The following is a 72,089-nucleotide window of genomic DNA, read 5'->3' as shown; positions in this document are numbered from 1 at the left end:
CGTTAAGCATTAGTATCAAAATTAGGCTTCAATTGGCATTAATCAACGGCAATGGCACTGAATGTTTTAAGGACAGGAGTGAATTACCACTTCTATGCGGACGATACGCAGCTGTATCTTTCCGTAGCCCCTGATGACCCCTCTGCCCTTGACCCACTGCTATCCTGTCTGTCCAACATTAAATGCTGGATGAGTGAGAACTTTCTCCAACTGAACGAGGATAAGACAGAAGTTCTTATAATTGGCTCTAATGAGCAAAAATAATTGATAAAAAATAAACTTGGTAACCTAAATGTAGGAAGTAAGTCGACAGTAAAGAACCTAGGGGCTATTATCGATTCAGATCTGAATTTTAATGCGCACATTAATCAAGCTACCAAGACAGCTTTCTTTCATCTTCGAAACATCGCACGTATAAGAGCATATGTATCTTTAGATGATGCTAAAACATTGGTCCATGCTTTTGTATTTTCTCGATTAGATTATTGTAATGCCCTCCTCTCAGGCCTGCCAAAGAAATCGACGGATAGACTCCAACTTGTTCAAAATGCGGCTGCTAGAGTGTTAACTAGAACTAAAAGGAGAGAACACATTACTCCAGTTCTAACATCACTGCATTGGCTCCCAGTGGTTTTTAGAATAGATTTTAAAATTATTTTACTCGTTTATAAATCCCTAAATGGTCTTTCACCTTCGTACCTCCGTGACTGCCTTCCTAGATATGTCCCTAACCGCCCCCTCAGGTCCTCCACTGCTGGCCTGCTTGAAGTGCCTAGGAAGATGTGCACAAAAAGATATGGTGAGGCAGCTTTTTGCTTCTACGGCCCAACAGCCTGGAATAAATTACCATTCCAGCTCAGACACGCACCCTCTGTAGACATTTTTAAATCTCAACTCAAGACTCACCTCTTCACTCTTGCTTTTAATTGAGTTTTAATATCTGCGTTCCTACTCTGTCCTGACTGATTTGCTGCATGTTGTGTTTTTATTTATTTTTTCTCCATGTTTTTATACTTTTATTTTGTTCTTTGCCATTGTTCTATCATTTTAACTACTTGACTGATTTATTGTATTCTATTTTTGTGTCCTGCCCTGTGAAGCACTTTGAGCTGCATTTATGTATGAAAGGTGCTATACAAATAAAGTTTATTATTATTATTATTATTATGAGTGCCACCTGTAATTGCAAATTGTTTCTGTTTGCCGACGACTCAGCAGTCAGCACTCACCAAAATCTGAACTTGGCTTACCGATAAACTCTCATTGCATCTTAATTGTAAAACAAAATCCATTCTTGTTGGGTCCAACCGTTCCCTTAGGACAGTGGTTCCCAAACTGTGGTGCGTGCACCCCTTGGGGGTGTTTGACATGAAAAGGCTAATGGTGGTGCTATATTTTATTTTAAATATATTAAAATATTATACCAATATATGGCAAGTATATGCAGAATATAGCCTATGCTCCATATATATGCCATATTCAGGTTCATATACGTGTATATATATAAAATATATGTCTCTATATAGCTTATGCAATTTTTATTTCCAGGGGGGGGGGTCAGCTAGGTCGGGAGGTAACAGGGGGTGCATGGCCAAAAAGGTTTGCCTTAGGACAAAATAATGTACATGATTTTAAGGTCCAAGTTGACAACATGGTAATATCTAGCAAAGAAGAGGTTACATATCTAGGCTGTATCCTTGACAATAAGCTGACAGGTGAAAGCATGGCACCAAGGGCGATCAAGAGTAAATCAAAGGACAAGATTCATGGGTAGAATTACCTCTTTTGTTAACAAAAGGGCTCTCAGGACTTTAGCTGGAGCCCTCATACTCCCCATTTTTGACTATGCTTGCACATCCTGGTTCTCTAACATCTCAATGGCACAGAAGAATAAGCTCCAAATCTCCCAAAATAAACTAATTCGACTTCTTCTAGGCCTGGGACCAATGACCCACCTATATGCAGAGCATCTGGATAGCATTGGCTGGTAGAAGACAGTCAAACAATTGAAAATGGGTCTGACATTCAAAATTGTACATGCAGCTCTGCCCTCCATGCCCTCAGTGCCCATTTACTTGACTGATTACTTACACAACTAGAGGTAGTGTAAACAATGATCTGGTGCCACCCACTTACAAAACAAATATGGGTAAATTCACCTTCCGCAGCACTGCTATTCAGGTGTGGAATGGCTTGCCCCCTTCCCTTAAAAACAAGCAAAACACTGGCCTCCTTTAAAACAGACCTACAATTTCACCTGTCACCAGGTCAGAAGGAGAGGAGGTGACCAATAAAGCAATAAGCCACAAGAGGTCTCAGGTTACCGTGGATTTTACAATGGGTGAGAGGCGTGGTGAGACATGAGCGCAGCGAGTGTCTCCAGAAAGTGTGCTTAGAAACCCACATGGCATGGGCTTGTAAGGCAATCAAGTGCTCCCCTTCCCCAGTACAGCTACAAGGCTGCAGGATCAGCTGGGAATGATACAAAGTGATTGGAAGGTGTGGATTATTGGTGAAACAGTCACGTGACGGTAACCAGACAATCAGAATCAAGTATTGGGACCAACCGTTTTAGAATTGCCGTTTTATGTTCACGACTGTATGTTTGATTGCATGGGACCCGAATGGAAACAAGACCACAAGGACATTCTTCGGAAATTATTTTGGACCAAAAGGCACAAGGACCTGACTGACCTTGTGCTGTTTGCATTTTTCTTTTGTCTAATAAAATATTAAATCAATCACTCAATCAAACCCGTCCACCAGTGACATCATCGATTGGGAATCCAAACTAATAGAAACTTTCGATTCCTGAAAAGTTGCAATGCGAAAATGGAAGCAATCGTTCTCACGAAAATAAAAATCTAAATTATATACAGCTCTCTCACTGAATTAGAATATTTTGTAAAAGTTCATTTTCTTCTGTAATATTATTCAAAAGTGAAGTATTTAAAACCTTTTAATCTCGATGATTATGGCGTACAGCTCATGAAAATCAAAAAAATCCTATCTCAATTAGAATATTTTACGAGACCACTAAAAAAATGCTTTTTTAAACAAGAAATGTCGACCATCTGAAAAGTATATTAATGTATGCAGTTAATACTTGGTCTGGGCTACTTTAACTAAATTATTTCATCAATGGGGCGTGGCATGGAGGTGATCAGCCAGTGGCACTGTTGGTGTTATGGAAGCCCAGGTTTGCTTTGATAACAGCCGTAAATTAATTTGTATTGTTCAGTCTCATGTCTCACGCCTTCCTCTTGACAATACAACCTAGATTCTGTGGGGTTCAGGTCAGGCCAGTTGGCTGGTCAGTTAAGCACAGTAATACCATGGTCAGTACACCAGTTACTAGTAGTTTTGGCTCTGTGGGCAGGTGCCAAATTGAGCTGGAAAGGAAAATTAGCATCTCCATGAAGCTTGTCAACATACTGAAGCACTATGTACTCTAAAAATATGGCTGTGTTGAAACCGTTGTTAACTTTTCACTGTCAGTGGACCAACACCGTGCACATAACATGGCCTAAAATCATGGTGTAGTTTTGGCTCTGTGGGCAGGTGCTAATTAAGTGCTGCTGGAAAAGGAAAATCAGCATCAACATAAAGCTTGTCAATGTACGGAGGCACAGTGCTGTAAAATATCATACTAGATGGTTGTGTTGAGACTCTGGACATGACAAAACACAGTGATGATTTAGGCCATGTTATCTGCATGGTGTTGGTCCACTGACAGTGAAAACTTAAGAATGGTTTCAACACAGCCATCTTTTTAGAGTACATTGTACTCTAAAAAGTAACTTTTTCGCTGCCATTTAAGTTTATAAACGTAGCTAGGCTATCGTTACCTACTGGTGCTAACTACGTTCGTACGCATAAGTCGTACGGCCGACTACATAAGGTGAATTAAACACTTTTCAACGCGTCACTTACATGCTCTTTACCGCTAAAAATGTAAACATCCCATACCTTTACTTTTTGGATACAATGTGCGGAAAAGGGTAAGAATCAAAGTTCTATATTGGCCAATAATTACCACTGTCTGCATCTGCCAGGACCCAATGCTGTGAGACATCATCTCGGCACTATACAGTGGTGGAAGAGGTTACAAATGGGGCTAATACACATCTAGCCTGGAATCCAGACCAATTTGCTACGTATGTCCCCTACTCAGTCTGGCCAGGGTCCTCTATTTGACTTGAATTTCAATGATGTAGGCAAGTACCAGTAGGGGCAAAAGTGGCGCTGTTGTGCCAGAAACAGAGAGAGAGATAGTGTTGCACTGTTGCCTGCTAGAGAGAGAGCGAGAGCGAGAGCGAGAGAGTAGTTGCACCACTCAGTTCACACGGGTGTGATTTTTTACTACTAGACCCCAATAAATTACATCTGGCCACAAAAGATCACAGGATCTACTGAATGTGTCAAACTGACATATTGAGCCTATGACACACAGTGTGGCTTCCCCCCAGTAGGCTACCTTCACCTTGTGATCTTCTATAGTAAATAATAAGAAAATAAATCGCCATAATATTTTGTAAAACAATACATATTTAGCCCGATGTCGAACGAAAGCAAGCAGCAAATGAAAAAAATGTAACACTAATCTTTTACTTTCTCTAATAACCTAAAACATGAACCTGGTTGAAAAAAACTAAAGTTGTCCTTTAAGTACAATTTTGTGGTGCTTTACTTGAGTATTTCCAATTTCCAGTACTTTTACTCCACTACATCTCGGAGCCAAAATTTGTACTTTTACTCTTCTACAATTATTTGAAAACTTTAGTTACTAGTTACTTTGGCGATTTAAATTGATTAGAAAACATACAGTAACCACTTCAACCCTATACATTTCGGCAATTTGAAAAGCCGATCTACAAGTTCACAATGTGTCGCAACGCGACGCATTGAGAGCTTGTAGATCTGCGATTCAATAGATTTTGTACACATTTTGAACACATTTTGGGACATTCTGCAATATGAGTACTTTAAGTACATTTTGATGCCGATACTTTTGTATTTTGTACTATATTTACTTAAGTAAATCAATAAGAGTACTTTCCACCACTGATTTTCACAATATTTATCTGTTGAACCGAGTCAAATAAAATTGTTCTACAATTCCCATAATTGGGGTGGAGATATATATATATATATATATATATAATATATATGAAAGCTAGATGGCTCACCCGCGCTCTGGCCAATGGATCTTACCTCGGGGCAGCATAACATTGTGTCTATGGGGCATGTACTTTTAAATAACCATAACTTGCTAAATTTTCAACGGTTTGGTTTGTTATAAACGTCAGAGACGTCCGCATACTGCTTTTATACGACATTCATATACAAAAACAAAATTAAGCAGATAAGCGTCCTGAATCATAGCCACGTTGACAACATTTGTAATAAACCAACCCTTTTTTTAATCAGTCAAGATTTGAGCGAGTTATTTGAGCTGTCATTGAACATACTGTACTGTAGTCCCAAAGCAAGATGGCCGCCAGGTGAACTACGTCACACTGCGTGAAAAGAGGAGTTAACGGGCAATTACGGGACCGGTATTTTGCCTGTAAACCTCAAGTTTAGCATATACGTATATATATATATATATATATATTACCGTATATATATTATATACGGTAATATACGGGTGTGATGGTACAATTCCGGAGTTTGTTGGAAAGTTTAACGGGAGTTTCCTGTAATATACACATCCGTATTCCATGGTTTTTGCGCAGTGTCAGAGACTCCGCCTTGAGCCATCTAGCCTTTATATATGTCTATGGATATAACAAGGTTGGATGGTCCTCCCTGACAGAGAGACGACAACTGCATTGGTACCTGGGTTCTTGTATAAAGCCATGCTTGGAGATTGTCCTAAATACATCTCATAATTTCTGAAATGGGACTGAGAACCCTACCACACCAGATCAAGTCATTTCCTTCAAGGTACCAACAGTTAATGGGTAAAAATGGCCTGTCTTGGTTTAAAGCCCACTCACCACGACAAGGTGCAGGCCGAGAGTGGGGACACCCCTCACCCACTCCCCGACAGGGGGTGTTGGGGGGGGGGGGGGGGGGGGGGGGGGGGAGTGGTGGAAGAACATAGCACACAACACATGGGGTAAATACATAGTGTTACAGTCAACATGAAGCATACTATTACGATCAACATGAAATGCATATTACAAAATGAGTGTGAGAGTGTGGGGCATCTTTAGTGGCGTCTTCTTTAGCGTATCATCATCATCGGATGTCCAGCTCGATGCCGTGCAGCCACGTCCTCATCTCAGGTAGCCTACCCTCATCAAAAGTGGCCCGGCCTCCGATGGTGGTCTATAAAAAGTTTAGGGTTAGTGGATTCTGCAAGGTCAGTTGTCCCGTGGCAGATCTTCCTCCAGTGATTCTTTCTTCTGGGTCCCAGATGGAGCGGTGACAACGTGTGGGCCTCCACTAATCCCAGGCACCGACGGGGAACGTACTAGCCGGCAGGATAGTGTAGGCAAACCTCAACAGGAGTAATATACGGGATATGGAAACCGAGTGAAATACCTACCCGAGTACACGGCCTACGGAAAGGAGTAAAAATACTCTAAGTAATAGTAACAGTAACAGGCTGAGTGGAAATACTTACAGAGGACAAATCCTATCCTATTGACCTTCATAGACTGTTGATCGTACTTACCCGAGTTGAACTGCGCCTTATCTGAAACCCTAGAGAAAACCTAAGTTAAACCTTACTTACTTGTGGGATCTTTTTCAGTTAACCTGGATTTACCGGTGATGATTTCAGTTGAAATACCGACCTGTGAAATCCAGCAATGGCGACTCCCTCGAAGACGACAACAGTGGTATCCTTTTCCCCTGAAATTAACTTTGCCCAAACTTACCGTTGAACCGCATTCACCTGAAAAAATGACGTGTGCAATTACATTTTCTACAATATATTCGAATGGTTTGGCACCTTGTTAACGTGTTTCCAGAGTTTTGGTGTATCAGTCGCCACATATGGTAGAGAATGCGGCCATCTGACTGATTGAAGAATAAATGACAGCTCGACCTGACGGACGAGGCTGCATAAAGCCACAAAGAAAGTGGAATATGGAAAATGAGTGAAAAACCTAGTACACGGATACGGAAACAAGATTGAAATGCCTACCTGATTACACAAGACTCTACTCGAGTAACAGGCTGAGTACTTAGGAGAAATCCTAGGAATTCATAGACTGTTGATTTTACTTACCCGAGTTGAACTGCCTTATCTGAAACCCAAGTGAAAAACCAAACTTATGTTAGATAACCTGTACTTACCGGTGATGATTTGAGTTGAATTACCTACCTGTGAAATCCAGTGACGACGATTCCCCTGAAGACGACAACAGTGCTATCCTTTTTCCCTGAAATTAACTTAAAGTTGGCCCATGCTTACCGTTGAACTGCATTCCCCTGTAGAAGTTGACTTTGTGTAATGTAATTTTCTGCAATATTTTTGCCTGCTTTGACACCTCGTTAACGTGTCTCCTGAGTTTTGGCGTATCAGTCGCCACACTTGGCAGAGGCATCCCAGGACGTACCAGCGAGACGTCAGATTAGCAAGACCCTTGATGACACTTCCTCTGTGGGTGTTGCTTAAAAGACAGTGACTTATCCAGGTAGCTTGGGGAGCTTTCTGGAACCCCAGGTGGTTGTTGTCTATGAACACGTCCAGTTCCCTTTTTACTTCACTGTTGAGGTGGGGGGGGGGGGGGGGGGGGGGCAGAACACAGCTCAGAACACACAGGGTATACATACATACTTCACTGTTGAGGTGGGGGGGGGAGCAGAACACAGCTCAGAACACACAGGGTATACATACTTCACTGTTGAGGTGGAGGGAGCAGAACACAGCTCAGAACACACAGGGTATACATACATACTTCACTGTTGAGGTGGGGGGGGAGCAGAACACAGCTCAGAACACACAGGGTATACATACATACTTCACTGTTGAGGTGGAGGGAGCAGAACACAGCTCAGAACACACAGGGTATACATACATACTTCACTGTTGAGGTGGGGGGGGAGCAGAACACAGCTCAGAACACACAGGGTATACATACATACTTCACTGTTGAGGTGGGGGGGGGGCAGAACACAGCTCAGAACACACAGGGTATACGTACATACTTCACTGTTGCGGTGGGGGGAGCAGAACACAGCTCAGAACACACAGGGTATACATACATACTTCACTGTTGAGGTGGGGGGGAGCAGAACACAGCTCAGAACACACAGGGTATACATACATACTTCACTGTTGAGGTGGGGAGCAGAACACAGCTCAGAACACACAGGGTATACATACATACTTCACTGTTGAGGTGGGGGGGGAGCAGAACACAGCTCAGAACACAGGGTGTACATACATACTTCACTGTTGAGGTGGGGGGAGCAGAACACAGCTCAGAACACACAGGGTATACATACATACTTCACTGTTGAGGTGTGGGGGGGGGGGGCAGAACACAGCTCAGAACACAGGGTATACATACATACTTCACTGAGGTGGGGGGGAGCAGAACACAGCTCAGAACACACAGGGTATACATACATACTTCACTGTTGAGGTGTGGGGGGGGAGCAGAACACAGCTCAGAACACACAGGGTATACATACATACTTCACTGTTGAGGTGAGGGGGAGCAGAACACAGCTCAGAACACACAGGGTATACATACTTCACTGTTGAGGTGGGGGGAGCAGAACAAAGCTCAGAACACACAGGGTATACATACATACTTCACTGTCGAGGTGGGGGGGGGGGGAGCAGAACACAGCTCAGAACACACAGGGTATACATACATACTTCACTGTTGAGGTGGGGGGGAGCAGAACACAGCTCAGAACATATATACATGCATATGCGTACATGCATACATACACACACAATGGATTATGAATATAATGTATGTAACATGCTGTAAACGTAAATGTGAAATGGTGTCTTATAAACCCATGAGGGTTGGGCACTTTGTGTGCAGGACAAAGTAAATAATCAACCAAAAACAATCAAAATCAATCAATATCAATCAAAAACAATCCATCTACCCATCCTGTACATACATCCATCCATAGTATACATACATATTATAGTAAACATGAAGCATAATATAGTAAGACGCCCTGAGGGCGAGAAGCAAACTCGCCCTGAGGGCGAGAAGCAACCTCGCCCTGAGGGTGAGAAGTGACCTCGCCCTGAGGGTGAGAAGCAACCTCGCCCTGAGGGTGAGAAGCGACCTCGCCCTACGCATCCGTCGAGTTTTGGCATATCAGTCGCCACACTTGGCAGAGGCATCCCAGGACGTACCAGCGAGACGTCAGATTAGCAAGACCCTTGATGACACTTCCTCTGTGGGTGTTGCTTAAAAGACAGTGACTTATCCAGGTAGCTTGGGGAGCTTTCTGGAACCCCAGGTGGTTGTTGTCTATGAACACGTCCAGTTCCCTTTTTACTTCACTGTTGAGGTGTGGGGGGGGGGGGGGGAGCAGAACACAGCTCAGAACACACAGGGTATACATACATACTTCACTGTTGAGGTGGGGGGGGAGCAGAACACAGCTCAGAACACACAGGGTATACATACTTCACTGTTGAGGTGGAGGGAGCAGAACACAGCTCAGAACACACAGGGTATACATACATACTTCACTGTTGAGGTGGGGGGGGGAGCAGAACACAGCTCAGAACACACAGGGTATACATACATACTTCACTGTTGAGGTGGGGAGCAGAACACAGCTCAGAACACACAGGGTATACATACATACTTCACTGTTGAGGTGGGGGGGGAGCAGAACACAGCTCAGAACACAGGGTGTACATACATACTTCACTGTTGAGGTGGGGGGAGCAGAACACAGCTCAGAACACACAGGGTATACATACATACTTCACTGTTGAGGTGTGGGGGGGGGGGGCAGAACACAGCTCAGAACACACAGGGTATACATACATACTTCACTGTTGAGGTGAGGGGGAGCAGAACACAGCTCAGAACACACAGGGTATACATACTTCACTGTTGAGGTGGGGGGAGCAGAACAAAGCTCAGAACACACAGGGTATACATACATACTTCACTGTTGAGGTGGGGGGGGGGGGAGCAGAACACAGCTCAGAACACACAGGGTATACATACATACTTCACTGTTGAGGTGGGGGGGAGCAGAACACAGCTCAGAACATATATACATGCATATGCGTACATGCATACATACACACACAATGGATTATGAATATAATGTATGTAACATGCTGTAAACGTAAATGTGAAATGGTGTCTTATAAACCCATGAGGGTTGGGCACTTTGTGTGCAGGACAAAGTAAATAATCAACCAAAAACAATCAAAATCAATCAATATCAATCAAAAACAATCCATCTACCCATCCTGTACATACATCCATCCATAGTATACATACATATTATAGTAAACATGAAGCATAATATAGTAAGACGCCCTGAGGGCGAGAAGCAAACTCGCCCTGAGGGCGAGAAGCAACCTCGCCCTGAGGGTGAGAAGCGACCTCGCCCTACGCATCCGTCGGGGTGACGGCAGACTGCTGGGCGAGCGGTGGCGCTTTGGCCTGGGGGTTGGGGGGGGGGGGTCAGATCAACATATGGAATGAATTTTGTGCTGGCCATATATAGAGCATGTCTTGAGTGTACAGAGTTTAATGAGGTCAGATTAACATATGGTCAGCTCCATGTATGGAGATCTAAGGGTGGCAGCGGGGGCAGTGTCTTGTGTACAGGGTTTGATGTCAGATCAACATATGGAATGTCAGAACAGGTCAGCTCCAAGGGTGGCAGCTGGGGGAGTGTTTTGAGTGTACAGGGTTTGATGAGGGCCCGGGCCTTAATTTTCAGGCCTGTTGAGAACTCTAGTTTTCGCCCGCTACCGGGCGTGGCTGCACTAATAACTTTGGGGCAATGGACAGGTATCAGGGGATACATCGAAGAGGAAGGACGGGTGAAGAGGATCAACATATGGAATGTCAAACGAGGTTGCTCCATATATGGAGATCTATGGGTTTGAGGTCAGATGTAGAGTTGTTGGCCGGCTCGATATATGCAGATATGTGATGATCCAGTCTTCTCCATATATTCAGGGTTTGATGAGGTCAGTGTCATGATCTTTATATTATGGAGATGGACATATATGGAGCGTGTCACGAGGCGTGATGGACTGACAACCATATATGGTGGCGTGACGTGTCATGAGGCGTGACGGCCATATATGGTGGCGTGACGGAGTCACTGCCGGACTGACAGGTTTTCAGGATTTCATAGTAATCTGCGACCTACAGTCACAACTATAAGCAAACAAATATTACTTCTATTGCAAAGATATATTACAAAAGGAGAGTGAGACTTGGGTGTCTTCTTTCGTGCATCATCGGATGTCCAACTCGATACTGTGCCACCATGCCCTCATCTCAGGCAGCCTACCACATCGATGTTGGCCAGTAAAAGGGGACAGGTGGTGATTATGTGATCGACAGTCTGCTCAAGCATACTGTGCCGTGTGCCAGGCCCCACTTCTTCATGGATGTTGTGTGTCCAACCCCAGTACGCAGTGTGTTCAGCAAGGTCAGTTGTCGTTGTGGCAGACCTTCCTCCTGTGATGCTTTCTCCTGGGTCCCAGATGTAGCGGTGACAACGTGTGGGCCTAGCAGAGTCCCACTCCTGCTTCCAGGAGACTACATCCATGCCTTTGTAGACACAGGTCCTCAGGGATAGAACTGAGCATCTCTTGTTGTATGGGTGAAAGGACTCAAGTCTGTTTGGAGGCAACACCCGTCATAGTGGTCTCATGACTGCCAGTCATGTTTCTGGGCTTTCCTTGGGGCGAGGATGCGAGGGTAGCAGCCTCTCGGAGGTCGGTTGAGGCAATTCCAGCTAGGGTAGGGAAGTAGAACATGGGGGTGAGATTCAAGCAACCAGTTATGATCCCGAGAGCGTCGTCGTTAATGGCAGAATCAACCTTTTAGCCACGTGGACTTCTACACCAGGCTGAGGCACAGTGTTTGGCTGCAGCGAAGACCAGGGTTTGGGTGGAGATTTGTAGCATCTTGGCAGAGGCATTCCTACCCGAGTACACGGCCTACGGAAAGGAGTAAAAATACTCTAAGTAATAGTAACAGTAACAGGCTGAGTGGAAATACTTACAGAGGAGAAATCCTATCCTATTGACCTTCATAGACTGTTGATCGTACTTACCCGAGTTGAACTGCGCCTTATCTGAAACCCTAGAGAAAACCTAAGTTAAACCTTACTTACTTGTGGGATCTTTTTCAGTTAACCTGGATTTACCGGTGATGATTTCAGTTGAAATACCGACCTGTGAAATCCAGCAATGGCGACTCCCTCGAAGACGACAACAGTGGTATCCTTTTCCCCTGAAATTAACTTTGCCCAAACTTACCGCTGAACCGCATTCACCTGAAAAAATGACGTGTGCAATTACATTTTCTACAATATATTCGAATGGTTTGGCACCTTGTTAACGTGTTTCCAGAGTTTTGGTGTATCAGTCGCCACATATGGTAGAGAATGCGGCCATCTGACTGATTGAAGAATAAATGACAGCTCGACCTGACGGACGAGGCTGCATAAAGCCACAAAGAAAGTGGAATATGGAAAATGAGTGAAAAACCTAGTACACGGATACGGAAACAAGATTGAAATGCCTACCTGATTACACAAGACTCTACTCGAGTAACAGGCTGAGTACTTAGGAGAAATCCTAGGAATTCATAGACTGTTGATTTTACTTACCCGAGTTGAACTGCCTTATCTGAAACCCAAGTGAAAAACCAAACTTATGTTAGATAACCTGTACTTACCGGTGATGATTTGAGTTGAATTACCTACCTGTGAAATCCAGTGACGACGATTCCCCTGAAGACGACAACAGTGCTATCCTTTTTCCCTGAAATTAACTTAAAGTTGGCCCATGCTTACCGTTGAACTGCATTCCCCTGTAGAAGTTGACTTTGTGTAATGTAATTTTCTGCAATATTTTTGCCTGCTTTGACACCTCGTTAACGTGTCTCCTGAGTTTTGGCGTATCAGTCGCCACACTTGGCAGAGGCATCCCAGGACGTACCAGCGAGACGTCAGATTAGCAAGACCCTTGATGACACTTCCTCTGTGGGTGTTGCTTAAAAGACAGTGACTTATCCAGGTAGCTTGGGGAGCTTTCTGGAACCCCAGGTGGTTGTTGTCTATGAACACGTCCAGTTCCCTTTTTACTTCACTGTTGAGGTGGGGGGGGGGGGGGGGGGGCAGAACACAGCTCAGAACACACAGGGTATACATACATACTTCACTGTTGAGGTGGGGGGGGGAGCAGAACACAGCTCAGAACACACAGGGTATACATACTTCACTGTTGAGGTGGAGGGAGCAGAACACAGCTCAGAACACACAGGGTATACATACATACTTCACTGTTGAGGTGGGGGGGGAGCAGAACACAGCTCAGAACACACAGGGTATACATACATACTTCACTGTTGAGGTGGAGGGAGCAGAACACAGCTCAGAACACACAGGGTATACATACATACTTCACTGTTGAGGTGGGGGGGGAGCAGAACACAGCTCAGAACACACAGGGTATACATACATACTTCACTGTTGAGGTGGGGGGGGGGCAGAACACAGCTCAGAACACACAGGGTATACGTACATACTTCACTGTTGCGGTGGGGGGAGCAGAACACAGCTCAGAACACACAGGGTATACATACATACTTCACTGTTGAGGTGGGGGGGAGCAGAACACAGCTCAGAACACACAGGGTATACATACATACTTCACTGTTGAGGTGGGGAGCAGAACACAGCTCAGAACACACAGGGTATACATACATACTTCACTGTTGAGGTGGGGGGGGAGCAGAACACAGCTCAGAACACAGGGTGTACATACATACTTCACTGTTGAGGTGGGGGGAGCAGAACACAGCTCAGAACACACAGGGTATACATACATACTTCACTGTTGAGGTGTGGGGGGGGGGGGCAGAACACAGCTCAGAACACAGGGTATACATACATACTTCACTGAGGTGGGGGGGAGCAGAACACAGCTCAGAACACACAGGGTATACATACATACTTCACTGTTGAGGTGTGGGGGGGGAGCAGAACACAGCTCAGAACACACAGGGTATACATACATACTTCACTGTTGAGGTGAGGGGGAGCAGAACACAGCTCAGAACACACAGGGTATACATACTTCACTGTTGAGGTGGGGGGAGCAGAACAAAGCTCAGAACACACAGGGTATACATACATACTTCACTGTCGAGGTGGGGGGGGGGGAGCAGAACACAGCTCAGAACACACAGGGTATACATACATACTTCACTGTTGAGGTGGGGGGGAGCAGAACACAGCTCAGAACATATATACATGCATATGCGTACATGCATACATACACACACAATGGATTATGAATATAATGTATGTAACATGCTGTAAACGTAAATGTGAAATGGTGTCTTATAAACCCATGAGGGTTGGGCACTTTGTGTGCAGGACAAAGTAAATAATCAACCAAAAACAATCAAAATCAATCAATATCAATCAAAAACAATCCATCTACCCATCCTGTACATACATCCATCCATAGTATACATACATATTATAGTAAACATGAAGCATAATATAGTAAGACGCCCTGAGGGCGAGAAGCAAACTCGCCCTGAGGGCGAGAAGCAACCTCGCCCTGAGGGTGAGAAGTGACCTCGCCCTGAGGGTGAGAAGCAACCTCGCCCTGAGGGTGAGAAGCGACCTCGCCCTACGCATCCGTCGAGTTTTGGCATATCAGTCGCCACACTTGGCAGAGGCATCCCAGGACGTACCAGCGAGACGTCAGATTAGCAAGACCCTTGATGACACTTCCTCTGTGGGTGTTGCTTAAAAGACAGTGACTTATCCAGGTAGCTTGGGGAGCTTTCTGGAACCCCAGGTGGTTGTTGTCTATGAACACGTCCAGTTCCCTTTTTACTTCACTGTTGAGGTGTGGGGGGGGGGGGGAGCAGAACACAGCTCAGAACACACAGGGTATACATACATACTTCACTGTTGAGGTGGGGGGGGAGCAGAACACAGCTCAGAACACACAGGGTATACATACTTCACTGTTGAGGTGGAGGGAGCAGAACACAGCTCAGAACACACAGGGTATACATACATACTTCACTGTTGAGGTGGGGGGGGGAGCAGAACACAGCTCAGAACACACAGGGTATACATACATACTTCACTGTTGAGGTGGGGAGCAGAACACAGCTCAGAACACACAGGGTATACATACATACTTCACTGTTGAGGTGGGGGGGGAGCAGAACACAGCTCAGAACACAGGGTGTACATACATACTTCACTGTTGAGGTGGGGGGAGCAGAACACAGCTCAGAACACACAGGGTATACATACATACTTCACTGTTGAGGTGTGGGGGGGGGGGCAGAACACAGCTCAGAACACACAGGGTATACATACATACTTCACTGTTGAGGTGAGGGGGAGCAGAACACAGCTCAGAACACACAGGGTATACATACTTCACTGTTGAGGTGGGGGGAGCAGAACAAAGCTCAGAACACACAGGGTATACATACATACTTCACTGTTGAGGTGGGGGGGGGGGGGAGCAGAACACAGCTCAGAACACACAGGGTATACATACATACTTCACTGTTGAGGTGGGGGGGAGCAGAACACAGCTCAGAACATATATACATGCATATGCGTACATGCATACATACACACACAATGGATTATGAATATAATGTATGTAACATGCTGTAAACGTAAATGTGAAATGGTGTCTTATAAACCCATGAGGGTTGGGCACTTTGTGTGCAGGACAAAGTAAATAATCAACCAAAAACAATCAAAATCAATCAATATCAATCAAAAACAATCCATCTACCCATCCTGTACATACATCCATCCATAGTATACATACATATTATAGTAAACATGAAGCATAATATAGTAAGACGCCCTGAGGGCGAGAAGCAAACTCGCCCTGAGGGCGAGAAGCAACCTCGCCCTGAGGGTGAGAAGCGACCTCGCCCTACGCATCCGTCGGGGTGACGGCAGACTGCTGGGCGAGCGGTGGCGCTTTGGCCTGGGGGTTGGGGGGGGGGGGTCAGATCAACATATGGAATGAATTTTGTGCTGGCCATATATAGAGCATGTCTTGAGTGTACAGAGTTTAATGAGGTCAGATTAACATATGGTCAGCTCCATGTATGGAGATCTAAGGGTGGCAGCGGGGGCAGTGTCTTGTGTACAGGGTTTGATGTCAGATCAACATATGGAATGTCAGAACAGGTCAGCTCCAAGGGTGGCAGCTGGGGGAGTGTTTTGAGTGTACAGGGTTTGATGAGGGCCCGGGCCTTAATTTTCAGGCCTGTTGAGAACTCTAGTTTTCGCCCGCTACCGGGCGTGGCTGCACTAATAACTTTGGGGCAATGGACAGGTATCAGGGGATACATCGAAGAGGAAGGACGGGTGAAGAGGATCAACATATGGAATGTCAAACGAGGTTGCTCCATATATGGAGATCTATGGGTTTGAGGTCAGATGTAGAGTTGTTGGCCGGCTCGATATATGCAGATATGTGATGATCCAGTCTTCTCCATATATTCAGGGTTTGATGAGGTCAGTGTCATGATCTTTATATTATGGAGATGGACATATATGGAGCGTGTCACGAGGCGTGATGGACTGACAACCATATATGGTGGCGTGACGTGTCATGAGGCGTGACGGCCATATATGGTGGCGTGACGGAGTCACTGCCGGACTGACAGGTTTTCAGGATTTCATAGTAATCTGCGACCTACAGTCACAACTATAAGCAAACAAATATTACTTCTATTGCAAAGATATATTACAAAAGGAGAGTGAGACTTGGGTGTCTTCTTTCGTGCATCATCGGATGTCCAACTCGATACTGTGCCACCATGCCCTCATCTCAGGCAGCCTACCACATCGATGTTGGCCAGTAAAAGGGGACAGGTGGTGATTATGTGATCGACAGTCTGCTCAAGCATACTGTGCCGTGTGCCAGGCCCCACTTCTTCATGGATGTTGTGTGTCCAACCCCAGTACGCAGTGTGTTCAGCAAGGTCAGTTGTCGTTGTGGCAGACCTTCCTCCTGTGATGCTTTCTCCTGGGTCCCAGATGTAGCGGTGACAACGTGTGGGCCTAGCAGAGTCCCACTCCTGCTTCCAGGAGACTACATCCATGCCTTTGTAGACACAGGTCCTCAGGGATAGAACTGAGCATCTCTTGTTGTATGGGTGAAAGGACTCAAGTCTGTTTGGAGGCAACACCCGTCATAGTGGTCTCATGACTGCCAGTCATGTTTCTGGGCTTTCCTTGGGGCGAGGATGCGAGGGTAGCAGCCTCTCGGAGGTCGGTTGAGGCAATTCCAGCTAGGGTAGGGAAGTAGAACATGGGGGTGAGATTCAAGCAACCAGTTATGATCCCGAGAGCGTCGTCGTTAATGGCAGAATCAACCTTTTAGCCACGTGGACTTCTACACCAGGCTGAGGCACAGTGTTTGGCTGCAGCGAAGACCAGGGTTTGGGTGGAGATTTGTAGCATCTTGGCAGAGGCATTCCAGGATTTACCAACGAGACGTCAGATTAGCGAGACCCTTGATGACACTATGGCCTTCACTTACTGAGGGCGTAAAATACAGTGCCATATGCAGGTAGCTTTGGGGCTTGCTGCAACTCCAGGTGGATGTCTATGAACACATCCAGTTCCACTTTTACTTCACTGTTGAGGTGATATGCTGCAAACACTGCCAATGCTGAGCTGAAGGGGGCTCCACCTACAAAGGTAGGCTTGCCAAGATGTCCGTGTGGACATGATGGAGGTCATTCAGGGTAGAGCGGCTGAGGTGGATTTGACAGACCAGGCGTGTTATTATAGGGAGAGGCGTGGCTGAATAGCTTTTCACATCACTCACTTTTGCTTCTGCCAAAGTCAAAACACAGTATACTGAATTGTGATAGCTGTAGAAAGTGCAGTATTCCTGCCTAGTGACAATAGCCTGGTTGTGATATGTAGATGTGATCAATCAGGATGTTCCCTTTTGTCGTTGCAGTGGAGAAGGGCAGTTTTTGTGTGTGGCATTCGTGACATTGTTTTGCAGAGGACACTGCAGATAAGTGTGTAAGGGAGGACAGCTGACGAGGGCTCTGGCAGGTTGTCAGCTGATGAAGGTGCAGAGGGCGCAGGCAGGCCATCTGGTGAGACAGCAGGCATGGGTTCCTGGATGCTGGAGCCAGACGAGTCCAGATGAACGCTCGATCACCACTTCCAGTCATCCTGGTTCTCCATAGATTTGGCCAGTTCGTTGGTACTCTGCACTTCTGCACCATTTTTAGTACATCCGCGCATGTTAGTGTGGGATGTCCTCGTGATTGATGTCTGTTGGTTCCCACAGCACTTGGCATCGTCTTTGGCTCATTCTCATTGCTGCCATTGTCTTGCTCAACTTTGGCATTACCTCATACAGGATCTTGTTAGTAACATGCACATTCTTGCTGATGTTAAGTACTGCACGCAACATTCTGGTGTATCACCCGTCTAGAGACTTCAGCAGGGTTGGCTTCAGGGTCCAGCATTCACTGCCATATAGGACAACAGACTACCATTGCATAGAAGAAGCAGAGTTTGATTCAATGGGGTTTGATTCATTGAGACCTTGCTTGGCTGAGTTAACCCACAGCGCCTCCTGTTGTCAGAGGTGGATGTTCTGGTAAGATCATCCACAGAAAGCACTGTTTTCATGGCATTTAGCCTAAGGCCAACACTCTTCAGTAGTTGTTGGGCTTGTTCCACATAGTCAGAGTGCAGGCTGATGTCGTCTGCAAAGTCCATGTCTGTCAGGGCTACTGGGGGTACCGTCTCGACCTCCTTGGAGTTAGAGTGAAGCAAAGATCCTGCTCTCGTCCACTGATGGCCTTACTGTCCATGCAAGTGCCTTCCTCTTTGAGACCTTGCTCGGCTGGATTGACCCATGAGCCTAGTTAATTACCTCGACTTATTTTAGGACAGCGTCTACTGTAGTCAGAGGGAGATTTTCCAGTAAGATGTTATAAGCTCAGTTTTCTTGGCATTTAGCCTAAGGCCAACCTTGCCACACTAACTCCACTCTTCAGCAGTTGTACTTTTTCCACATTGTTGGAGTGCAGGCTGATGCCGTCTACATAGTCCAGGTCTGTCAGGACTACTGGGGGTGCCGCCTCGACCTCCTTGGAGTTAGAGTGAAGCAAAGATCCTGCTCTCGTCCACTGATGGCCTTACTGTCCATGCAAGTGCCTTCCTCTTTGAGACCTTGCTCGGCTGAATTGACCCATGAGCCTAGTTAATTACCTTGACTTATTTTAGGACAGCGTCTACTGTAGTCAGAGGGAGATTTTCCAGTAAGATGTTATAAGCTCAGTTTTCTTGGCATTTAGCCTAAGGCCAACCTTGCCACACTAACTCCACTGTTGTACTTTTTCCACGTTGTTGGAGTGCAGGCTGATGCACTGGGGGTGCCGTCTCGACCTCCTTGGAGTGAGAGTGAAGCAAAAGATCCTGCTCTCGTCCACTGATGGCCTTCCTGAGTGCATATTCTAGGACTATGATGAAGAGGAATGGTTCTTGCATTACCCCAAGGAAGTCAAACTCACTTTTGCCATCTCGGGCACCACCTTGGCCCTTGTTCCTACATACATGGTCTGTCGCCCAGAGTAAGTTGGGAGGGACACCGCAGGCCTCAAGGATCTCCACCATCGTGCCCCTGTAAATCAAATGGAAGTACAGTACAGCAGTCAGGCTATCCTTTTTCACCTCCTCGATGGCACCATAGGTCCAAGATCTTCAGCTCTCACTGGACCGGTTTGCAGTCGTGTACGGTGGCTTTAGGTGAGGATCAACATCTCCACATCTGAGGCCAGGGTTCACAGCAGGAAACCGATGATTTGTGAAGTCCAAGTAGGGAACTATGGAATACCATAAGAAATGGTGAAGACAATAGCAGTGAAGTATGATAACCCTGTCTGCTTTGTGCAGAGCATTGAGGGACCAACAAAATAATTCCAGACAACCACAGGCATCCTTCAGGGCGACACACTGGCTCCTTTTCTGTTTGTCATTGTCATTGACTATGTCCTCAGGCACACGACAGATACCATCTCCTCCAAAGGTCTCACAATAGGCAGAAGATCTGGTCGTCAAAGTCAGAGGTGGTTGACCGACCTCGGCTATGTGGACGACATTGCACTGATTGCTGAACACATTCTGCTCAAGGGCTGTTCTCACTATGAAGACTGATGTCACAGCTGTCTATGGAATGGATGGTTGGGTGATCAAAGAAACGGAGGAATTCAAATATATTGGATCATATGTAGTCAGTAGCAGAAAGGACATGCTGACAAGGAAAGGACAGGCCTGGGGTGCTAGTAATAAGCTACATCGTATATGGCAGTCAGACATCTCAAGAGCTACCAAGATCAAACTGTTCAAAGCCTGTGTGGAAAGCATCCTTCTTTATGGTGCCGAAACATGGACAATGAATAAGGAGTTTTGGGATGGTCTTGACGGAACATACACAAGACTCCTCATGCATGTCCAAAACATCTCATGGAAGGACCATCCCATTAAAGCTCAGATTTATGGAGGCATCATTCCTCCCATCACAGTTGTTGTAGCACAAAGACTGTTTTGCTGGACACTGCCAGAGCAAAAGACCAGGTCATTTCGGATATTCTTCTGTGGAGACTACCCTGCCCATCGAGAGGAACAAGACCTCTCACATTTCCAGATGTTCTGAGTAGAGACCACAGGACTGGCTGTGAATAAACTTGGTGTGGCAATGAGCAACAGAGACCAGTGGAAGCAGCTTGTGTCGCAGATCGAGGGCTCTATCTCTGGGTCCTGTTCACAAGTGAGGGCAGGACTGGAAATGAGATTAGCCGGATAATCGGAGCAGCAGGGGCGGTATTGCAGTCACTGTACCGCACTATTGTGACAAAAAGAGCAATCTTTGTTCCTACTCTCAACTATGGTCATGCAGTGTGGGTCATGACTTACTTAAGACTTAGTTCCTCCCGTTCCTATTGGAACATTGGGCGACGAGTCCCCTCCATTTGCTCCGGTCTCTGGCAACCCTTCTTGCTCCGCGCCAGCTGACTCATCTGGCTTAGGTCTTCTTTGGCAGTCTGTCTCCATGTCTTCTTTGGCCTCCCTCTCTTCCTCTTTCCACCTTCTGGCATCCAGTCCATTGCCACACTTGCTGGTCTCTCTTGGCAGTCGTCTTGCCCAGCCATTCTCCTTCTCCTTTCAGTGACGATGTCAGACAGTGGTGCTACACCTGCCCTTCTCATCACCTCCTCGTTGGGGATGTGGTCTCTCCATGAGATCCTCAGGATGGATCCGAGGCATCGTCAGTGGAAGACATCCAACTTGTTGGTGATGCTGGCTGTCTTCATCCACGTCTCACAGGCGTAGGTTGCTGTTGGGATGACAACTGACCTACAGTATAGAGGCGTAGCTTGGTAGCCGTAGTGAAGGCTTTAGACAACCAAATGTTGCAGAGCCGTTGGAACACTCCTGCAGCTTTGCCGATTCCGACGTTTTTCTCCACGTCTCCTGTACTTGAGATGTTACTTCCAAGATAGGTGAAGTTATCAATGTACTCTATGTTGTGTTGGCCTAGGGTGAGTGGTGGAAGGTGTTGGTCTTGGTATTTTCTTGGCTTATCCGTAAAGCAACCTTTTCTCCATGCTCATGTAGATTGTTTGGTCATCTCTTGGAGTGCATGCTGGGTATGACTTATTTCGTGTAACGTCAGAGGTCCAACTCGGTGTCGTGGAGCCATGCCGGCATCTCTGGTCCCAGGTCAAAGAGGCTGGCTTCCGAGGTCTGTATAAGGGGTAGGTGTTGATATGGTCGGCGGTCTGCTCAGGGTCACCGCACTGGCATGGCGCACTGTCCGCCAATCCCCACTTCTGCATTGATGCGCCCAATCTCAGTTAGTAAGCGGTTCAGTGTAGTCCATTGCTGGTGAGATAGGTCATCTTCTCCTACAGCACCATCTCCTGGTTCCCAGATGTAACGATGCATGCAGGAGGGCCCGGCTGACTCCCACACTGGAGATGTCCTCAGAGGTGGAGTTGAGCATCGCTTGTGCTGCCTTGTTGTAGAGGTGGTGGGACTTGAGTCTGCTTGGAGGCGCTGGAGTTGTTGTGGTGATGTGCAGGATGTGCCAGTCATGCTTTTGAGCTTTCCTGGCCAGGATGAGGGTGGTAGCCTCCAGTCGGAGGCCGGCCGGCGCTATTACCGCAAGGACTGGCAAGAGGAACACAGGGGTGGGCTTCAGGCATCCCGTCATAATTGCCACTTCGACCTTTCTCGCATGAGGGCTTCTGCTCCAGACTGGGGCGCAGTATTCTGCTGCAGAGAAGACCAGGGTTTGGGTGGAACACGCACCATCTTAGCGGAGTATGACTTATCAGAGCCTGGGTCAAGTCTGGGTGGCTGGCATGTTCCTTAGGGTGAGAAGTTCATTCGAGGACTCCGAGAAGAGTCGCTGCTTCTTCACTTGGATCTCTGGTGGAGCCGTTGCCCCCACGACCGACCCGACTACGGAGAAGCAGTTGAAGATGGATGGACGGACCTTTGTGGTGGTAGGTGTCAGTCTGATGCCTCGGTAGTCGTCTGCTTTCGAGGGGTCTCCAGCTTTAGGCACCGGGATGACGTTCGGTCGAGATCAGTTCTTGAAGATTATCGGGGGAATGCCATCCAGCCCAGCATTTTTGCCCTCTCTTCTTACTGTGGATTCAGTCCTGGCCAAGCTCGATGTGCAGGTTCTGGAGGGATGCTGGTATATTTTCCTCATATATCAATCTTCTTTTATGAGCAGTCTAAGTAGCATGACCGTACGGTTCTTCATTAGCAATAGTGGTTAGTAGTCAAGATCTGCAGCATCATCTTCTGTTGAAGTAGTATGTATTCTGTCACTTAATATATAGCTTCAACCTATAGGCTCTGTAACCTTGAGAGAAAGAAAGAGAAATATGCTCATTATTAGCAAATTGTTGTTCTCACTGTAAATTGTTCTGGATTAAGGGCATCTGTTAAATGCCTAAATTGTAAATTGTACATTGTTGATAAAATAATAAAAGTATATACACATACCTTGCTGTGTGTGTATATATTTAATATTATTGAATCAACAATGTACAATTTAGGCATTTAGCAGATGCCCTTAATCCAAATATTATAGGTTATATAGTTACCTTGTTGCCATGATGGGACTCCAATGAATTATGGGAAATTAAATGAAATTCGTAGATTGTCTTGAAGAAATTAAATTCGTCAATTGTTTCATTGAATGAAACACATGCACACACGCACACATACGTGCACGCACGCGTGCATTAACATCCACACCACCACAAGGTCCTAATAGCTACGGAGCTGCACTAATTAAGATCTGTTCATTTATGTCGCTAGAAGAGTGACACAAATTCAACGTTTGCCACCTGAAAAGTACTACGAAAGGGGGTTAAAATCAAACAGAAACTACAACATTTGGCCAACCTGGCGGGAAGGAAAGTACAAGATAGGGAAAACATTTGGCCAACCTGGCGGGAAGGAAATACAACCTTGGGAAGGAAACACAAGATATTCAACAGTTGGTACTTTGAAGAGATGTGATCTGAAACCGAAAACTAGAGAAGAGAGAAAACTAGCCTGAAAACCGAGGTACGGGAGGCCGGGTAGCCGAGCACAGTGGGCGGGGGTCGCACGAGGGACCGCTGGGCACAACCCGGTTGCTGCACCACCCGGTTCCTCCACAACCCGCCTGCCCATTATGCCCGATTATTGATCCCAGATTCAACCCATACCCCGGGGAGAACTACACTATAGCTGACATAGATCCAGCGTCGTCCAGTTTGTAGATTTAACGTTGTCAACGTCGGGCCCCAAATATCAACATGCTCGTAGATTACACGTCGCGTCGGGCCAATCAAAAACAGATTCAACACACACACGGCACACACATGCGCGCGCACACACAGACACACACACCCCCCCCCCACACACACACACACACACACACACACACCCACCCACCCACACCCTTAGGCCCATCACAATTACATCATAAGTATTTGTGATAATCTCAATACTTTTGGGATAATAGTCATAATCGTTCCCATGTCGGAAAGTAGTGGAAGTAGCAGATCTAGGAGCTCAAAACTGTTTTGATCTCGTCGAACTGCTACTTTCACAATTCTTGTATTCTTTTTTTTGTAATTTAAATAATTTATTAATACTTGTGACGGGCCTAATGTACCTCAATGCACCCAGGCTCCAGGGGTACATTTGGGGATTCCAGACAACATAGCGCGCCCACTATCGTTGCCCGGCCGGGGAGACCCTTGAGTCTCGACCCTTCACCCCGACGTCCCAAGATCACCGTCCTGGCGGGGAGACCCTCGAGCCAGCCCCCGGCGTCCCAAGCTCACTGTCCTGGCGGGGAGACCCTCGCGTCTCGACCCTACCCCTGGCGTTCCCAAGGAGCATTCCAGACATCAAGGGCAGCAGGCATCATATCCTTTAAAAAATGTAAAAAAAATAAACAATGTTTTTTTAAGTGTTAGACATGACTCCCCATGTCCCCCATATATGGGGACCAGGTTGGCGGAGGGTGTGTAGAGCCCAGGATCACATTAGAGAATTGACACAGGGGTGAAAAATGGGTTACAAAATTGTGGGATAAAAACAATTATATTAAAAAAAAAAAATTACTACACGCCTGTCGGCCACCAGCCTACTTGAGAACGATGCAACTTGGGAACCTAATAATACCCGTTGTCAACTTGTCATAGCACCCGTTTTAACTATCTGTCTGTGTCCCTTTTGTGCCCATACTGTGTATGGAGATTTGTTTGTCTGCCTGTGCCTGTGCAAACAGTGAAAAGTGGACTGGTTAAGTAAACAATTGGCAGGTGTAGGGTTGCCATGGCAATCATTTGGCTGAGGCAGAGGCTGGAAATTGCACAGGTGAGGGGACTTGGGCTCATTAGGTCCACTGGCAGAGCCTGACCAGTGCCTTGTCGTGTTAATGGACAACGGTGTATGCCACCGACTCAAGGCCGGGCACTGCACTCCCTGTGGGAGTGTGGAACGCGGTTCTCGAGTTACGTGCATCTCACACACACACACACACACACACACACACACACACACCACACACCACACACACACACACACACCGCCCCCCCCCCCCCCCCCCCCCCCCCCCCAACTTGGGAACCTAATAATACCCGGTCAATTTGCCATAGCACCCATTTTAACGGTCTGTCTGTGTCCCTGTGGAGATCTCTTTATCCGTCTGTCTGCCTGTGTGTGAAGAGTGCAAACAGACTGTGAAAAGTGGACTGGTTAAGTAATCAATTGGCAGGTGTGGGGTTGCCATGGCAATCAATTGGCTGAGGCAGAGGCTGGAAATTGCACAGGTGAGGGGACTGATTAGGCCCACTGGCAGAGCCTGACCAGGTGTGCTATGACAAGTTGAAAATAGCCGATCTACAATCTCACAACTAGGCATGCCACGGTATGAGATTGTACAGTACGGTACGGTGCCGGTATTGAAAACCTATACCTCGGTATTTATATTAAAAAAAAAAAAAAAAAAAAAAAAACAATTGCCCCTGCCCCCCCCCCCCCCCCCCACCTATGTCTAGTGACTACCCCCACCTCCTTATAAGCCCTTCTTTGTTACCCAACCTGTAGGCCTACATATCTTATTTTTTTATTTTATGATAATTTGACCGAATGGAAAAGTGATCCCTTTGGACATGTGTTTGACTGTACCCTATACTGATTACATTTCTGCAAATAAAGTATTCAATCAATGAATCAATAGCTATTCCCCACTGTATTTCACTGTACTATGGCTCCCCCTAATGGCCATTTTGTACCCTGCACGCTGGAGCAGAGGTAGTCTGCGAATGCTCACAACTGCGTGCCTCTGTGTTGACAGTTCACTTCACACTTTTAGTTTAGTACATGTGGAAATATGGAATATACAATTGGATCTGGGTGTCTTTCAGCAACACTAACTCAAAGGTAGGAAGCAACTTTTCAATCTACTGCAGCTGTGTGGTGAAAATAAATGTTTTGCCTTAGTCTGGGAGTGGAGTTGCACTGCATGCGCGCAGCATGCGCCGCCCACCAACGCTGTATTAAAATACCGTAAGCTCGGAAATCTCACGGTATCAACACCGTGGCTGTTCCTGTCGCGGTATTACCGAAATTCGGTAAACCGCGGCATGCCTACTCACAACAGCTCGCAGTGCAAGGTATTGCCACTGCAATGCTGTAGCTACAAAAAATACAATCTTTCTAACAGCAATGATGAATACTATTTAAAAGTATTTATAAGCAGTGTTGGAATAAATACTCTCATTTCTGACTTGGACAACTTTAGTTCTTTTCAACCAAGGTTCATGTTTTAGGTTGTGATTAGAGAAAGTAAAAGATGAGTGTTAATTTGTTTATTTTAATTTGCTGCTTTCTTTCGTTTTAGCGATTTTAGCCGTTTTTGACAGGGGGGCGGGGGCATTCGAACAGCGCTAAATACATTATTTTTTTTACAAAATGTTATGACGATTTCTTTAATAATATTTACTATAGTCCTACTAGACCCCAGGAAATTACATCTGGCCACAGAAGATCACGGGATCAACTGAATGTGAAGGAGGATACTGGGGGGCTGCCATACTGTGTGTCGTAGACTCAATATGTTTTTTGATTGATTGATTGAAGAATTTATTAACAGTTTGCAGAATTACAGTACATTTCAAGCACAAACTCAATACAAAGGCTGTTAACTGTGAGTGGACGACCCAATTAAGCATTACACTTGTTTCCAATAGGGTCCACCATGTTCAAATCATCAAAACATTTAGAGACGTACAAATAGACACTTCTATAGACAGAACAGGAATTCATCATAAAGGAGGTAAAAAGGGAAAAGAAATATATACAGTGAGGGGAAAAAAGGGGGGGGCGGGGGGGGGGGGATTCAGATTTTACGGGGGCCAGTTTCGAATTGCAGCCATCCGTAGGTGCCCTTTGAGAGCGGTTTTGAAGGAGTCAAGGGATTTGCATGTCTTAATGACAGTTGGTAGGGCGTTCCACATTTTGGTGGCATAGGAGCGAAAATAATTTAGTCCCTTGTTTGTGCCGAATCTGGGTTGTACATGGTTCGTTGCACTCCCTCTGGTGTTGTGGGTGTGGACTTCGTTAACATTAAGGAAGTATCTAGACAGGTACATGGGTATCTTGGTGGTGTATCGAATCTTGTGGACCAGACCCATTGCAAGATGCTGTACTCTGTCGTCGACCCTAAGCCATTCCAGCCTGTCGAAGTGGGCAGGGGTGAGGTGGGTTCGGGGGGCTAGATCAAGTAGGAGCCTGACCAGTTTGTTTTGGGAAGTCTGGAGCCTGGTTTTAACCCTTAGAAGGTGAAAGACGCCAATTGGCGTCTTCATCAGAATTCCGTAAATGATCAATGACGCCAATTGGCGTCTTCAGAGTTTTTGATTAATCTAAACATATTAATATGCTCCGAAGCGCTGTTTAAATTCCTGAGCTTATATTCCAACTACATTACCCAGAAAACCCGTGTCACGTGACACACGTGTACGTGTTGCCATTGGAAGCTGGTCCCACCCCCTGTAAACAGTGGGGGCAGAGGGAGTCTTCATAGTTTATTGTTTTGCCTGTTTTGCCGTCTCGCCCGAGCGATTTTCTAGCAGAAAAAGTTGAAAGCAGTACTATTTATTTGAGCGAGTTTTGTGGTAGTAGTATTGATCCATACGCGTCCCAGTCGCCTTCTCCAGGCGGAGTAGCCCTGGTCCAGTGCTTACAGCGAGACTCGCTGCTCCCTCCCTCCTTTTTTCATTGTCTCCCCATCGTCGTCCGATGAGCTATACCGGGAAACCATTGAAGAAGACGATCAACCCGGAATGTTTTGAGGTAATCTTATTGTAGAAAATGCCCTTCTATAGTGATCAGAAATCATAAGATGATCGCTACAAATAGATGCTTGGATAATTACTACTACTAGTCAGATCATGACGCCAGAATGACTCACCACGATGGCCCCCAGCCATTAGCCAGCACCAAAGGTGCTGGCTAATGGGGGGGTTGGTGCATTGGTGCTGGCTAATGGCTGGAGGGGGGGTTGGTGTCGATCGGTTGGTTGGTGCAGTACAAATGTATCGTAGCAGGCATGCACGCATGGCAGTACAAGTATTTTATATTGTAGCGTGCCTTATAGGCGATCTGATCTTTAGAGTAATGTTCGCTCCTTTTATTTACTGTCTACAAAGACGGAGAACAAACATGCATCGTTTACTGAAGCAACGCGTGGTTATGATGACCTTGCTACAAGGATCGGAGGGGGGACGGGGAGTGAAGCTAACAGTAGCGTATTATATAAGATCTGTATGACGTTTCATTGACGTCTGAGCTTGCATGATAATCGCATTCATTGTATATTGTATACAATCATGATTGTACATTGTTTAGTGTGTCTCCGTGTGATGATGATGATGACGATGATGTCAGATAGCCTACGCCCCCCCCCCACCCACCCAACTGGCTATTGGCCGGGCTGCCTACAGCTAAATGTTTATTTTTATATATTTAGAACTGGCATCAGATGAGGAGGAGGATGATGATGATGATGATGATGATGATGAAGACGAAGAGTCAAGACTGCGATGGAGTTCTCCGACACTGAACCGGATGCATTCATTCATTTCAGTTGTTGTTTTTTTTAAATTTAGCCTACACACACACACACACACACACCGTCAAGAACAACTGGAATGCAGTGGTTTGGGGACACTGGGGAGTTTGGGGACAACTGTTTTGTATGTAGGCCTATTTATTTTCTGTAATATTTATTATAATTGTATTATGTTAGTAGTCATAAAAAATAAAAGACGCTTTTACAATGAGTTAGACCTGTCATGGCTATTTTGTTCACTATTCTGAGGTTTATGGTTTGACTAAGCGAGTTTCAACTGTGATTTACTCTGTAACGGTAGATGGTAAGAACCCAATTCTTTGTTATAATACAGTATACATTCAAGTCTATATTTTGATACATATCATGGGCACAAAGTCATATCAAAACAATGTCCTTGGATGTGTTTTTTATCAAAACAAAACAGGTTTTTGAGATACATGCATGAATAGACAAGGTACTGGTAAGACTATGTAAACATGGTATATATCAAAATGTGCGTTAGAATGTCTAATTTTACCCCAAAAAAGAATTGAGTTTATATGATGTTCCATTTCAGAGCTAGGGGGACTTTTAGCTGGATAGGTCAGATTGATCATGACTGACCATGCTATTTATAGATGGCAAAATATCTACAGTGGTACATGTGAGAAACTTTTTATTTTATTTTAATTGAACTAGACAACTCACCCTTTAAAATGAGATATTGCATGGCTATGTACGCCCAGCAGAAAAAAAGTTATTTAGAAAATAAAACTTCAACCGGGCATAACTTTTTTTGTTGTCCTAGAAACACTACCCAGTGTAAATGCAGGCTCTTTTAAATGGCTTCCAACACAAAAACTAAACATTTTATCAACTCAGTTCATTTTTTTCCTGGAAGCAGACAAGCCAAGCTTTCTCTGAAGGTCTTTCGTTGTCACACATTCACAACAGAGAATTTTCAATAAATCATTCAAAAACGCCATTCTGCCATAGAGAAGTCTAAAAACTATATAGAAATCCTTGAAACTCTCAAAGAGTTAAGGGCCTTTGAGGTGCTGTGGTACCAGGAGGTGCATGCATAGTCAAAGAAACCCTGTACAAGGGCTCCTGTTAAGGTCTTCAAGGTGTTTTTGTTGACCAGTGAGGAGATCCTGTAGAGGAATCTTGTTCTATGGTTGACTTTTTTGATTACGTTGGTGGCCATTTTATCACCGGAAAGATTAGCCTCCAGGATGGAACCTAGGTAGGTAATTTCATCTTTACGTGTGATAACATTGTCACCCACTCTAACCAAGAAGCCATTTGCCTTGCTGAGATTACTAATAGAGCCAAAGAGAATGGATTCAGTTTTTCCCAGGTGTAAAGATAGTTTGTTATCAGCGAGCCAGGTGCAGATTCTACCGAGTTCAGAGCTGAGGGCATTTTCAACCTGCAATTTGTCCCTGTCCGAGACCAGCAGTGCTGAGTCATCTGCGAACAGGAACAAGTTGCAGTCACAAGCTGAAGTCATGTCGTTTGCATATATTAGGAACAGTAGAGGCCCTAGTATGCTTCCTTGTGGAACGCCACAGCTCACTGGGAGGGGGGGGGGGGGACAGTGTTCCGTTCACTTCCACCATCTGTTCTCTCCCCTCCAGGTAGGATTGCATCCAGCTCACTGATGTGCTATCGAAACCAATTGCTTTTAGCTTGTTAACCAGTATGGAGTGGTTCACGGTGTCAAAAGCCTTTTGGAGGTCCAGCATGACCATGCCGCAGTATTTGCCAGCGTCCACCTCTTGTTTGATGTGGTCGCTCAAATAGAGAAGGCATGTGTCAGTGGAGTGGATTGTCAGTTTGTCACCTCACCCTTGACATTCAACAGATCCCGTGATCTTTTGTGGCCAGGTGTAATTGTATGGGGTCTAGAAGGACTATAGTAAAAAAAAAAAATCGCTATAACATTGTAAAAAATACATATTTAGCCCCGTGTTCGAATGGTCCCCGCCGCCCATGTGAAAAATAGGTAAAATCACTAAAACGAAAGAAAGCAGCAAATGAAAGAAAATGTACACTCATCTTTTGCTTTTTCTAAGAACCTAAAACATGAACCTTGGTTGAAAAAAACTAAAGTTGTCCTTTAAGTAAAAGTATCAATACTGCTGTATAGAAATACTCTGTTACATGTAAAAGTCCAGAATTTAAAATGTACTTAAGGAAGAAGTACAAAAGAATTGGTTTTAAAAATGGACATAAAGTACCAAAAGTAGAAAGTAGTCATTCTGCAGAATGTCCCATTACAAGTTTTCAAATGTGAGCTTGTAGATCGGCTACTTTTGTATACATGTATACAGAACTGAAGTGGTTAATGCATGTTTTGTAATACATATAAAAAAGAATCTGCAAAGTAACTAGTAACAAATGTTTTCAAAGCATGAGGTCAGTCCGCTGCCCCCCCCCCCCAGGTTGGCAGAGGAAGTGCTACCAGGATTACATTATAGATAATTGACAGTTTGACACTGGGTGAAAAAATGGGTTACAAAATCGTGGGATAAAAAATTGAGGAAAAAAAAACAAATGTTTTCAAATAAATGTAGTGGATGTAAAAGTATAATGGAAGTAAAAAATATTGGGGGAAAAATTTTAAATGCAAATACCTCAAAATTTAAGGAACGACCAAAGTACTCAAATTCCCTTGAAAACTGTTTTTAACATTGTAACACCATTGTAACAACATTGTAGTAACCTTGCAATAACATTGTAACACTAACACTGTGCAAAAAGCATGGAATACGGATGTGTATATTACAGGAAACTCCCGTTAAACTTTCCAACAAACTCCGGTAAACTCCCGAATTCTACCATCACACCTGTATTGTATATTACCGTATATGAACTGTATATGCCTGCTAAACTTTAGGTTTACGGGCAAATCTAGTGCCCATAATTGCCCGTTAACTCCTCCTTTCACGCATGTGACATTGTTGCTAATGACATTGTAACACTGTAATATCATCATTGTAACCACTGCGTGAAAAGAGGAGTTAACGGGCAATTATGGGCACTAGATTTGCCCGTAAACCTAAAGTTTAGCAGGCATATACAGTAATATACGGTAATATATGGGGGTGATGGTACAATTCCTGAGTTTACCGGAGTTTGTTGGTAAGTTTAACGGGAGTTTCCTGTAATATACACACAACCGTATTCCATGCTTTTTGCGCAGTGAACACTTGTAACACTGTAACATCATTGTAACATTGTAATAACACTCACCGGTCTGCCGGATCCAAAGACCGGGGAGAGGCAGGGAGCCAAATCTGTACCTCTCCCCCACCGCCATCGTTCTGAGGAGGGTTCCAGACAAGAGCACCAGGCATCATTTTCCTTTAAAAATAAAACAAAAAAAGGATTAGACCTGAGGACAATTCTACAAATGCATTCTAAATCCTGACAATTTTCTGAAAAACCTCACCTTTCTATGTCAGTGGTAAGGACCCCCAAAAATATATGAAATTGACGGCCGACCCCCATCTGAAAATATGCTGTTCCAGGGGACCCCCCCAGAAGCAAAGATTTGAGTTAAAAACGTTCGCTCTGAAAGAATATATTCAAAGAGTTGTGCCACATTTTCACACATAACTACAAGCTCAATAAAAAAGGCAGGATACAACAATTTGTTTTGTTTTTCTTACAAATTATTTGATCGGCCCAAAACATTGTGTTTGTCATGATTTGTGACAACCCGAGTTGGCTTTGTCCGCAGCATAAAAGTCTTTAAATAAATACTTTTTGAAAAGTCTATGAGGAAAATGAACGGGGAATTCTTTTCCGGGTCTCTCGTCGTCATGAAAGGGGACGGGACTGCAACGCTCTATAAGGGTCCATTAGGGTACCAACTCTCCATCATTTAGCTGGGGACCACCTGGAACCCTCTCAAGGACCACTGGTGGTCCCCGGACCACTGATTGAGAACCAGTGGTACTGATTTAGATTATTACTACAAAACATATCAACCACATTAAGCACTATATACACTTCGGCCATTTGAAAATTGCTGATCTACAAGCATGTGATGTGATCTGCCATTTTCAAAATATTTGTACACAATTTATACATTTGAAAACTTGTTAGTGTTAGTAAAAGAAAAAAGGCGTTGTGTAATACAATCAGATAGGACTTTTCTGTTTGGATGAATGGGCTGCCTATGGGAAGTTGCACCTTGCCATTAACTTATATGGTAAGATGGCTCTGGTCTGTATATGGTCCATAGGAGTGGTTGCACCACTCAAAAAGACAAAACACCATGAACACCCCTCTACAGTGCTTTGGCACCTTCCCAATCAACAGGATTGCCAACAACACTGCAGATGAGACAGGCCAGTGACCTACAAATAATTTAGCTTCCGCACAGTGTCAATAAATTAACACATTAAAAAACATTAGTTCTCTTGTGTGTTGTTACTTAAACATGGTCTATATGTTGTGCACAAGGAAACATGCAACACAACACGACTTAACAGTCACTTCCAATCCAGCTGGTGATGTCATTTGACTCGAGTCAGGTGTGTGTGTGTGTGTGTGTGTGTGTGTGTGTGTGTGTGTCCAATCCAAATCACAATGTTGCACATTAAGCAATATAAACTGTGGACCCATGGGGGGAAGATTTGTATGAAATGCATACAAATAGCAGATCTACAAGCTGTCCAACATGTCCAAATAGCAGCTTTATCAAGGAACATCAAAGTGAAATTACACGCAGGCAATTCCATCAATTCCTTTAATGATAATTAAGCAGTTAATTAGCTAAGCTACCTTACAGGTGGTCACCAGCTAAATGAATGATGGAGTTTGTAAATTGTAACCAAATGGACCCTTATTAGATCTTTAACTCTTGAGATAGTAGAATGAAAACAAATGGACCCGTCAGAGTAAAATTATTGTTAGCCTAAATATCTGCATTAGGCTAATTAAAATAATACCAGAAGTCTACACAATAGATGTAAAATAATTGTCATTTTGATCAACGTTTGCCTGTTATCTCTCCTAATGGTAGCAACATCAATACAGAATGGAATTGTGGACAAAATATTTTATAGAAGAGTATATTTGTTAGTTTCTAAATGTTCTGATGAATTGAAAATGGTGGACCCTGTAGTAAACAAGTGTAATGCTGTATCAGTGTGTCGTCCAGACCACAGTAACAGTCTTTGTATTGAGTTGTGCTTTCATGTGAATTGTACCCATTGATGTCATCAAATGGTGGTCCATGGCTCCTCAAATGCCGAATAAATAGGCTTGATATTAAAAGGGTTGAAAACCACTGAGCTAAATGAGCCAACACCTGCAAACACTCACCTGAGTTTGATAGGCTGCAGAGTGGACAGTGAGGACTTCTGTTTCCACTGCAGCTTCTTGTAGAAGCTTTTTTGTTTAGTTTTTCACCAGCCTGGTAAAAACACTGACGAGTCTAGTCTACTCTACTCGATGTCCATGTCAATTAAATGTTACATTACGAGTTATTCATTAAAACAAACGGCTTGTTGTAACAAACACTATAGCAGCGTGTTGGGTGGGGTTGGCGTGTGTGCGGTTACTGTTTTTTACCAGAAGCTGGCGTGGTGCGACCTGAGGACTTAAATTCATGCACATGCGCATCCCCGCCGTGCACCACAGCTCAAGGAACCCCCCCCCAACCCCCAGATCACCAGACAGTCCCAGCACGCACCTACACGCGCACGCACACACAAACACGCACGCACGCACTCACGCACACGCACACACACCATTTTTTTATGTATTTATTTATTAATTCATTCATTACTTTCATGACAGCAAGACTGAATGACGTTACAGTACATATGGCTGCATTGAAGTGTATGATTCAACTTTTCATGGTTTATATTAAAAGTCATCATATAAGCTATAAACAGTGGAATATCTATATAATGAAACTATGCATATACTATATAGTGCTATGTCTACATAACATTATATCTAAGTTAGATACTACTTTGAACTACACTTTGAACTATAATTGTCTGAATTGTAAAAAATAAAGCTTGATTGATTTACTTTTATTGGCACAATAAAGCCCTTGTACTGTTGAAGTCCTCATCCTGCGTTTGGGTGGGTCCAATTCCTCACTCACCTTATTATACGTTTCATGTTACTGTATTAAACTGTATCAAAAGGAATTAATTTAAACGATGCCTGAAAGCACCAAGTAGGCGAGACACCCATTATTACGCTTTGATTGATTGATTGAAAATTTTATTAACAGTTTGCAGAATTACAGTACATTTCAAGCACAAACTCAATACAAAGGCTGTTAACTGTGAGTGGACGACCCAATTAAGCATTACACTTGTTTACAACAGGGTCCACCATGTTCAATTCATCAAAACATTTAGAGACGTACAAATAGACACTTCTATATAGACAAAGAACAACGCTAACAACGCTAACTATTCAAAGTAAAAGAAAAGAAAATGACAGGTTCAAAAGCCTAGGTGTGGAGGAACACGTGATTGATTGTCTTGCAGCAATAATACGAAAAACACTATCTGGTTTAATTATGATTTAGAAACAAGAGTTTCTTCTCAAATTGCAGAGCTTTAAGTCAGTGAGTGGACGGTCAGTGGCTCAGGGAGAACGGCCGGATGGCAACCGTGAGGTTCCCGGGCTCGAGTTATAGTGTCGAAGTGTCCTTGAGCAAGACCTCTGAACCCCTGGTTGCTCCCGATTGTGCAGGTTGGTGCTTTGCATGGTTTCCTCCGCCATCGGTGTATGAATGTGTGGGTGAATGTATGCATCTAATGTAAAGCATAACACATATAATGTCCCATGTTCTACACACAACACATGTACGAGGAGACAACACTTTGTCTTAATCTTAATTTATTTTTAACAAGGTACAAACATTATATTAATATTAACAAACATTATGAATGTAAGTGTTGTCAGATGACAAGTCAATGGACTTTACATCATTAAGAAGCATTCAGGTCCATTTAGAAAACAATGTTCTTTGGATGGTTCTTACTGGCCCACCCATAATGGTTTTAAATGGTTTACCAAATGGTTGGATGGATCCTATTGGCTCATCCTTAACACTTATACCGCCATAAGCCTATCTCACAGAATTTCCCCGCCCCCCTAAATACGCCCCCTTTCGGGGTTAGTGGTGATAGCGTGACGTCACTCCATGTTAACAGAGGTAATTTAAGAAGTCTACAACTTTTGTTTTCTCAAGGTAAGGTTTGTTCTATCTGTTCGACCTGATTTACCATCTTGTTTGCTTCATAATAATATTGGTCTGTCACATTTTTACATTAGAAAATGTACTTAGATTCTCCAGAGAAAAAAACGTGTAAATGCTCATGTTAAAGACACCACTATTTACCGGAAGTGGGCGTGGAAAGCGGGCTGTGAGATAGGCCTATTGGCCGAGATCTACATCAATTAAAGCTCATTATTTAATAATGGACCAATACCAACTTCTAAAAAACAACAATAACAACAGTCAACATTAATGCAGTTACATATAGTACACCATTTATCAACATCGGGTCCAGGGACCACCGGGGGTCCAAACGGACCCTTTTGGGTCTGTAACTCTGAGCGTGTACAAATGGAACCAAATGGACCTTTACGGGTCTCCATCTTGTCTCTTTCTGTCATAGTGACATTGCCCTGCATCAGATCATGTGTCCCCCTATCCAAATCAGGTTCTCCAATAGCCTCATCAGGACGGTGATTATTGATATTAAAACCGATCGCATCGATCCACAGGCTGTGTCTGTTACGCAACATTCTTATTTTCCGGTGGGACGTCATCGAAAATGTTCCCCTCCATTTTAGCAGACGAGACCGAAAGTCTTAAAACGTGAATAACTATTGATCTAAATCATTCCGTCCAATAAGGGCCTTTCTCGGCCCCACCCCTCTCCCATTTGTTTATATTGTGTTTAGGATCCAGGATGGCCGCAGCACCAGGAGGGGGTGGGGCGGAGGTGAGCGGGCAGGGTCGACATATGCCCTTACTGGGCTGCATTCAAGACACTTGCCTTGTGTCTGACACCTGACTTGTGTCTGAACACAGCTTTGATGGATGTGTTCTGCCCCCTCCACAGTGTGGTGTCCCAGACCATGGACTATAGTCCATGCTTTGTGATTTTCATCTTTTCAGACTATAGCCCATGGTCTGAGCGATTTTCGACTTTTTTTCAAATCCTCAAAAATGATGAACAGCACGCTATAGCATGCCGCCCGAGACCTTGGAGCTTTGCCCGTTTAAAGTTTGCATTTTCAGTTTAGTGTTATAGCGCTACCCTTTGGCCAATGGTCGTGGGCTTCGCGGCCTCACCATTTCGCATAGCGCTCTACCATATTGCCAAGTTTCACGAACAGTCCCTTCGGGCTTGGTCCCTAAATAAATAGACTTGGTAACCTAACTGTAGGGAGTACACACACAGTAAAGAACCTGGGGGTTATCATATATGAAAAGGCAACACAATGAGCAGAAAATAAAAACTTATCAACCATGCAAATACAAATTGAGGGCACTGCAGGGAACCAGATTGTTTACGGCTCTAGCAGTGATTTTCAACCAGGCTACGGTCCCACATTTAATGGCATTTCTATCTCTGGGACCCTAATTTGTATTGAAAAATCAATGTTGTAACTCAGAGAGTGTACCATATGTACACTCTCTGAGTTACAAACCCATAGGGGTTGGTTCCTAACTATCATTTAGCTGGGGACCCCCTGGAACTCCCTCAAGGACCCCTAGTGGTCCCCAGACCCCACTTTTGGAACCACTCCTCTACAACAGCAGTGCCTGGTTTTCAACCCTTTTCATATTATCAAGTCCCATTATTTATTCGGCATTTGAGCCACGGACCACCAAAAATTAAGAATATTTAGTTTTACACACTATTATGTTCTTATTTTCATTGAATAGCACCCAGTTACTGAATGTCAAGTCTCCACGTTTTCTTCAGAATATGTATTACAATTTACTAGTCTATGACACATTAGAAGTCCACTAGCTAGTACTAGTGTCTCACTACAGAACACACCCATGTGTCCAGAAAAACAAGGTCTAATCATGTCACCATGCCCTCATCATAGAACAGCAGCAGGATTTTCAGACTCTTTCATGTCACCATGCAGACAGACCCACATCGTAGCCTATACGTAGCCTAACACCAGTGCGGCAGTGCCGCTATTCCAAAGCAACCTCAGGTAAAAAAAAAAATCAGCAGTGGTATAATATTTGTGGGTGCATGGGTAGATCTGGTTGAGCCGGTCATTTTGAAAGTAGCTCTCAAGTCAAAAAAGTGTGGGCACCCCTGCCGAGTATATTAATAACAGTGGTATGTGACTGTGTGCAGGGGCAGGCTGATCTATTGACATATTAGATCATACATGGGCAACTGGCGGCCCGGGGTCATGCAAACATGACCCGCTGTTATTACTTCAGTCTAAATTAGTAGCTCATTGCTTCAACAAGAGTATAATTAAAGGCATTTGAAATTACATAAATATGTTCATTTTCAGGATTCCAATTAAAAAAATAGCAAAAAATTATTCAAGATTTCAATTCGAATATAGCAAAAATAGCAGATCTACAGCTTGTAGATCTGCTATTTTTGCTACAACAGCAATGTGGCCCTCTGGAGTGAGTGTGGAAACAGTGGCCCTCTCCATCGTCAAAGTTGCACACTCCTGCATTAGATCCTATGGTCAGGTAGGACACTTAGTGGCCGAGAGAAGGTATTGCACTAAACTCAATCCAAATTAGCTCCAACTTCAAAAGACGTGTGGAGAACCTGGGATAGAATCCCAGGTAGGACATGAATGTTATGTAATGCAGCATATTCTGGCCCTACTCAGAATATGGTTCAATTTCCTTATAGGGAAGGGCTGTAGGATTATTTGCATAGATTAAAGCGAAATAAAATCTCCAGTGAAAATGTGTGACTAAATCCTGTGTGAAAAATTATTAAAGTGATTTAAAATTTGTATGAAATGTGTTGCAGACACATTGACAGCTTGTAGATGGGCAATTTCAGCATGCTTCCATAGAAGACACTATATGCTGGCACGTGAGAAATAAAATCCATGGGATTTATGCAAGACCATTTCAGAGATGCCAACCTTGAGATATTCCCATGAGTACCACACGGTGTATCTGAGCCTGCGCTCAGGGGGGTCCCTGAAATCAAATTTAGACAGCCAAGCTGTTATTTGCTAGGCTGATATTGATATCGCAACACTGAACATCAGGAATTTGACACATCACATGGGCTTGCAGCTACAGTACACACAGCAGAGATTCCATACAATTAGGATTTGTATTCAATTTATTAGAAAAAAGAAAGAAAGGGAATCCAACAGTGCAGCAAGGAATGCCGTCTGTCTCACAGCAGTTGATGAATCTCAAATGCCGGGTCAACAGAAGATGAATGACCAAAAGAACCGGCTAAAGAGTCCGTATAACTGAGATCTTTAAACAGTTGGGAAGTGGAGATGAACATCGTGTCGCATGCAAGCAGGATTCCTGCCATTGCCCGACAGGAACTCAACATGTTAAGACACAATTTACTGAAAACTTTTAAGGAACCTAAACCAAACTCGATAGAAAACAAAAACGGTGCAGACTAATAATCTTTCACAACAGGCCCAGCTGGTACTCGGTCATCCTGTGAGGGTCTCCCATTGCCTCGCTCAGAGTAGGATCTGAAAGACAAATGAAAAGCAGCCACTCTTAAAAACACACAAACCCCAAACCAATGTTGTTTTCATTTATTATTTCCATTTCATTTCAACGTCACGTTTTCTATTTCAGTTTAGCGTCACCTACCATCAGCTCCCAGTATTATAGTATATAGTATAGCACACCTAAGTGCTACTCACGTACACACCAAGTTGGCAGTGCCGGATGAAACATTGTGGCCCAAAAGGTGGAAACCAGACAAATCTACCACAGGAAAAATAAAATCCCTGAGGAGATTGGGTCTGGCACTCCTCAGTTTGAATTACAGTGCATTTCGCTCACTCAAGAGCTGTGGGTGACCAATCAGAGCCCACTATTCAATGTGAGAATGTTTTGCTATGATGTTGGAATCCGTTTGCAACCGCCCCTTGGAAATAAAGCTTCCCCCCAGAAGTTCCAGACTAATATCTACGTAGTGATGTTATTCTCAATTTCCAGAGTAATATCTACGCAGTAATATTAGTCTGGCATAGCTCAATCAGACAACACTACGCCTTGGTATTAGTCTGGCGTGGCTCAGTCAGACGACACTACGCCATGGCAAACTCACCGTTGAAGATGTCCTCAAAACCAATGCTCTCGTCGGTGCCTCGGAGTGTGTCCAGAGCCAGGTTGGAACTCTGCAAGAATGGCAACCGCTGGATCTAGAGACAGACACACACACACACAGGAAAATGCAGAAGTGAAGATGAGACTGTCGTACATGCACCCCATTAGACGTCGCGACACGGTGTGAACGTGTGAATATGATATTTTCACCAAATGTTTTTCTCTCGTTTTATTTTCATGTATTACGAAAAGCCTGGAACAGGAATGATAGGGTTCACTTGTGTGGTTGGTTAAGGTCGTTAAGTAAGTAGCCTCATGTGGCACATTAAGAAGACCATCTCCTGTTGTGTGGGCAAGTACATCCCCCCCTGGACATGACACAAAAGAGAACTTCAAGTTGCGATGTATTGCTGTACTTAAATATATTTTGATGAGAAATATTTTTTATGGAATATATTACATTGGGTAATGTTTTAGTGATGGATTGACAAAAGTTTAGTGTTCTAGGGTTAGGTTAAATTCCACCGATTGAGGTTATTTATTTAGGCGTACCTGTCTGGCTGCCCTGAATTCCATCTGTAGCTTGAGTGGAGCATGGATACCCTGGATGTTTCGAACTGTGGCAAAATTCAACTTGTCCTGGTTGACCAGAAACTGAAAACAAAAAATAAATAAAAATACAAATTATTGTAAGAGGATTTACAAACGGTTTGTTTTATTACATTCACAACATTATCAGTATGGTATTCTATTTATAGTGACTCATAGGAATAGATTATGTGACAACCAGGTATAGTCTGGTGACCACCGGAGAGACGGGTGACAGCCGGAATGTAGACGGCACCCCGGGAGCAGTATAGGTTAGCGCCCCAGCCTGCATCCTCCGTGAGGAGGAAGCCCAAAAACCTTCGATGAGGCCTTTAGGAGGGCCATTCGAGGCCGCAAATGGAGCCTGCAGTACTACCGTTGCCCAGCGGTGGAGCCTGCAAAACCATTGCGGCTCAAGAATCCACCACTCCTGAATGAAGTGTCTGGTGCTGGGAGTCTGGTGCATCGCACAGGTCCTCGCGGTACTCCTGGTGAGAGCAGGAGTGGACCTGGTGAGAGACGTAGGAGGGGCCCGGACAGGAGGCAACCCACAGAGCCTAGTCCCTCCACATGCCAGAATTGTACCTCTCAGTCCCGGCATAGTAGTTCCGGAGTGGTTCTAACGGATTGTGCGGTCCCGTCTTTCCCTAGTGGGTCTGATCGAGGGTAGCTACTGGGACGTAAGACCCGGCTGGGTCACTCGAGTGAGGGGTATGATGTTTGCGAGACCCGAAACCCTGATGACCTTGGGATACATCACTGAGGATACGTCCCAGTTGCATCCATGCGATGTATTTTCGTTCTCAGCGTGGCTATGATTCAGGATGCTCATCTTGCAATACTATTTTTATATGAAAGTCCATTATGAGTATGCAGCATCATAACTACATCTGACGTTTATAACAAACCAAAACGTTTAAAAATCAGTTGAAAATTGAACAGGTTATTGTTATATTTAACCCATTTTGGGCAGGAACCCCTTTTGGTGTTTTAAGCATTATGTTATGCTTTAGCCATCTTTGAATCTTTAAATATATAGTCTTTCAGAGAGAACGTTTTTTACTCAAATCTTTGCTTCGGGGGGGTCCCTGGAACTACATATTTTCAGATGGGGGGGTCCGCGGCCAAATACAGATAATTCTGGGGTCCTTGACATGAAAATGGTTGAGCACCTCTGACATAGAAACATACTGTAGGTTTTTCAGAAAACTGTCAGGATTTAGAAGACATTTGTAGAATCGTCCTCGTCTAAATGGGTTAAAAAGCACATGCATCATAGACACAATGTTATGAGTGAGCAAACTGACAGTAGAAAGTTGGCCGCCATTCTGGCAACGTTGCCCTCCATTGGCAGCATTGGCAGCAGCATGAATACAAAGCAGTAAATGGAGCAAGCTTGACCAGCTCATAACAAACATTATTTATGAACCATTGAGACCCGTGTCATATAATCGGTTCAGGCATATAAAAGAAGACATATCACAGTTTGTTTTCTAATCACTTGCTTTTCGGTACATCATTTTATTTGAGGATTTAAACAGCAGCAGGTATCGTTTCTGTTCCGGGGGTATCGCGAGATTTGGCTGCCAGACAGGAAACGGTGGACAGTCTTGCGATACTTGGCACATTCAGAAACTTACTTTTTGCTCTTTAGATACCTCTATAATATTACACAGTGTACACATCGAAAAGCAACACAGCAGACAATAATGTGTTATATGTCTTCTGTTTTTTGCCAGAAGCGATTACTTTACAAAAGATCTCAGTCATTCAGAAATATTGTTTGTGTAGCTCAAGTTCATGAGCTGGTCACTGAGCTCTCATTGACTCCAGTGCATTCTGCCGAACTTCCGGGTGCAGTCTGGCTCCCATGGTGCGACGAATCTGCCGTCTGGAATTGCGTGATAGCGAAAATGACGTTGGTGACTCTACCTCCATTTCATATACCTTGCAGCAGCGCAGGCGAGTGATCTAGCCTTTATATGAATATGGTTGAGGCCTGAGGGTTAGATTTAGTGATTATGAGACAGACATCAAAAGTGAGAATGCTTACATTCTTCTCTGACAGCTCCAAGGGGTGAGAGGGAAGGAGTTCATTCTTTACACTGGTGAACCTGGAGGACAGAGACACACACACACACACCACATGTCAGTTCAGAAGGGGACACGGTGGCGAAGTCAGTAGCGATGGCATCCCCTCACAGCTAGAAGGTCCGTGGGCGTGTTCCGCTGGGGACGCTGTGAGCATGTTCTCTACTCCGCGTCATCAGTGCCATATCCTATGTGGGTTGGCAAAAAGGCATTTCTGTGTGGAGTTTGGAAGTTATTCCTGTGTGCCCTAGGGTAGGTACCCTGACAAAAAACATGCAGTAATCCTGGTCTCTAAACACATTGCATACATTGCTGTGTACATATTACTTGATTCATCTATTCCCTGTACATTGAAATAGTCCTGGTTTATCTTAAGATGTTAGGACGTTAGTAGTGTAGTGTTTTCCTGTTTTCATTTCTCTTGGACATTTCTCTACAAAAGAGAAATGTCCTTTTGCACACCTTCTAAGACAGGTGCGTAGGCACAAGCAACCAGTGCAACATGAGAAAAATGTAAGTCCTGCACTATCTTTAACAGTAATTTATTTGACTACAACATTTTGGTCCCAACGACCATCATCCCTCTGACTCTCTTGCTCTTACCTGTACATCTCTTGTGCTTAATTGGTAAATAAAATGGTAAATGGTGCATTTATACAGTGCCTTTATCCAAGGCGCTTTACATAGATTGTGCATTACATTCACCCATTCACCCATTCACCGATTGCGGCGGAAGCCATGCAAGGTACCAACCAGCACATCGGGAGCAATTTGGGGTTCAGTGTCTTGCCCAAGGACACTTGAGCCACAGTCGGTAATTCTTACCCATGTTGCTGCTATGCCATTAATTTACCTCTGGGGATCAATAAGGGTTTAGCATATCGTATCTTCCCCTTGCACTGTTGAAATATAAAATGTGAAACACTGGATTTTTCATATTGTTGCCTTAACAAAGGCCTTTATATGATGTTGGAGAATTCAATGTATTGTCTAGCCCTCCCCACAATGTTGGATACGTTGGTTACTAGTAAACTACTTTCATTATAAAACAGCACAGATGTCTCAATTATTGCCCCGATCACAATTGGCATAAACACCGTCTCATATCTGGACTGTACAAATTAGTCTCCAACTACATGTGGTTTTGGGGGACTTGGAGCTTTATGTTTTTTATTTTTGAAAATATTTTTGAAATAATGATGAATGCAAAAAAAAAAAAATGTAGGAAACGAAAAATGAAGACAAATAAAGACAACGTGTCTGCGACCCATAAATTGGTCCCGACCCAGTGATTGGGAAACAGTGACCTATAGCAACCACACAAATTACCCAGGATGCTAGTATGGCTAATGTCTCACCCGCTACGCAGCGTGTCCTGAACACCGTAAGCAGCATGTGGACCAAAGCCTGTCACTGGTACGCTGTCCTTCTGCTGGGAGTGGAGGCCAAGAGATTCCTGAGAACGAAAAAAACAAAATGTATGCAGAAAATTCAAGCTCAAGTCAATCCTTTCTATTCCTAGGAAGGTGAAATCTAAATACTGCTCGTAAAATGATTTACTGCTCAGCTCACAACTAACTAATTCATTAGTTATCCTGACAGTTGCATGGTTGCAGAGAACTAAATTACATTGAGCATGTTTGTGAAGTGAACACAGGTTGGCTCATTCCAGTGGAGGGAGGGAGGTCTCCTTCATATTTGGATGCACTCTAGTTGAGACTCTGAGTAAGTGGGTTGCAGTGGCTTAATGACGGCATCAGCCCAACAATGAGGTGTCAGTCTATCCTCTTTTCAATGCAGTGGAGTAGACTAGAACAGGGTTTCTCAACCTGGGGGTCGCAACCTCTCGCAGCCGGGGGGTCCCCAAATTATTTTGGGGGGGTTCCCCAAATTATAAAAAATAAAAATAAATAGAGTTTACAAAGTACAGTACACTTTCCTTAATGATTTTATCTGGTTTCAGTATTTATTTATGATGTATTTTCTCTATTATTAAGGTTATTGTTTGTAGCAGACAATTTGTATTTGTGGTGGGGGTCAAGAGACATGGCCAAAGCATTTTCAGGGGTCCCCAGCCAAAAACGTTGAGAAACCCTGGACTAGACCCCTGGGAGGTAGATTGCTGAGTTTGAGCGCCACATCTACGGTCAGTCAGCTCCCACCTGCGATTTGGACCTGCTCAACTCGACATAGTAAACTAATTAACAGAATGGTGCTCAGATGTGGCCAGCCAGTCATCATGTTGTGCGTCAGTCATTTATGTCAGTATTCCATTTGCCTGTATCTCCTCCTGTCTGTCTGTCTGTCCTTCTATTTCTCTCCCCGACACGGCGGAGGCAGATGGCCGCCCACCCTCGAGTCAGGTTCTACTTGACATTTATTCCTAAATAAGAGGGAGTTTTTCATTACGACTGTCGCAATAATTTCTTGCTCTGTCTGGGTGGGATCTCTCGGTTTTTTGCTCTACATAAAGTGTCTTGAGAGAGACAACTCGTGATTTGACACTTGAATCGAATTGATAGATAGATAGATAGATAGATAGATAGATAGATACTTCTGTGGCAGTGTGCAGAATAAAATTTACATTGATCTTCCCAGAGGTTTGCGAGATTACCTCTAGTCTACTCTGGACAAACGGTCCCGGGGACAGACCTTCTATAGCAGGTGCCAAACATTTATTTTCTCCTTGTTCAGGGCTTTAAATGTCCATGCAATGGGGTTATTATAGCTCAGTGGTAGAGCATTTGACTGAGAGATCCCACTCCCCTGGTTCGAATCAAATCCATTTGATGTTGAAGTATTCCTCATTTAAATGGTTGCTTAAAGCTAAGCTGTTGTGCTGTAACCATTCTACACTGCTGGGAAATGTAGTTGACCAGGCTAGAAGCTTAGCAACAGCTCAGATAACTGCCAAACAAACACAGAATGAATGAATGAATGACACGATCATGAATGAATCCAAGTTATACCGGTAAAAATTTATGTAAAGTACACATTGCATAATTCTGTAAACAACAGTTCTAAGGATTTTACCAAGTATAAGGACTTTGTTGTCTATTAGCGTTAGCAACGCGGCTAACGAGTGACTAATCACATTTATAGTGCCGATAAGTACAGAGCAGCACACAGCACCAAAAACATACATCAACCACAAAATAAGATATGGATATATATACATATACCCTGCACTATAACCCATGTAAACATGCTTATTAATGATGTTTTATATGATAATAAACTGTTGTTAAAAAATAGAAATGTTAACCTACCATGTTTGATGCTTAGTTCGCTTTTGGTGTTTTACACTTCCGGTGCGGCTGTGTGACGTAATCCGAGTCCGACCTTCCTGTTTACAATATATTACAATAAAATAAAATACAATAATGATATTCTATTGTTCATACTATACCCTCTTTGGTATGTTTTAATAATAATGTGCTTTTATTACACCCCCCCAAAAAATAAACGAATGAATAAAATAATTATATAATTGGACGTATGCGTGACGTGTCCGTTAGTCGGCTGACGCAGTTATAAATAGGGTTGAATGTCTGCCGTTGTCGTGTCGGGGGTATAGCTCAGTGGTAGAGCATTTGACTGCAGATCAAGAGGTCCCCGGTTCAAATCCGGGTGCCCCCTTTTTTTTGTTTAGTTACATTTTTATTTTTGTTTTGTTTTGGTTTATGATGTTTCGTTGAACGTAAACTGTAGTAGTCAGCGAGGAGGACATTCTCCTCAGTTCTTCTCACTAATGTGAATCTCCAAAGTCTAGCTCCATCATGACCAACCAAGCCATTTAAATGAATTGTGAAATTATAAAGTGAAGACAACTGATTTTGGGAGCGTACCTATGTCCCCCAGGTCCTATGTTCCCCACCATGCAAAAAAGGTTCTTTGTTCCCCACTTAGAATAAACCTAATTCTAATAAGACTAAAAGTATTTTAGCAACTTAGTCTTAGTGTTACTTTTTGTAGCAAATTCTGATTTAAGCTCAGTCTTTGAACAATCCATTGAACTTTAGGCCTGCCTAGGCTACTTAAAGTCTTAAACTATCTAGTCTTAGCCAACTAAAAATTAACACTGGCATAAAATAAACTAAAACATAATTGCTCAGACTCTTCAACAATATGGCAAAAACAAACATTCTTTGTTCTGTAAGCCTATAATTTCCCAAACAAGTCGACCACAGGTGTATCTCTTAATTAGCACAACAGCTCAGTAATTATAGTGTGCTGGATCAGACAGGATAACTGTTAGCAAGCTGGACTTTTAACTTATTTGTGATGATTAATGTTTGACTTTGAACAGTAATGGTTCATTTAAAAAAGCAGTGTTGATGGGAAGAACATCCTCAGCCATGAAGATCCTTGAAGATGAAGATTCACCATACTGCCACTAGAGTACAGTAGAAGACTGTGAATGACAGACCAGTTTGCAAAATGGTAAATTGTGGCCTATAATAATGTATTGACATACAATACAGTAGACTGGGGCTACTATAGGGGTATCTACAGATAAGTGTTACAGTAGGCCTATACAGACACTATATAGTATATACTCTAAGCTCAACATGTAACCACATGTGAATGTTTGTTAAATTGTGTTAAATTATTACAATGATAATATGCATCACAGAACTTGTACGAAGGGGCCAGGACTTATGCCATAGATGTTCCAATGACTTAGAAATAGAAAACATTTGAATTATCACAAGGAGTTAATAAAGATAGCCTACCAATAAAACCCTACACATTGTGTGAAGATGAAGCAGCTTTATTTTTATTGTATTTACAGTGCTTTGATCAAGTGACGTGAGTTGAAAAAACAATACGCAAACTCTCCAAATATTTACATTTAGTTAAAATCTATAATTTAGTGTGAAAACATGCACGCCATTGTGAAAACATTATGCTAAAACGGTAATGTGTCCGTGCTTTTTTTATGATTACACCACCATTGTGCTGAGTCAATGAACCTATATCCTTAACTGCTTAATCATTGATAAATTATGACACTTAAAATTCTCCCTCAGTAACTCAATGCACTACATCTCTCCACCATGTGCTATCACACATACACACTGTAAAATACATACCATTTGTACCCATAATGGTACCACAGTTTTATGTATTTAGAAATAATTGCAACATTTTGATGTGTAATATTCAAACATGTAGGTGATCAACCCACCTTATCATTCTCTGCTTCTCCAGCTTATACATATTTCTGTTGCATTAAGGAGGATAGACATTTTCATTCAATGACCGTATATTCATGAAGGTGAAATTAATTAATGTAATAAGCGACTACGTTGATTAGTCAGGTTAACCATTTACCAATTACCACCTAAAAATAGTAAGAATAGCCAATCTACAAGTTCGCACTGTGTTGTAGACTGTCTATCTTTGCTATTGTTTTGCTACTGTATATTTCTTAAACAAAAAATACAATATGATTGATTAAATTGATTAGTTTGATTAACTGTTGCAAGTAAATTAACTACACATTTAACTGTCTCTGGATCAAATCCTGCCAGTCTACCTTCTATTACAGTATATGTCTACTTTCTATGTAGAAAAGCACATCTGAATCACTTCATTGCTTTGCTGGAGTAGCCTTTTCTACTTGTTTAGACAGTACAGAGATACAAGAAAGCCGTGAAGCACCTCATTCAGTAATTAATTCACTTTTCCAACGGATTACTTTTCTACAGCTCTAGACTCAAGCCTAATTTATGCTTTGGCAAAAAAGTATTCTGTGTTGTTGCTGCACAAAAATGACATCATTTTCAAGTGGGGAAGAAAAGTGTCAATGTCAGTTGACACATATTTTCTGTTATGACATAATATATTCTCTCACTTTTTCTTCTTCCAGCATAGCATAAATTGGGCTTCAGAGTTGGTTCAAACGGCGACATTTCTCATGTTGAGTTCTCAACTGTTGCTTTACCAACTTAATTGTTTTGGCGTTCCTTTGCTCTGTTACAATTCTGTTTCCTTTTCCTCCACGTCTTCTGGTTCCAAGTAATATTCATCATCAGTGGTTGAATCTGATGAGTTGCTGTCCGATGATTCCTCGAAGGATGTCAGGCAAGAGATAAATCCCTTAGAGGGCAAGTGGCTTCTGATGGATTCAATGTCCTGTGGGATTATCGGAGAAGTAGGCGAGGACGGGCTAGAAGGGCTAGCAGGCATGGACATCCGCCTGGTGGTTGGTGACCAGGGAGGGGATGGAGATTCCGTCAGGGAACCCCCTGTATCCCATGCAAAGGGAGGAGTGGTCACATTCCCAGCACTCCAGAGGGCACGTGGCTTTGTGTTTGGAGTATTTAGAGGTGTAGGAACTGCGCCTTCTGGGCTCCAGTTGGACAAGGATCTGGCAAAGCATCGAGGAAGCGATCTCGATCGCATCTGTCCCGGCTCGCTGGGGACAGACGACATGCGACAGTCGCCTGCTGTGGGTCCAGTGGAAATGCGTCCAGGTCCCGAGGGTCGGCTGGAGAGCACAGAACTCACGGAAACGGACCTACCGGCCAAGATGCCATACTTTAAGTCTGCACAGGAAGAGTAGGAGGCGCAGCGATCCAAGTTCTGATGATGCAGACCTTCACTTGAGGTGCCGGTGGATGCTCTGCCCCTTCCGGGAGTCACTGAGCCATACTCCCCTCCCAGCTTAAAGCCAGAGACTGACTTTTTCCTGAGGCTGGGGCTGTAGAAGACACTGTCATCTGTATCGTCAGAAGGGGTAAAGGGGGAGAGGGAGGAAAGAGAGGAGATGGGAGAGTAGGGGCTCCCAGAGCTGGCCGAGGACATCCTGGCCCGAGTGGGCAATGTGGCAGATCGGCCAGGGTTCCAGGGCTGCTGCTGCCAAGGAGCACTGAAGTCTCTATGAACAAATTCCTTCGTCGTTTCAGAATCAGACTGTTTCTGTTTCTGAGTAAAAACATCTTTAATCTGAACAGGATTTAACATAGGGCTCTTTTTTAAGAAAATGTATCTAATTTCTGTCTCAATGTTCTTTTCCCTCTCTGTGTCCTCCTTTAACACATCATCCCCCATGGCAGCCATGGGGCTGACCTCACCGTTGCTTGAAGAGCTATCAGAGTGTGTCGGGGAGGCTCGCTTTGCTCGCCATGAAGTGAGCAGGTCATCTTCAAAGCGTCTTGTGCGAAATGTCTGCCTCAGTCTGCTCAGGACCTGGTCCATTTTATTACTTCCCTTCTGGCCTCTCTCTGACTCTGGCCTCGTTTTGTCAAGTTGAAACTTTGACACTGGATTGGGTCCCGGCGTGGCTTTATGTGTGCTGGTAACATTATCTCTTTTCTTCCCTTTGAAAAAGCCTTTCTTTGGGCTTTCACTTCTACTCGTCTCTAACAGAGAATTGTTTTGACATAAAACATCTGTCATGCTGTCACTGTCTTTCGGATTAGCCCCCAGCGTGGGTGGCTGCCGATTCTCTGTTGAGCAGCTCTCACCACCGCAGCTCTGTCGGTGTCCAATGACCTCACTGGTCTGTGTAGAGACCTCGGTCTCCTCAGCAACCTGTGCGTTTGACATGTGTGGTGTCAAACGTTTGGGTGTGGCATAATCAACAGCAGTTGTAATATCATTGTTGGAAATCATGCAAGACACTTTGTCGACCGCATTAACACACGTTGAGGGAAAGTTGTGTGCCTTATCAGCCCCTAGTAGCAGGTGTGGCTTCGTACTGATAACAGGCTTGTAGGAATTTCCACTATCTAGTTTGCCATCGTTGTTGTTCAATTGATCCGTTCCTGCTCCAACAACCTTTAACCTCTCCCGCAGAATGCCAGTCTCATTCTGGAAAGGGAGGGAAAGGATTTGGGGTGAGTCACTGGACGATGAAGTGAGTTCAGAAATGGGTGAAGTTCTGTTTGTGTCAGGATGTAAGGGAATGGTAGTTTGTGGCTTCGGGGGCGGGGAAGTCTTCCGGAGGACTGATATGTTCCTAGCTTCTGTCCCTGTCGATGATGCAGAGTATGACAGGCAATGATGATATTTAGAGTCAGGAGAGAGGTCAGCGGAATGACTCTGGATTGCACTCCTTCCTCCATGGTCAACTGAGTACTGTGACGGGCAGTCTACATCTCCTCCTCTCCTGGGTACTTGACCAACAGAGTCAGGTAAAGAAACAGGTAAAGAAAGCTGCCTCTGTCTCAGGAGCGAGAAGGGAGCGCTTGGGCTTCGCGGAGGCCTGGATGGGAACATCGGTGTGACGGCCGGAGCCTCTGAATCCTGCACCTTGTTGGCCTCAAAGTGTCGTGAATCCACAGAGTCCTGCCATGTTACTCGTATCACCTTCCTCCCCTCCACCTGAGGGCCTGTTTTCTCAGGCGAAAAGATGAGCCGGCTGGTGAACGTCTTCCCTTCCTGGGGGTGGCAGCTGTTTTTTGGGGAATGGTTGGAGTCGACACTGGGAGATGTTAAAGAAGTGTGGCCGCCATACAAGACTGTGATGCTGGCGGGGCGAGTGGTAAAAACGGGAGTGGAAAGCGGGGAGGGGTCGGGTGGTTGGACCTTGGAGGCGGGACAGTCGGAAAGTGCAGTGGAAGGGGTAGTGGTTACGCTGGAGGATGTTATGTTGGCATGACTGGAGGATACAGTGCTATAGTTTGGCTTGGGGAAAAGGGAAATGGATTGCGGCAGAGAGGCGGCTGGGACCGTGGATGTAGGAGCTAGTGGACTGTGTGGAGTAGTGGCTTGTGATACAGAAGCAACTCTGTTATGAGGAGACAGCGACTGTGGTTTGTTAGAGGACGTAGGTGGAGAGGATTGGGTGTTATTATCTTTCTTTGATGTGTTCTGGCTACTGTTAGACAAAGGATATTTATCATGACTGTCGAAAACTTGGTCTGTGAACTTGCTGCTATCCAATGAGAGGGGGCACAGGTTATGATAGGCCCTAAAACTGCTGATTTTAGAACCTAATGAAACACCTGGCAAACTATGCGTCTTTTGTCGTTCCTTGTTATTCAAATTTGAGCCATTTGTAGGTCTGTTACAAGACCAGTCTGGGTCATGAGCAGCTGTATCGTGTACATTGACTTGTGTCATAGTGTTAGCATTTCTTTGTGCCTTAGAAGCTATGTTAAGATTATCTTGGTAAACTAATTCAGTTCTGTTATTGTTGTTGTCGTCTAAGTTCTCAGGAATTTGCCGGCCAAATCTTTTGGAACGGTCATCGCTCTTGCCAGCAGTTGTGACAGAGGGCGCGCTCGTTTCGCTGGCTGTGTCGCAGAGCCTAGAAGAACGACTGCCTTCCTGGGTTACACGCTTCCACCAGGACGTCGACCTCAGCGTGGTCCCTCTGGGGAGCGCCTGGCTTTTCAGGAAAGCATAACGCTCATATTGAGAAAGTCGATGTGAGACAGAGGTCTCAGAAACAACAGGGTTAGTCGTTTCTGCAGTTTTGCACTCCTTTTCTCTCTCTAGATCCGCTAGCCCACTAGTTATAGATGTCTGTTTTCTGGGGAAGGAAGGGGCTGGGTAGGCCGTTGACGCCTGAGCATTATGGGAAATGCACGAGCCCTGCGAGTGTTCACTGTTGGGTGAGGCGGAGGAGAGGGCAGCGTTAGGTGCATGTGTTCCGCTGTGATGGGAGGAGTGTTGTGAAATGATGGTGCCGCTTTCAGTTGTCCTACTATCAGAAGTTAACAATGAATAAGGAAGGAACTTTGAGCTCTCTCGCTCATTGTTTTTTGAAGAAGCTGGAGACAACTCTGCAGCTTGGCTAGAGTTCCTCCAATTGTAGTTAAGTCTTCTTAAAGAGAGGGGCACGCCAGTAGTTGTTGGTGTGGATCTCGCAGGTGATAATTCTCCTTGACAACTGGCCTGTGACATTCTCCCATGTGTATGTAAGCCGGTAAAAGACAGAGGAGTTGAGCCTTCAGCGTTGGAATCACTTCCTTTTATGTCTCTGTTGTCCAACTCACCTAAGCCTACATAGAGAGGCTGAATCACTGGCCTCCTAGTGGAATAATCCATATTCAAGCTTGGAGGACCACTCTTGCTAGACCAGCCTAGAGCGTTTCCCCTGTTTCCCAAAGACGGTGATCTCTCATGAGCTTGGGATCCGTCCATTGACCCCGTCTCCCCGCGGTATGTGGTCTGGAATCTCAGTAATTGTTCGTGTACAGTGTTTGCTGGAGAGACGGGGTCCCCTGTTGCTTCCTGTGAATTTGCGGAGGTCGCCAGGCCCCTCTTATTCCGTCTGAGACGTCCGCCCCAGTGTGGGGAAATAACTGACACCATAGTAGAGGACATTTACACAGAAGGGTCCAACAGTTCCACACACTAATCTGTGGTCTCAACCGCTGTTTATCTGGTCCTATCCTTTGAGCTTACATAAGCCAGTCCCTCGGTGTTGTGTTTAGGAAACATTATAATGATGATATATTTGAAGGGGGTAAAGGACGGCATCTTGGCCACTGCAGATCAACATGGGTGCTCGTTCTTGTTCTTCTTTGTACCTTTCCAAAAGCTGTGTCTGTCCGTTCACCTGTAAAAAGAGGAAGCATTACTAGAGGTGGCCTGATGCTAGACTTTGTGTATATTGATAACCACTGACGCCTGAAGAAAATGTGCCTTCTATTATTAGAACAGTTTGCTAATCTTACATTCGTCATTACATTGTACTACGGTTTTGTAGAGTGTGTTAGTCAGTGTGTGGCTTCTGAGCTTTTAAGCATTGCTAGATCTGACGTTCCCACGATAATTGCAAGTCCTTGAATAGCGTCGGCTCTTGACAAACAGGTTACTTCCTAAACGTTTTCTAAGGGAGACACCTGACCCAACAAACACACAAACCTTTCCTGCAAACAATTAAAAACCCACGCCGTTTATTTTTGTTATTAGTCTAATGATTATTTATGTGATTCTAGAAAGAAATTGGCCACTGTGCGTGCTGCATTGTGCATGCACACACACACACACACGTGCACACGAACGTGCACACGAACGAACGCACGCACGCACGCACGCACACACGCACAGTACACACACACAGTGAAGTCATGTGCGCACGAAATATAATGATGTCCTGTCACGTGTTTTATTAGCCTCTTTGCAAACAAACATTTCTCCCAGGAACCTGATGAAGCCTTTCCCAGGAAAACCCTTGTTTGTTTGAATAACGGCTAATAAAAGCCCAGGACAATATCATACTGTGTGTGTACATTGCCTTCTTTCTTTACTTTTAATTCTATTAGAACAGCTCAGTGTTTTCGTGTAAAATAGACACCAAAGGATTAACTGTACGCCGAGATGATAATGGCACATTATGATTTAATAATGCCACGGGGAGGAACATGACACTATCTTTTGTTCTTGTTCTCGTTTCACAGGCCAACGCCTACAGTGTAGACTGCTTCCTGTAACTGTAATGTTTTCGGAAGAAACATTAGAGGCAGCAGGTACTAAGTATTTTTCACAGCAATGCTGTCTAACAGGACAGACAACATTCCTCCTACTGTTCTGTCCTTATTGTATCATCGTCTATAGGCTAGTTCCTACACTGTCTGTCTGTTATTCAGTTTTCTGTTAACAAGAAGAAATAACAGACTGCTGAATATTGTGATTAACCGCAATGAAATCTACAATTTCAATATTGTATTAGACAGCAATATTTAGCAGGATTTTGTATGTACCCTGCTGAAGTTCCTCCGTCTATTATATATATATATCCTATTATATCCTACACTGTTGGCCTGTTATTCATCAAGAAATAGCACCTCCGTGGTGCTGGGCAGGAACTTTACCACTGGGCCACCCGAGCACCAAAGAATTATTTTGTTTTTATATGTATTTCCATGAATGACCTATCCCCATTTCCTTGCTTACCCGTGTTGTCACGGCGGTGGGCTGTGGCTTGAGGAACTTGAGGCTCCCAGCAGGTCTCCTAGCTGCCCTCCAAACTCAGCTCTAGACACAGAATGAGAACAGAGGATAAAGGTGCTTTTGGTCATCACGGGAATATGATAACAAGAGCTGAAGAGAACCAGCAATTCAACAATTATAGGATTAAAAAGCTGTGTGTGTGTGTGTGCGTGTGTGCGCGTGCGCGCGTGCGTGCGTGCGTGCGTGCGTGCGTGCGTGCGTGTTAGAGGGTTCCAACAACTTGGGATGCCCAAACAAAAGAGGCAAAAAGGCTGGCAAAGTATTGCTGTGTCTCTGTGATAATTGGCAGCCATCATATATGGCGGAGACACTGTTACTTGTACCCATATAGAGTACTGAGTGACACTATTGCACCTTGAAAACACATGCCATGATTTTGTAAATGTAACTCTACTGCAGCTATATAATATTTGTGTCCTTGTATGCATCTCCTTTGTGTGGAAATAAATAAATGGTTAAAATGTGCCTGTGCGTCACCTGTGTATAGCCTCTCTTGGCCGTTGACTGCATTTGAGGTTTCATCTCCATGACTGTTCCCTCTGGAGTGTGCTGCTCTCTCTCTCTCTCTCTCTCTCTCTCTCTCTCCTAATAAACAACACATGCATCCAAAGAGATGTCAGATCAAACATCAACAAATGTCTCAGCGGAGCAGAAATGTCTTCCAGTCACGCAGTGCTGGAAAGTAACTAAGTACTTCTACTTAAGTACTGTACTTACAATTTTGAGGTATTTGTACTTTACTTGAGTATGTCACATTTTCAGTACTTTTACTTCTACTCCACTACATCTCAGAGGCAAAAGAATAATTTAAAAAACTAAGGCATTTTGCCTTTATTGATAGTTATTAGTGAAGACAGGAAACAGGAAAGTGGGAGAGAGAGAAGGGGAGAGACATGCAGCAAAGGTCGACCACTTGGCCAGCGGGCGCCCCCTCAGAGGCAAATATTGTACTTTCACTCCACTACAATTATTTGAAAACTTTACTTTCTAGTTACTTTGTAGATGTATTATTATTATTACATAACATACAGTGACCACGTCAACTCCATACACATTTCGGCATATATTTGAAATAGCCGTGTGAGCTTGTGCATCTGCCATTTTCAAAAGAGTAATAGTATTATACATTTGAAAACATGAAATGAGACATTCTGCACAAAGAGTACAATTTGAATTCCAGACTTCTACTTGTAATTAAGTATTTCTAAAATGTAAACTTTCACAAAAAAATGTGAATACTTTTTTCCACCACTGCAGTCACGCCACACACTCCCTCGTATGCACAGACATAAGTATTAAGTAAACACACATGCCTGCACGTTGGAACCTGTTTGCCTATTTTAACTCTGTGTAGAAACTATGGTAGTTTTAGTTTTTTTGTAAAAAAAAATACATCACATTGATGCACCTGGGACGTATCCTCAGTGATGTATCCCGAGGTCAATGGGGTTTCGGGTCTACCATCATCATACCCCTCACTCAGGCGACCCAGCCGGGGTTGATCAAATCCCGACTTACGTCCCAGTAGCTATACCCTCGCTACTGGAACGTAAGTCGGGATTTGATCAACCCCGGCTGGGTCACCTGAGTGAGGGGTATGATAAATGACAAAAATAGAGCAATAGGCCAAAACTAGGGATATTATTAATAGTTCATTGAGTAATCGCCATTAAGAAATTCTTCAATGAAACTTAACAGTTAACAATTACTTGAAAATACTGTTCTATCATTGGGCGGTTTTCTGTGAATGTAATGCTGTCTGTGCGCGTGTGCCCGAGGAACGCATGCATGTGGGCCGGTAAAAAAATGTCCCCCGCACCTTGGCAGCCATAGAAACGTCTCTGCTTTTGCATGTGATGTGACAGACAAGACAGTGCACTTTTTCATTTCAGTTCATTCCTCATACAAAGAGGCCATTGTCTGGCCCTGTATCTCAAATGGTCAAATAAATATTTGATTAAGGAATATAATAATGCCTTTGTATTCTGTATATATAACCAAACGGTAGATTTTTATGTTAGACATTGAGGGAATTTAAGAGTCTCAGATAAAAAAGTGCTTATCAACTAAAAGGTTTATCGGTCGATAAGGTTATCAATGATCGGGGTGGATTGTCTTCCTTGGCTTATTGGGAGTGTGCATGACATGCACAGCTTGAAGCCGATCAGTCCAGCAGTGTCTGGGATTCGCTGCGCACAGACAGACAGACAGAGAGACAGACAGAGAGACAGACAGACAGACAGACAGACAGACAGACAGACAGACAGACAGACAGACAGACAGACAGACAGACAGACAGACAGACAGACAGACAGACAGACATAGACACAGACAGACAGAGAGAGAGAGACACAGACAGACAGAGAGAGACACAGACAGACAGACAGACAGACAGACAGACAGACAGACAGACAGACAGACAGACAGACAGACAGACAGACACACACACACACACACTGTCGACCTAGTGTGGTGATAATAATTAAAATGTCCATATCCAGTTATGATCTGCACAGTGGGGGCAAGCATTGTCATCCTGGAGGATGGTGTTAAGTCCCAGATTCTGAAGACCTGGGATCGCCACTGGCTCCAGAATCCCGATATCTCACTGCATTGAGATTGCTTTCAATGATGACAAGTTCTGTCTTGCATGTGAGAGAGATACCATCCCTGGCATGCCAAGTGTTGTGGCTGCTTATGGATCTTCCACAAGCTATACCGAGTTCCCGAACACTGAGTGTAAAATGAATAAAGTGTAAAAATGGCATATATGTGTTCCTGATTTCTGTGGGACAGTGCAATCATCCAATCCACTAAGCAACTAAAAGCAAGGGTTGAATCCCACCAATTGCCAGTTTAACAAAAAAAATTGGGGAGCAACCCACAGTTTAGCAGTGTTGCTTATTAGACGAACTCCATTAGACGAACGCCTGGTACTTACAAGCTGTACCTCGTTGTAAAGGTGACTAATCAACGATTAAAATGATATAAAATACCCCCCAAGGAAGGTAACCCAGCACCTGCTATATATGTAAACAGTAACACCTAGGGCTGTTACAAATTTGACGATTAATTCTCACACAAATAATTGCAATTAACGATTTACCGTAATTGTGTTTTCTGGATTGACACACACACACACACACACAGTAGAAAACTTTACAAAATAAATAAAAAAAAGAGAACAAAATAAATAACTTAAAAAAGGAAACTTTTTTTAAAAAGAGAGAAAAAAAGGTCTGTGTGTGTGTGTGTGTGTGTGTGTGTGTGTGTGTGTGTGTGTGTGTGTGTGCCCCACTTATGTCATCTCACCCCTGTGTGCTACACTGAAGGCCGCAAGGCAGGGAGAAGGAAGGAACAACGTTTTACCGTTAGCTAAAGACAAAATGATGTAATGTACTGCCTGCTCAAGTAATGACATGACTAGTGAAGCTCAATTAGGAATATTTATTCATGAATCTGACTGTCATGGAGGAGTTGGCGGAGCTGGTATCAAGACGTTATGTAGCAAGAGCCTGAAAATATACCACTGTAGCAATTAAAACATGCATTGTATTACAGTCACAGAACTCAACCTCAACTCAACTCAACTCAACCAGTTTACCAAACAGTGAGTCGGGACCCATTTGTAGGTCACGGACCAATTTTTATGGGTCACGATTCGAGTATATATATATATATATTTGTTTTGAATGATTTTATGAAATTAAAAACAAACAAACAAATCTAAGAAACTCCATGAAAAAACAACTAAGAAGTAGTGAAAATAGCTGGTTGAGCAGAGGGTCACGGTGCTATACAGTACGTCTGAAAATTGGACTGTCACCCGAGGTTCACAGGATAATATGAGGCCCAGAAACTGTACGTGTGGAAGAAAGGTGTAGGAAAGTATTACACTGGCTTCCACTGTACATCATGGAATTGTCCTATAACGTGTCATGTATGTTTAGACAACTAGGCTTCTGATTAACAGCTCCAATTCTACACTTGGACTTGGACACGGCTTCTGTACATACACACATGGCAAAGGATGAAATCCAGATATATAGAATTCCTGTTTCAGTTCTAGGCCTGAAATCAGTATGCTGAGAATGTTTCCATGTTTTGTATGTTGCGAGACCTTGTGGCAGAAACATGGCGACAGCATTTGTGCCTTTCAGTGTTTGGAGCATATACACCACAGCCAAAAAGGTTGAGAACCCCTGGTCTAGCTGAAATGTGACTCCATACACCAGCTTACCTAAATAATATTAGGCCTACCTTGGCAGTGACAGCTGGTCTCTAATAACCCATTAAAGGACCACTTCACCATTTATCAACCTATCTTCATATAATTGGTCCTCACTAATGTTGTTCATGATAAAAATAGTATAAATACCAATCTTTTTCTACTTGGTCTGTGAACCCCGGCCTGGTCCCTGAAACCCACCAGTGACATCATCGTTAGGCATATATATTTTTTAAACAAGACTTAGATTTAGATTTTTACCATCATGAGAACGACTGCTTCCATTTTTGCATTGCAACTTTTCAGGAATAGAAAGCCTGCAGTTTCTATTAGCTTCGATTCCCCATCGATGATGTCACTGGTGGACAGGTTTCTGAACTGCCCACGGCCCTCACAGACCGAAAGGAAAAAATGGTGGCATTTTATCAGGAACAGTAGTGAGGACCAATATGAAGATAGGTTCCCAGAAGCAAAGATTTAAGTTAAAATGTTCACTGTGAAGGTGAAAGAATATTCAAAGATTTGCACACATTTTTTTTATTATAGCTATTTATGTGATATTTTTCAATTTAGCTATTGAAAAATAGTATCAAATAATGGTTAAAAGTGGTTAAAAGCTAAAGTGACAAAGATGCGTTCCAGGTCTTAATGGGTTGTGAAACAAAAAAGAACAAAATTCACAGAGCTTGCAGAAGACTGGACATTATTAGTCCTGCATAAACAACACTGATAACGGAGCCAACAGTGTATCTGCACTGCAGTATGAAAACTATGGCAGAAATACCATCGTAACTAGTAAGTGAGAAAGAATGCACTCTTGAGGATTGTGCAGAAAGAAAGAAAGAAAGAAAGAAAGAAAGAAAGGCACCGATTGAGGCCAGCCTCCACCAACACAGTGTGTCCATATTGATGATGAATTCCATTGTTATAGCTCTTTTCCATGAGCTCAAAGCACAATGGTTCATTCATTCATACATTGGGAGAAGCGGCAAATAGTCAACGCCAGCGTCCTTACTTCCCACATTCACACACCAATGGTGGCAAGCTCAGACCGACCGACTCATTGGAGGCAATGTAGGGCCCTTTCTGAAACCAGTCCCTTGACTTGAAGTGCTCTCGGGAGGTTCCCTCGTCAGGCAGTGCCCCTCCAGCTGAATCAAGTTCCCTTGATTAGGGTGCTGGGTATAAGCCAAAGGAGAATTAGCAAGAGAGGCCAACTTTGCTTTACTTCCCGTATCTGCGTGAGGTGTCCGGTAACATTATTAGGAGACAGGAAGAATGTTGGAGTCTATTCATTTCCAATGGGAGCTTCTGAACCATTCCTTAACTCCATGGTCACTGAACTGGACCCAATCATCACAAGGCACACAATATTTACAAGATATTCATAGTAAAGTGACTTCTTTTAGCGAGACAAATCAGGAGAAAATCTACTTTGTTAATGACATTTCTTTATCCCAGCAACAAACTCTCGCAAGATTTGACTTTGAGAGGAGTCTGTGAATATTATAACGTGAAATGAATGGACATATTTAAAACGATTAGAAACTATCCTTATGTGCCCAAATTAGAGCTGGCATACTTGGTCTGCATATTGTGACAGGCAGATATGTAGGCACGGTTGAGGAGGATAGATTATGTAGTCTGTGTGATCTAAAGGAAATTGAAAATGAAATGCCATTCTACAACTATATTAGGGAGAGACTTTTTAATAAGATAGATCCAAATCATGAATTTATATTGTATATAAATACAATACATACATATATATGGTTGGAGGACTTCGAGAAACTGAAAGGCCTATTTCAAAAGTACACTTTTTCATTTGCCTCATTCCTTGAAAAGGCCTGGCCAATGAGGAGGAGGGCCATTTGCATGTAAAATGGCCTCGTTTATTTGTTTTCATTTTGTTTTCATTTTTGTTCAAATACTGTACAAATATGTATTTATGTATTAATAATGCATCTTCTTCTATCGGGTTTCATGGCGGTTGGCAAACCTAAATGGTGCATTACCGCCACCTACTAGACTGAGTGTGGAAACAGTGTTGTTGTCAGGTGGAGGTCGGGGAGAAGCAAACCACGCCTACTATATTTAGGAGACGCTTTGTGTACCATTTCGCGTCTAGTGGCTCCAATGAAGTTGGCCCATCTTCATACATAAACCATCTTTGGTATAAGAAACAGTTTGGAAATACACTCCCTCCTTGTGCAGAAACAGGAAACAGACACTATTCGTTGCCATGGTTACCATCATGCAATTGTGTTACCTGTTATTTTGTTTGTACAGTTATATACTTATATTGCATTGCATCGTGTATGTTTGTGTGACATGTGGATTTCATTAATATGGACGTTTAAAAGGAAATACAGCGTGACTGTCAAAAAGGACATGTCATATGGTGTTTATAAATAATTGTGTTAAAAGTTGTTTTGTTTGTGTGGTTTCATTTATAGTTTTTCATGGTGGGATAAATAAAGAGCCCTTGTGAACATCAGTTGGAGCGTTGTCTATTCTGCATCAGATGAAGATTGTTTAGGAGCAGTTTATTTATCATTTACTTGTGGTGGTAGGCTACTTACATTTGTAGGTCGCGGTTTCCATGCGGACAGAGAGCAGGGCTGCACAAGGCAATCGAGTCTAGATCGGCAGACTCGCTCTTGAGGGCTTTATAAGCCACTTCCACTCAAGGCTGCTTGGTTTAGGACGACACATACCCCCTTTCTGAAACCAGCTCCTCGCCACTCGCCCTACACACTTGCCCTCGATATGCGCGTTCATGCGATGCTGCGCCATATTAAGTGTCTAACCAAGGGAACTTGATTCAGCTGGAAGGGGCACTTCCTGAAGAGGGAACCTCCCGAGAGCCAAGGGACTGGAAAGGGCCATAGGGTGCGTTCGGAAATGCGCACCGGGAACGCACTCGCCTATTAGTTTGCATTGCACAGTGCGCTCAGTGCGCTATTTCCGAACACGCCCTTAATTAATATGCTGCAGCCTCGCGTGAATGCGCATATCGAGGGCAAGTGTGTAGTGCGAGTGGCGAGGAGCTGGTTTCAGAAAGGGGGTAGGGTTCAGTGTCTTGCCCAAGGACACTTCGACATGTGGACAGGAGGAGCCGGGATTCGAGCCGCCGACCCAGGGATCATTGGACAACCTGCTCTACCTTCTGAGCCACAGCCGCCCTATACATTCCTAATTGGCAACAGACAATAAACTAAGTTTTAGTTTAATATTTATAGAAAAAAATAACAATAACAATAATAATAATAATAATAATAATACTAGGGTTATTATTTTAAGGGTTCTTTAAACTCATTTGTCTCTAGCACCGGCTAGAAAATATTTTGAACTTAACATATCTGCACTCTATATTATGGGTAAAAATGTAAGTCACCCCATGTAAACCTTGCATCTCCAAGCGGTATCCAAGTGTCTATCCAAGTCACGGTATTTATTTAGGCCAATTGCATAACCTTAAACTGACTGTATGTCTGGAACATTTCACAGGAGTGACAGGATGTTGGCAAGTGAAGTGACTTTACATATTCAATATGCTTTGCTTTTTTTCTTACCCTAGCTGCAGGGTTGGCGAAAGGGCCTTTATGTGTGGACTGTGTCCCCATTTTACCCTGTGTCCCCTAGGGTAGGTAGGAACCTAGCATGGTGGGGGCCCGCACATTCGGTAGTGCTGTCGCCTCACAGCTAGAAGGTCCTGGGTTTGATTCCCACTGGGGACTGTGTCTGTTCTCTCCTCCGCGTCATCAGTGCCCATACCCGAGGCGGGATTGGTGAAAGGGCCTTTCTGTGTGGAGTTTGCATATTCTCCCCGTGTCCCCTAGGGTAGGTAGGTACCCTCACAAAAAACATGCAGTAATCTTGGTCTCTAAACTGCCTCCCCCTGGCCAGCCGGGGTGCCCTGATGGAGGGGAAAGAACTGTTTGGAATAACGTGTTCCAGGCACAATAACGTGTTCCTAAATCCTGACAGTTTTCTGAAAAACCCATGTTTCTATGTCAGTCGTTCTCAAACATATTCATGTCAAGGACCCCAAATATATGACATTGGCTGCCGACCCCCATCTGAAAATAATGTTGTTCTAGGGACCCTCCCAGTAGCAAAGATTTTAGTTAAAAACTCGCTCTGTAACAATATATATTCAAAGATTTCAGGCACATTTTCATGATTTTTCAAAAATAGCAGACCTACAAGTTCATAGCGCGGCACAGCTAAAGTATTAACATAATTTTTAAAACACCAAAAGGGGTTCCCGCCCAAAATGGGTTAAACTATGGCCCATGGCCATGGAAGAGCGACACACGTTGCTGCCTTGAAATATAGCCTATTTATATTTGATACAGAGGCTGTGTTGTTTTGTGTGCAGTAGCTCCAACACAGCCTCACTCGTGCAAATCTAATAACTTCTTTGACTAGACAATTAAACACAATAAGCACAAGGAATTGACACTGCTGATTATAGTAACATTCCAATCACAAAGATTTGTGGAGAATTAAGACAGAACGAGACCTCTGAGCTGTGAATGTTGTGCAACATGACTCAAGCCGAGGCAGCTCCAACTCAGGTCTCACTGTCTCAGAGTTCGTTTATCAAACAGAATTCGCATTATGGGTGGTTTGAAGAGGCACTTTCCACCGTCCTAAACCTGTGTGCATAAGATAGCAAATATAGGGAAAGCGCATCAACACGCCTACAGACACACCTCCACCCGCAAATATAGGAGTTGGCAAAATGAATAGTGGGTTGTGGGGCCGCAACATAACGTTTACGCATAGTGTAAGCTCCTAAATGCGTAATTCACGGAAAATGTTTATTATTTGAGGATGAAGCATGGCATAAGATGGAGCCCGTGGTGCTCTAACTAGCGATTTAGTCAATTATAAAAAATATAATTAGTAGAATTTTGTAAAAATGTGCTTCTCGTAAATTTGATTAATAGAAAAATAAACGGAATAGATAATCATGATTAAGAGTATCAAAATTGCAGAGCTAATATTAATTTGTGTAAAAACTAGGCTAATCTTCCCCTGAAATTGTGACGGCCCTACTCTGGAAGTCTAGTAGGGATGTTAGGTGCCCTATATCTGTTTGCAGCACAGTTACAGCATATATGCCTCAACTCAGCTATTTATCTTATGAATTAACCGGTCTAAATCTATGACCCTCAAATTAGACAAATCACTCTTTGATCCACACGTCTTTTATTAAGGGACATTTCACCGCTGGAAGAAACTGCAGTCACTTAATAGTATTTGCACTTTTGCAGTAGATAACTGTAGCACAATTTGAAATTTGCACCCTATTGCCAGGAAAAGAATGAAGTCTGTGTGTTTGACTAAGGTTTGACTGGATTGCTGAATTCCTACAATGACTATAATTGCTTTGGTGCACTGCCCCTCTTTGTGGAGAGGGGGTAGGCTGTGTTGAGGTGTGACTTGTAGTCCAGGAAGGAAGTGAGACCACATTTTCCTGACAAATGTTGGTCATGAACATGGCGCCATGACTAAAATATCTAAAATGTAAAAACACCAGGAAAGGGTTTCTTGGGTCCTAAACATCATTAAAATAAGATCTGGTTGCAAAAGGGGTGAAGCGACCCTTTAACCAAATGGAGGAATCAATCTGTGACCATGCAAGGCACCAACCTGCACACCACGGGAGAAATTAGGAGTTCAGAGTCTTGCTCAAGAAGACAAGGACCATTCGACAGTAGAGCCCGGGATCGAACTGCCACATCCAACCGCTCTACCGGCTACTCTACCTCTGGGCTATTATTGAACCGTGTGCACTGCACGCACTGTTGTGTAAGAGAGAGAGAGAGAGATTCTGTGTTATCTGTGCCCAACTGTATGGGTGTGTACAGTACAGCGTATGTCTCCCAGCTAATACTTATATAACAAGGGTGGTACCTGCATGGCTGCATGGGCTAGAAGCCTAGAATGAAATAACTGCTCTGTGGGGTGTGGATTATTTAGTCAGTAGTGGGAAAAGTACTCAAATGTTTTACTTAAGTAAAAGTATCAATATACTACGATGTGTAAATAATTATACTCCATTACAAGTAAAAGTCTGGAATTTAAAATGTACCTGAGTAAAAGTACAAAAGTAGGCTATTGGTGTCAAAATGTGCTTAAAGTACCAAAAGTATAGAAAGTACTTATTGTGCAGAATGTGCCATTTCACAAGTTTTCAAATAAAAATCTTTTGAAAATAGACGATATACAAGCATCGAATTGTGAGCTTGTAGATCAGCTATTTTCAAATGGCCAAAATGTACAGTATACAGGGCTGAAGTGGTTACTGTATGTTTCCTAATAATAATAGAAAAAACAATCTACAAGTAACTAGAAACTAGTTTTCAAATACGTGGAGTAAAAGTAGCCTACAATATTTGGATCAGAAGTAAAATTATTAAATTGGAAATACTAAAGTAAAGTATACAAACGTGTTACTGGGATCACACACACACACACACACACACACACACACACACACACACACACACACACACACACACACACACACACACACACACACACACACACACACACACATCCCCGAAAAAGATATTTACAACCTTTCGAACTATAACCTCAATAAACCATCATCATTGTAATTATGAAAAGAACATTGCATTATCAAAGTCAGACTTGTCTGTTCTGCCACACCTTGCCCCAGTTGCCTGATAATAACTTTCCCTGTGTGAACCTTTCACCACTTTGATCATGATGATGTGACCATTAAAACATTAGGCTAATTACACCAATATGATAACAAATAGCCTATATCCACCATTCTAGGCTAAGTATAGCCACTATGACCACCAGTCACCATTATTATAATTACACTATTATGACCAGGCAGACACCACATAATTACACCATCATGATGTGACTGTGAATATAAAAGCCTAACAGACACGTTGCAAGGCATTGGCTTTAAAAAAAAAGAAAGAAAAAAAGGCCTACTTTAAAACCCCCAAAATGCCATGATGTTAAGACGAAGGTTAATTTAATGATGTTATGTATGACTATGTTGTTATTTATTTATGTTTTACTAAACTTTGTATTTGTATCCATTGCTCTTGCGGTGGCGGTAAAGCATATGGGGACAGACAGTGACGCACGAGACGTGCACCACGCACGCACGCTCGCACTTGTACATAAGCCATGAATGATCATGATAATGGCAATTATGTTGTCAAAAAAACGTTATTATATTATAAATATTCCAAATACTACAGTATATTTACTATATTACATGAAAAGGAAAAAGAAAAAAGACGAATATCTATAGCTCACTGCTGCTCACAACGCATCGGCTACTATAGTATATCTGTATTACTGTATATATGCCTAATTTTCGAGAACCTTTTCGCCTGTATACCGTTAGCCCCTTTCGGGACCCTTGGTTACCATTTATGTATTTGGGACGATTAGAGCTATGGCCCAGAGCTACAGAAAAGGTAACCAAGGCTGGGTTCCGAAAAGGTGCTATACTTTTCGCCCAAAATAGGGCCGAGTCCCTGGGCCGAGGGCTGGTGGTTACAAGACTCACTACACCACCACAGTCGGTAGAACTTAGAAAAAGTAACAACGGAAAGTGATCTATTAATCACAAATAATTAATGCAATAAACAAACACACCTCGTGTCAGTTGTTGTTGTTGTTGTAGTGGTTGGTGGTTGGTTGGCTGGCTGGTTGCTGCAGCAGTGAAGTCTGCTCTTTCTTTCTTTACTACAAAGTGAAGTTCGTCACACTAGTGTGAAAACAGGCTCTGGTGAAAACGACAACGAACATCTTTCATAATCCCATGGCCTGGGGGGACGCACACGCTATGATTGGCTACTTAGTTGTCAGGGGACACACGTGTGTGTGTGTGTGTGTGCGTTTGATTGATTGATTGAAAAATGTATTAACAGTTTGCAGAATTACAGTACATTTCAAGCACAAACTCAATACAAAGGCTGTTAACTGTGAGTGGACGACCCAATTAAGCATTACACTTGTTTACAACAGGGTCCACCATGTTCAATTCATCAAAACATTTAGAGACGTACAAATAGACACTTCTATATAGACAAAGAACAGTACAGGAATTCATCATAATGGAGGTAAAAAGGGAAAAGAAACATATACACTGAGGGGAAAAAGGGGGGGGGGGGGCGGTGGGGGGGATTCAGATTTTACGGGGGCCAGTTTCGAATTGCAGCCATCCGTAGGTGCCCTTTGAGAGCGGTTTTGAAGGAGTCAAGGGATTCGCATGTCTTAATGACTGTTGGTAGGGCGTTCCACATTTTGGTGGCATAGGAGCGAAAATAATTTAGTCCCTTGTTTGTGCCGAATCTGGGTTGAACATGGTTCGTTGCACTCCCTCTGGTGTTGTGGGTGTGGACTTCATTAACATTAAGGAAGTATCTACACAGGTACATGGGTATCATGGTGAAGTATCGAATCTTGTGGACCAGACCCATTGCAAGATGCTGTACTCTGTCGCCGACCCTAAGCCATGCCAGTCTGTCAAAGTGGGCAGGGGTGAGGTGGGTTCGGGGGGTGAGGCCAAGTAGGAGCCTGACCAGTTTGTTTTGGGAGGTCTGGAGCCTAGTTTTAAGGGCCTTTGAGGTGCTGTGGTACCAGGAGGTGCATGCATAGTCAAAGAAGCCTTGTACAAGGGCTCCTGTTAAGGTCTTCAAGGTGTTTTTGTCGACCAGTGAGGTGATCCTGTAAAGGAATCTTGTTCTTTGGTTGACTTTTTTGATTACGTTGGTGGCCATTTTATCACCGGAAAGATTAGCCTCCAGGATGGAACCTAGGTAGGTAATTTCATCTTTACGTGTGATAACATTGTCACCCACTCTAACCAAGAAGCCATTTGCCTTGCTGAGATTACTATTAGATCCAAAGAGAATGGATTCAGTTTTTCCCAGGTGTAAAGATAGTTTGTTATCAGCGAGCCAGGTGCAGATTCTACCGAGTTCAGAGCTGAGGGCATTTTCAAACTGCAGTTTGTCCCTGTCCGAGACCAGCAGTGCCGAGTCATCTGCGAACAGGAACAAGTTGCAGTCACAAGCTGAAGTCATGTCGTTAACATATATTAGGAACAGTAGAGGCCCTAGTATGCTTCCTTGTGGAACGCCACAGCTCACTGGGAGGGGGGGGGACAGTGTTCCGTTCACTTCCACCATCTGTTCTCTCCCCTCCAGGTAGGATTGCATCCAGCTCACTGATGTGCTATCGAAACCAATTGCTTTTAGCTTGTTAACCAGTATGGAGTGGTTCACTGTGTCAAAAGCCTTTTGGAGGTCCAGCATGACCATGCCGCAGTATTTGCCAGCGTCCACCTCTTGTTTGATGTGGTCGCTCAAATAGAGAAGGCATGTGTCAGTGGAGTGGGATGTTCTGAAGCCAGATTGGAACTCGTACAATAATGTATTAGTGGCAAGATACTTTTCAACCTGTTCATAGACTATTTTTTCCATCACTTTCGAGATGGAGCTTAGAATAGAAATAGGGCGGTAGTTGCCGGGGTCTAATTTACTCCCTTTCTTGTGCAGGGGGGTTACTTTGGCCAGTTTGAAATCTAGGGGGACCTGTCCCTGTTTGATGGAGAGGTTTACTATGTGGGTGATGATTGGAGCTATAGAGATGGCTGAGTCTCTGAGAAATTTGGAGGGAATATTGTCATGGCCAGTGGCCTTGTGGGGTTGGAGGGCACTCAGTTTCTTAAGTACCTCATCAGTTGTTACCATAACTAATTTAAAATCGTCTTTACAAACACCTAGGTTTCTGTAGAAGGTTTTAAAGTGGGAGGGCAGATTGTTAACCAGCGTTGTTGATATGTTTGTAAAGAAGATGTTCAAGTAGTTGGCCACCTCAAGCTTGTCAGTGATGAGAGTGTTGTTCGCGTGTGTGTGCGCGCGTGTGTGTGTGTGCGTGCGTGTGCGTGTGCGTGTGCGTGTGCGTGTGTGTGTGCGTGTGTGTGTGTGTGTGTGTTTGTGTGTGTGTGCGTGTGTGTGTGGAATGTGACCACCTGCCAAGAAACCAGATTCGGTGTTGCCAGATTGTGTGAGAAAAATAAGCAGACAGGTCTAACCGTCTAAGACAAGTAAACACGCCCAAAATAATTGACGTAAGTGACAGTAGGCACATTAAACCACACAGTGTGAGCTTGCAGATCTGCTTTTTTCAACAACAACAAAATCTTGGGGGAAAAAAGTGACAAGTGTGCTATGTTTTGAAACATTTTAACAACAGAAATCTGGTATGGCACAAATATGTTTAGATGTAGCTAGGCTCCATAAGCGTTATTCATAGTCTGGATTTTCGGTGGTGAGGTGACCTGACCGAACTACAACATGACGTCACGAGCCGGCGGTGCAGAGCAAACCACCACCACCGCCCCAGCCCTTCTCTCTGTTTTTACTCACCACCGCTCAACGTTATTTCAGCTCCAGTGGTCACCTCACCACCGGAGCGGTGGTCACCTCACCACCGTAAATCCAGACTATGAATGAGCCTTTAATTGGACAAATACATTAATGTGGGGGTCCTTGACATGAAAATGTGTGAGAATCACTGGTTTAAATGGGAAACAAGCCCAAATAAACAACTACACCATACCAGCTCAGTGGCCTTGTGGTTAGAGTGTCCGCCTTGAAACTGGGAGGTTGATTGATTGATTGATTGATTGATTGATTGATTGATTGATTGATTGATTGATTGATTGATTGATTGAAGTATTTATCAGTATCAGTATTTAACAGTTTTCAGAAGGGTACATTTCACATGAAAGCACAACTCAATACAAAAACTGTTACTGTGGACGACGGTCAGGGTTCGATCCCTGGCCAGGTCATACCAAAGACTGTAAAAATGGGACCCCATCCCTGCTTGGCATCCCTGCCCATCCCTGCTTGGCACTTGGCACATCAAGGGTTGGATTGGGGGTTAGATCAACTACACATGATTCCCGAGTGTGGCACTGCTGCAGCTCACCGCTCCAAGAGATGGGTCAAATGCAGAGAACAAATCTTACATACAGAAATGTATGTGACAAATAGTAGGACTTTACTCTGGTCCATATGGTCACCAGAGCTAGATTGACCTGTACTTTCTTTGAAATGTACCCATTCTACAAACTGAATAACATTTGCAATCAAGCAACTTCACAGAAAAAGAAGCCCAATGTCGCTTATAATAAGCAGACATGGCAACACTGAAAGAAACCTTTCTATAATAGAAACACAGGTTAATAGAGTAAAGAGACATTCTATTTACTGTTCAGTGCTCGTATCTGCTCTAGCCCCCATACCGTATCCGGTAAATTCCACGCACACACATACATACCCGCGCACAGGCCATTGCCGCGTCCGAAACTAAACCACATGATATGTAGTTACAAAAGTGAGTTGACCCCGGACAGTGTAGTTGTTATCTGTTATGTAACACAGTGGTTCGCAAGGGTCCTTGAGGGTGTAATGCGGAAGCTAGCGAAAATGTATGGGAACTCAGATTATTGAGGGGGTCCCCAGCCAATTACGTGAGTTAACAAACATCTGTTTTACCATGCACTTTAGGCACTCAGAAATAAGTCTGTGGACAAATAGCCTACATTCAATTTGTCCTTGACATGAAAATGTTTGAGGACCAGTGATGTAATGACTTTCTCCCCTTTTGTGAGAAAGTCTGGGAAGGAGAGAGCTGGGCAGAGTTTGTTTAGACAAGGATCATGGATGATGAAGGTAGGCTTTAATGTAACATTGAGTGTTTTCAAATTCTGAAGACATCATGCCACAACATGCCACCAAGATTACACCTAAAACAACCCAGTATAAAGCACATGAAACCATAATATATCATTTACACAAGTTATGACATTCCATATGTTGATCTGACTTCATCAAACCCTGTACACTCAAGACACACTCTGTTCTTATTTCCTTTCCTGAATGATGGGAGATTGTACAAAAACATGTTTTAAAATTATTTCCAATTCTGTACATTTAAACTTTAAAAGATTATGCTGTGCAAACAAACATCACAACAAAAATGGTTAACAAAATTATATGAAACATTCTAGGAAACAAACACAATACAGTGGCTGGTTAATAACAAAAATGCCTTCACTAAATGAATGATGCATTTGGCTTAAATATTATACTCTAGATTTAGATGTTGGTGAAACTTGAAAGCACACAAATACTTCCTTAATGTCAACGAAGTCCACACTCACAACACCAGAGGGAGTTCAACAAACCATGTGCAACCCAGATTCGGCACAAACAAGGGACTAAATTCATTTCGCTCCTATGCCACCAAAATGTGGAATGCCCTACCAACAGTCATTAAGACATGCGAATCCCTTGAATCCTTCAAAACCACTCTCAAAGGGCACCTACAGACGGCTGCAATTCGAAACTGGCCCCCTTAAAATCTGAATCCCCCCCCCTAATCCCCCCCACCCATCCACCCCTTTTTCCCCTCACTGTATATTATATATATATTATTATATATTAGTTTATTTTCCCTTTTTACATGATGAATTCCTGTTTTGTTCTTTGACTATATAGAAGTGTATATTTGTACGTCTTTAAATGTTTTGATGAATTGAACAAGTGTAATGCTTTATTATTGGGTCGTCCACTCACTGTTAACAGTTTTTGTATTGAGTTGTGCTTGAAATGTACTGTAATTCTGCAAACTGTTAATACATACTTCAATCAATCAATCACACCCCTTCCAGGTGCTCAGTGATGTTTTGGCCCCAGGGCATTTCTGAAGCAGCTGCATCTGTAGTGAGTAGTGACTTATCTCTGTGATTGATCCGGCTTTATTCCAGCATTACTTTACAGCAGCGGTGAATATCTCAAATGAAATGTAATTTGTGCAAGATTCGTACAAGATTTGTCATTAAAAAAAAAGTTTCAAAAATATGAAAAGATTTTAAATGTTTTCATAATATTTAGAAAATATCCAAACTAATTGCAGATCTACAAGCTCACAATGCTTGTAGATAGGCTGTTTTCAAATTGCCGAAAATAGGG

The 72,089-nt window shown here is 43.6% G+C and overlaps 2 protein-coding genes across 2 annotated transcripts; both read right to left on the bottom strand.

The window, feature by feature from the left end:
- Positions 1-39,220: 39,220 nt before the first annotated feature.
- On the bottom strand, positions 39,221-46,218 carry pomp (proteasome maturation protein). The gene is made up of 6 exons (XM_079489628.1): positions 46,154-46,218; positions 44,243-44,340; positions 42,847-42,907; positions 40,758-40,859; positions 40,207-40,300; positions 39,221-39,619 (listed from the first exon to the last, which is right to left on the bottom strand). Exons 1-6 carry the CDS (start codon positions 46,154-46,156, stop codon positions 39,552-39,554), a joined length of 426 nt encoding a protein of 141 aa, XP_079345754.1. The 5' UTR covers positions 46,157-46,218; the 3' UTR covers positions 39,221-39,551.
- A 1,484-nt stretch (positions 46,219-47,702) lies between these two features.
- Positions 47,703-66,802, bottom strand: LOC306913345 (uncharacterized protein). Its single transcript, XM_079489937.1, has 4 exons — positions 66,694-66,802; positions 55,278-55,385; positions 54,744-54,824; positions 47,703-53,403 (listed from the first exon to the last, which is right to left on the bottom strand). The coding sequence occupies exon 4, from the start codon at positions 53,166-53,168 to the stop codon at positions 48,867-48,869; it is 4,302 nt and encodes a 1,433-aa protein (XP_079346063.1). The 5' UTR covers positions 53,169-53,403; positions 54,744-54,824; positions 55,278-55,385; positions 66,694-66,802; the 3' UTR covers positions 47,703-48,866.
- Between the last annotated feature and the right edge of the window lie 5,287 nt (positions 66,803-72,089).

The sequence above is a fragment of the Electrona antarctica genome, assembly GCF_951216825.1.
Source record: "Electrona antarctica genome assembly, chromosome: 20".
Taxonomy (NCBI): domain Eukaryota; kingdom Metazoa; phylum Chordata; class Actinopteri; order Myctophiformes; family Myctophidae; genus Electrona; species Electrona antarctica.
This window is presented reverse-complemented; position numbering and strand designations above follow the sequence as displayed.

Bases quoted from the DNA above. Each gene is read 5' to 3' on its own strand.
- pomp (XM_079489628.1), bottom strand. The intron at 40,301-40,757 runs GTACGCCTAAAT...GTCTGTCTCTAG, and splicing joins AATTCAGGGCAGCCAGACAG to ATCCAGCGGTTGCCATTCTT. The intron at 39,620-40,206 runs GTGAGTTTGCCA...TTTGTCTTTCAG, and splicing joins TTTTGAGGACATCTTCAACG to ATCCTACTCTGAGCGAGGCA.
- LOC306913345 (XM_079489937.1), bottom strand. From the start codon at position 53,168: ATGTCCTCTACTATGGTGTCAGTTATTTCCCCACACTGGGGCGGACGT.